Raw genomic sequence first — 72,089 nt, 5'->3', positions numbered from 1 at the left:
TGTAAATTTTTAAAGCACTTAATTAAAATGTGTGTATGTGTGAAATAAGTATAATCTCAGTTGCCTGAGATTTGTAGATGGATTTGGTAATGGATCCAGGATGAGTGACAAAACACACTTTAAATTTAAGTGAATATTTTATTTCATATGTATAGAGTAAGTAGTATACAAGCTAACAATTATAAATAATGCCCAAACATCTATTTGGCTTATTAATTATTGTGTTTTTTCTGTATTTCAAAAATTTAACTTTTACAGAGAAAATACTAATTTTCCACTAAAATATTTACTGTAAAATTATGAAAATACGTTTATGTAATATGTGCTCCGACTAGAGGACCTTTGGTTTACATTCGCTGTACAATCATGGGGAAGAAATGACCTTTGTTAACAGGAAGGGCATTAACATATTAGACAAATTCATTTCCAAGAATTCTGGCCATCAAGTAGAAGTTTCAACACATCTTTGTGTCTATGATGCCACAGGAGATGACAATCAAGGGGAGAGGAAGTGTGTATTGGATTTTGTATATTTCAAGAGATCAAAGCTATTGAGGCTGTAGCTATAAACCTGAAATGAGCAAATAAGCTGACTTATTCTTACCATGAAATGAAAGAATCGAATTTAGTATGAATAGTCTTTGTGGATTGAGGAGTAATGGAAGAGAAATATTTGGGAGACTTTTTATCTTTTAAAATAGATTGGAACAAGACTGTATTAATTGAGTTCAAAGAAAAGAGAAATTGCCAGCCTCGCTAATTTTGGAGACAGGTCTTTACTCCCTGAGAGAACAGCCATCTGGAAAGGATATTCTTCTTATTATATTACAATTCTTTAATTTAGTACCTGGATCAGGAGTAAAATTATTACTAGAATTATGATTAACAATATTTATCAATGTCTACAAAGATACAGGCATTGACACATTAGAGATAATGCAGGATTAAGTAAATTATTATTATTATTTACCTCTAAAAGCCTGGTATATGTGTGTGTTAAACATTAGTTGTTTTAATTTCTATTTTTCAGGCACATACCTGAGGTTCTAAGACATTAAGAAACCTGATTATAATGACATATGAAAAATTGCAGAGCTGAAATAAGAGTCTAGATCTTTCTAAATGACCCTTTAGAGTTTGACCCCTCCTCAAATTCTAAAGTAATTAGAATTTGCTTAAAGACCATCTAAACATAACTAAGGTGATAAATTATACCATAACTAAATGGATGAATATCAATAAATGGGTATATTTCTTTTATTATTTAAGGTGTGTGTTAGGTATAGCAGTTGTAATGTGATGAATATGGTCTCTGGTATAATAGCGATTCACATTAGAAACTCTGAAATTTAATCTTCAGGCTGAGTCTCAGTTTTCTAATTATTAAAATTGAGGGTGTAAATATTACTTCACCAGATAATTGAAGATTAAATGAAAGAACATATGTCACTCAACCTCCACACAAATGCTGTTTAGCAAGACAGCAGAAATAAGATGACTATGATCTGAGACATATATATTTTAGTTAACTTTTTCTCAACATATTCTTGGACCCTAAACCTCCTTAATATTCTTCCTTTTGAGGACATTAATCCTGATTTGAGGTCTAAGTCTTCACACTACCCTGAATTTATCTGAAGATATAAGCCATTTTTAACCTAACTATAGGCTTGAAATCAATGGTGTGAGAAGGTCTAAGAAACAGGAAATATAGGATTAGCAGCATTCTGCTCTTCAGTAAACTCGTGCATTGATACTCAACTCCACTCATGCTGTGAAACAGGAATTTTGTAAACTTGTTCACAGGCACAGTAGGAATCAGAAACCCATGCACAATTGTCTGCTTTACCACTAATTCACTGTGTGCAAATGAGCTGCTAAATTATCCTTTCACTGATTTTGGTTTTGCTGCATATTAAAAAACCAACAACCAAACAAAAAAGCCTTTCTACATTTCTTAACTCTGTCGGTTTTATCATTTTCTTGTTCAAAGGAAATTACACTGACTTTTCTCACATTAAAAAAATGGCATTCATTTAAAGCTTTAAAATATCTTCTGCTAACTTATACATTATTTTTAATGTTTATTACTTCCTTTTCCTCAATGACCTTCAGGATAAATTAATTCTTCAAGAGTCTACATTGCTCTAATAATGAAGAAAGAAGATTGGATAGAAAACAAAACGAAACCTTCAGAGCTATTTTCAGGATTTTTTACCTTAATGGTCTCATTTAAAGGAAGTAGATGTTAGAAAAAAAATGGAGATCTCTAGAGCCTTAAGGTCAAGGGCACAAAAGTGCTAGGGGACACTGACTGAGCCACATGAACTAGAATGAGACAGAAGAGCTGGGCCACCCAGGCAGTGTCTGAACTGGTAAAGCAGACTTCTTTTATATTCTGCTTGTATCCAGGTGGATGGGACAGATTAGAGAGAAGTCTAGGTGATTTGCCCAAATAGGCATTTTTCAGGGAAAGCTTGCCGTACTGAGAAAGAGAACAAATGAAAGCTAGGAAGGCTACTAGTCTTAATAGGATCAAAGCAGATTTAGAATGGGAAAAACACAACAACAACAACAAAAACTTTCTTGTTAAATTAGAAGTTATTAGTGAGCCTGCAAGTCTTAGGTGTGAGAATACAACTTGCCCACAGGTATAAGTGGATAGCGGGCTAGAAGTAAGGGAATTCTGTATTCTCAAATATCTTCAAAATGAACTTTTTGTCTCCTTATCTCTAACAAAATTATTACTTCACTTGATATCCCCTGAAATAGGGGCTTCCCATTCTACTCTACCCCATACATGCCACAACATTTTATTCATATCTTTTTTCCCTATTACCACTTCCAGATAATTGCTTGTCCAATTTGATGTCCGTTTTTCTTTACTTAAACTTCGTGAAATCTTAAACAACTCTCTTCTCTTTTTGTGACAGCCATAGCATGGTACCCTCTTTATTTCTCAACATCATATTCATAAAAGATTTTGGCAACATGTTCCCCCTTTTAACGAAAGTCCTGCAATCACTTTATATAACTTTAATACTCATAGCAATGGCCTAATTATAGTATTTCCCTCAAAGTGTCCTGATATCAAAACTTCTCTAAGTGATCCACCCATTTCCAATGCCAGATCCGGAAATTTCCATCATTCTCTGAAGTATTGTAATAAGATTGATTAATATCTATGAATACTCTCTTATAACTAAAATAATATTTTAATAGCTTTATTGAGATTTAATTAAAATACAATAAACTTTATATATTCAATGTACAAAATGTTATATATATATACACATATATATGTGTGTGTGTATGTGTGTATATATATATATATATATATATATATATATATGTATGTATCTTTCCTCTCAGCTAACCCTCTCTGTATCTTCATCTCCAGGCAACCAATTAATCTACTTTCTGTTCCTACATATCATATTGTATAAGCTGAAATTTTATATAAATAAAATTATATAATAGGGAATCTTTCATTATTTTACTTTTGTTTTTGGTCTGGCTTCTTTCATCCAGTGTAATTCTTTTGAGATTCAACACAAAGTTGTGTATATCAGAAGTACATTTTTTTCTTAGAAATTGTCAAAATTGGCCGGGTGTGGTGGCTCACACCTGTAATCCCAGCACTTTGGGAGGCTGAGGAGGGCGGATCACGAGGTCAGGAGATCGAGACCATCCTGGCTAACGTGGTGAAACCCCATCTCTACTAAAAAATACAAAAAAATTAGCCAGGCGCGGTGGCGGGCGCCTGTAGTCCCAGCTACTGGAGAGGCTGAGGCAGGAGAATGGTGGGAACCAGGGAGGCAGAGTTTGCAGTGAGCAGAGATCTTGCCACTGCACTCCAGCCTGGGCGACAGAGAGAGACTCCGTCTCAAAAAAAAAAAAAAAAAAAATTGTCAAAATTTATTTTCCAAAGTGGCTTTATTGTTATTTTCCTGCAAACAGAATATGAGATTTCTGGTTCCACTATATCCTTGCCATAACTTGATTTTTTTTGATTGGCTCATATGCTTAACTGCATTAACTATTTTACATTAAGCCAAACTTACATTCCTGCAATAAAACTTATTTTGTCATTATGTTCTGTTATATTTTCTAAATTCTAGAAAATTGTATTTGCTAAGTTGCGTTAAAAATTTTTGTATCTATGTTCATAAGTGAAATTACTCTGTAGTTTATTCTCTTGTACTGTATTTTTCTAATTTAGATATGTGGATCATAACACCTCATGGAATGATTGAGATTTTTCCCTGTCTAAAAGAGTTTGTGTAGGATTGATACTATTACTTGCTTAAATATTTGGTAGAATTAAATAGTGAATCCATGCAAGTCTGGAGTTTTCTTCATGAGAAGGATTTCAAATACAAGTTATATTTCTTTTATTTTTGAATCTTTTGTCTTTCCTATCTCTCTCATATCTTTAAGAATCATTCTAGGGCCATGAGAAGCATGGCTGCTGTGCCCTTCAAGTACTACATGACATGATTCTGTTTAAATCTTAAATATTTTTATTGAGTTTCTATTAATTCCACCCATCATTTGTTCTTATTCCATAGTTTCCTGGCTTTTTTGGGTTAATTTACAGTTTGTTATTTAATTTTATCTCCCTTATGAATTTATTAGCTACAGCACTTTGTTTTGTTATTTTAGTGGTTGCTTTCGTTTGACAGTATACATTTTTACTTAACAAAGTCGATTTCATGCATTGTATACGAATTTTAAAATAGCATTCATTTATTTATCCCCTCTAACTCATTATAAAATATTAGTTCCTTTCCCCCAACTACATATTCTTGTCATTTAGAATATGAAAATCTTCATATCTAAGTACATACAGAAAGAAGAAAGAGAATGGGCTCTGGAGCATTCAGTGCCAAGTGATGATCTCTGGTATATGTTCTCCGAAAGTTCGACACAGAAACACTGTCTCAGTACTCTCTTTTTGAGGCCCTGCTCACTGTTTTAGGAATGAAATTCTTAATTTATCCACAATATTAATGCTGTTGGTGGAAAGATATTCAATTTAACGTCGTGTTGTTCATTTACCTTTTCCTTCTTATTTTAATTCTGCTGCAGCTGTCATCTCTTTTGGATGCTTTGTTATATATTACAAGGTAGTACAATTATTTATCATTCCTTAGTAAAGCCTTAAGAGATGACTTTTTTGAGAGTAAAAGACCTGTCTTAACTTGTTTTTCATTTTGAACTTTTGGTTTCGTTGTTATTGAAGAATAACTTTTAGACATATTTTTATAGATGTTTAGATTATATACATGCATACATGTGAATGATAATTTAAACAAAATAAATAGGTTTGAGCAATCCTCACATTTTTAAAAATTAGAGCCTAGTCTCTGAAATCACTTATCTGCTCAGAGTTGTCACTGTTTATCGTTAGTTTAAGTTGTGCTCTGTACCTTCAAGGTGATAGGTGTTACAACAATTTTTTAAGATAACCCAAACTATTGTCTTCACTGTAAACTTTCAAGCTGCTGATCTGCATTCTACAAGCGCACACAATGACAAGTATGTCTTTACTATTACCTGTCAGTGATTTCAAGTTGTCAAAATATTAAATAAAAATATACAGCCATAATTTGTTAAATACAGTCTTAGTTTCAATTCAAAAATGTTTTATTGAATATCTAAACTGTACCAGGTCCTTTGCTAGGAAGAGGAGATATAACAGTGAAGAACAACAACAACACAAATAAAGCCACTGCCCTCAAGAACTTGTAAGGGGCGTTTCTCTAGAACTTAGCATATTGGCTTCCAATAAAGGATTATGGGCTTACTAAAATCCACACAAAACTTTACGTAGCATTGAACTTGAAGATGAAATTCTTGAATTCACCCTTGAATTCATTTTGCAAGGTTATTGGGAAGATATATACAAAGGCTGATGATTATTTCATTATCTGCTAATACTATGTAATATTTTCTAATAATTTATAATTTTAGTATCATGTCAACATTGATATTGTGCTGCTTGATGTAGAAGGTAACATTGAGGATCAAAAAGGAATAGTAAATTAAGAAAATATATCATATTTCTAAACTCAAAATAATCACTTCCTCAATCTCAGCAAAAGTCTGAAAACTATCAATGAAATATCCGTTGATGTGTCTCTGCTTTTTATTGTATTTGAAAGCAAAGTAAGCATTTTGACTGTAATTATTATGGAGACAGTTCAAAAAAGTTCTATTTGTCATACAGTTAAAATAACTCAAATACTGAAAGGGGTATTCAAAAATATATTTTCTATTATTTTCAGTTTACCCTGGAGGACCTTCTATTCATAAATTTCCACATGTATTTTATTTAATTTGTAGTTTGAGGAAATTGGGTAATATAATATGATTATGTACAAAGAAGAAAAATTTTACCTTCTTATTTTCTGTAGAATCTATAAACTATTTTATAAACATAATTACATTTTTTCTTTGATTTCCCTGAATTCTCTCTAGGGTCACTTTTACTTTTATCCTGAGAAAATAGTTTGACCTCTGGTTCTCCAGAGTTAATAGAAGAGGAATATTAAAAATTTGTATAATATTGTTTCCTTGAAAATGAAGGCTTTGATTAAATAATATAGTTAAAGTTGGATAGAAGATAACCTTTAAAATGCATACTTAAACAGGAAAAGAAAGATTTCCAGTCTCCTTTGTTTGAGGATGTGACATTGTCTTAACTGTATTTCTGATACTGCTTCTTTATATTTCCTGTGGAAATATAAACAATTAACAATGGATAAAATACAGAATAGAAGAAGAGTCATTTAACATGAGCACCTGCATCAAAATGCAATGGAATAAAACTGTATAAAATTTCAAATTACATATTCAGATGTGAATTAATTTTATTTATTTTCTATAATTAATTTTGGGTTTTCAATTTATTCTGAGCTCTTTTCTGTATTTTGGAAGAAGATTTCATTATTACCTGATTTCTTGTTTCCTTAGTCATTTCAGATTTAAACTGACATTTCAGAATTTTATCCTAACCACAAATATACGATCATTTTTTAATCTTCTGTGTTTCCTGTCTTTCTCATATCTTGAAAAACCATTCTAGGGCCATGAGAAGCGTGACTGCTGTGACTTAAAGTACTACTCACCTATGGCTATTCTATTGCTTCTATGACACTCTGATGTGGGAAACTCAGGGAGAAAACATGGCTCAGAGTACCAGATGAGAAGTTCATAACAGGTTGTATTACTCTCAAATAACTAATTGTGTCCAAATATTTACTATTCTCACACCTTTGGATCTCACGTAATATTTGGTGGTATATGGGTAAGGTAGAGAAACACTTTTTAAAAAATCCACCTCAACATCTACTTCCAGTTCAGTAGGTCAACGTCTAGAATGGACAGGCAGAGAAGAGTTTTAAGCAAAATGGAATGGGGGAGGGAGAACTGGCTTTTCCTAATAAGATATTCTATTCAAATCTCTTTGTCTTACATTTAGACTAGGGGTTTTATCTTAAAAGTCTAGAATGCATTAATTTTGTGATTTAGTGAAAAACTCATTTTAGAGGGAATTATAGCCTTATATATTACTGCTCAGAGGAAAGTCATGGGTTTAAACGATCATACAGATAGATGGCATGAGTAACTATCCACGGCTATTTTAAAATTTCATCCAGATGAGTGTAAAAGGAAGTTGAACTAATTCACAAGATTTGGGTTTACCGAAGTTTCATGTGTCAGAGACTATGCAAGGAAGGGAAAACTCTTCATGATTTATTGTTAACTTTCTAGGTATACAATTCTTGGTGCAATATTTTAAGTAGAAAAAGACACCCATTTGATACATCTGCAGACCTCAACACCTGAAAAGCAAAGCCAATTAATCAACCTGAAGTTTGACATGGCAAATCTGGAAATTCCCACTGGCTGCAATGGGATCAAGATCAAGGACTTTCCCTGGCTTTGCATCTCTTTCAAAACTTGATCTCCTTCTGCTCTTATCTCTTTTTTCACCAGAGGCCATTATGCCTTAATTCCCAGGAGACTATGTCTGAAGATTTTCTGGCATTTTGGTATCTTTAAATAATGTGGTACCTTTTTCCTCGTCTTACTGGAGTGCTCTAAGCTTCTGTATTTTCTAGTAGCATTACAATAAATCATAACATTTTATCCAAATCTGTTTCACTCTACTTCCGGTTGAAACATTTCATAAATGCACCAGGTCAAATTAATGGCTATCAGTATTCACAATAGCAAAGACTTGGAACCAACCCAAATGTCCAACAATGATAGACTGGATTAAGAAAATGTGGCACATATACACCATGGAATACTATGAAGCCATAAAAAATGATGAGTTCATGTCCTTTGTAGGGACATGGATGAAGCTGGAAACCATCATTCTCAGCAAACTATCGCAAGGACAAAAAACCAAACATCGCATGTTCTCACTCATAGGTGGGAACTGAACAATGAGAACACTTGGACACAGGAAGGGGAACATCACACACCGGGGCCTGTCATGGGGTGGGGGGAGGGCAGAGGGATAGCATTAGGAGATATACCTAATGTAAATGATGAGTTAATGGGTGCAGCACACCAACATGGCACATGTATACATATGTAACAAACCTGCACATTGTGCACATGTACCCTAGAACTTAAAGTATAATAATAATAAAAAAATTAATGGCTATGTATTCAATATTTTAGGTTGAGGGCTATACTAGTCCGTTTTTACATTGGTATAAAGAACTACCTGACACTGGGTAATTTATAAAAAAAAAAAATGGCTCACAGCTCCACAGGCTGTACAGAAAGCAAGGCTTGGAAATCCTCAGGAAACTTACAATCATAGCTGACGGTGAACGGGAAGCAAGCCCATCTTCACATGGTGACAGGAGAGAGAGAGAGCAAATGAGGAAGTGCTATAAACTTTCAAAAATCAGGTCTCATGAGAACTCACCCACTATCACAAGAACAGCAAGGGGGAAATCCACCCCCATGATCCAGTCACCTCCCACTAGGTCCCTCCCCCAGCACTGGGGATTACAATTCAACATGGGATTTGGCTGGGGACACAGAACCTAACCATATTGAGTCATGCATATCAATTTTACCACTTAAAGAATACCTATGTATGATTCTAAATTTCTCTAAATCTTCTTTCATCAACATCCTCTTTGCCTCTCTTAGAAACTAAAGTAATTGGAGGTTTTATAGAAGTCCTTTGTATTTTACTCATTAGCATGAGTTTCAATTAGTCCAATTTTGCTGTATTCAATTAATTTAACACTTAACAATGCTTGAGAACTGCAGCATGAGACAATAGTACAAAAGAGCAGAACAGAGAAGTACAGAACTTTATTTGATTGCTTTCCTAAACTGAGCAGCTCTACATTTAGCCAGAATCATTTAAATTTGGGATTTCTACCCTAATAATGTACAGGCCATGGTTTAGCTAGTCAAGAGCTTAACAGCAGGCCTTCTTAAAAGGTCAGAATTTCAAAAAGTAGTTAACATTTTTGTCTACTTTTGCATCTCTTTTATTTATTTTCTTCTAAATCTAACCCATCTGTTTTTCTAGCAGAAGCCAAGAGGATAAAGAAGATTCCCTTACTGAATGACAACCCCCCACATCGCATGAAATTGCAGAATTGTATGAATATTACACACATAAGAACTTGTGGCCTAAGAAAATAACAAAATAACTAGAAAACATGGAGAAGCTTGAGACATAATATCAGAAGAAAATCTGTCTTAAATTACTAAAAATCAAAGTACATATCAAGGCTGTTAAAGCATAAATAACCTTGTTGTTCAATAAAAGTGACAGCGAGGTGCTTTCTCTACAGTGGAGTATAACCTTGTCTTCCCAGTCAATAATCTAGTCTACATAAACCGGACACAATATCCAGCCACACTTTGGAAATGTATTAGGTATCTTTACCAGATTTCCCAGCCACAAAAATCCATTTGCTAATGTGGAAAAATAGGTTGTAAGAACATAAGACTTAATAGGTTTAAACACATTGGAATATTTTGACCACACTTTTGATTTCTGAGTCCCATGTGACTTATTATTGGGCCTGGGCCAACAAGGTAACACACACTTGGCTTAGAGCAAAGATTGATGTATGTCATACATTGGCTTTCATGGAAAGAGGCTCTTCCAGCAGAACAGATGGCATGCCACACGGTTCAACTTTCTGTGCCTCTTTTTCGTAGATTGTTTTTTAAATGGTCTAGTTCTTTGTGCATGTGTGTTTATTTCTTTAATGTGCAAGGGCATCATTTAACTATCTGTGCAGTTCTGTAAAGGCCTGCTTGTGTACCAACAACAGCAAAAGCTTACTTAGATTGAGCTCTGGTCATCCAAGATTTATTTTTCTTCTAATGGCAGACAAGTAATGTTATTTTTCTAAATAACTTGAACTTCTCATCTAAAGCTGCTTATTTTGTCCAACAATGATAGACTAGATTAAGAAAATGCAGGACATATACACCATGGAATACTATGCAGCCATAAAAAATTATGAGCTCATGTCCTTTGTAGGGACACGGATGAAGCTGGAAACCATCATTCTCAGCAAACTATCCCAAGGACAAAAAACCAAACACCACATGTTCTCACTCATAGGTGGGAATTGAACAACGAGAACACATGGACACAGGAAGGGGAACATCACACACCAGGGCCTGTTGTGGGGTTGGGGGAGGGGGGAGGGATAGCATTAGAATATATACCTAATGTAAATGACGAGTTAATGGGTGCAGCACACCAACATGGCACATGTATACATATGTAACAAACCTGCATGTTGTGCATATGTACCCTAAAACTTTAAGTATAATAAAACACACACACACACACACACACACACATACACAAAGCTGTTTATTTATTGTGCTTCATATACTAATCTATTATATATTAGGCATATTTGCATTTCCTTAGTAACAAACCCATTTATTTACTGGAAATGTAAAAATTTTCTCTTTGGTACAAAAGATATAATTCCATTATTTTTCAAAAGCCATTACATCTTTTCAAGAATTACCATGGTTTCCATATCAACTCAGTATATGACAATTTCCTAGGAGATTAATCAAATTAGCTCACTTTATAAAAATAATGCAATAAAAATAAGTATTTCTTAAGCTCATATGGTTTGATTGATAGAGATATATTACAAATGTAGACCTGTAGTAATTTAAGGCTTTTACTTAAAAGAAGGACATCTTCCTGGTCATTATCTTGCAAAGTAAATCAAAAGTATAAATATTTTACTTCTGAGACCTCTTTACTGCATCTTTCTATAGTAACCAACAGATTGTGTAAGATAAATGCCATGTCGTATTTAATAATCGTTTCTAAATAGATGTTATCTTTTATTTTTGTATGATATGGTTCTTAATTCGGATAAATGTAATGGTAGTAGCCAGATAATTTAATCTTCGGACTATAAAACCATAATTCATTAATAAAATTTGAATTTTAATTTGTGGCAATAAAATTTTTTTAGATTTATTATTATATTTACTTATATTAGTATAAAATTTATAGTGGTAGAGAAAAATAAATGAACATTTTGAAGTTTAATTATGGCAGTTTTTATTATAACTTCAATTTTCTTAAATACAATAATTATCAGGTTATAAAAAGTTTTGAAAGGGTTTTATGTTTATTGTATAGTTTCTAATATATAATGTGGCTCACTTTGTTGAAATAGTAGTTTTGAAGGTTTAGCATTCTGTCTAATAAATTATTTACTTGAACACAAAAAGACAAACTTTCTCATTCTCAAATGTACATCTAAATCAAAATTTTTTAAATAAAAAACTCAGTCAGCATGATATTATTATTGCTACAGGGTAATATTTTTTGTCACTGTCTTATAGATACCAGCTTGTCCTTCTTGCCTTTTTTTCTGCTATCCATCTTCTTGACTAACTTGTAGTTACTGTATACACCCTATTTAAAGCTAGATAAACGATTCCTAATTATCATCATTAGAAAACCAGATTTTAAAGGGAATGGCAACGATTTACCATCTGCAAATATACTCTAGCTGTCAATATAAATCTGTGGATGACACTACTATATAGTATTTCGATTATCGCAGAAAATAAGTTTTGGTCAAGGGAGATCTGTTTATTCAGACTCAGACACTTTAAATTAGAATGTATACAATCACTTTATATAAAATATTAAAGAAAACAAAATTCAATGTGAGGGAAAGTTTTATTTTAAGAGATATTAGTAGGATGCAGATTAATTGACTACAATGTGTGAATTAAAAGTATAAGACAAGAATAATAGAATTGATTATAAAATGCCCAGTAGAGCAGTAAGATACATCATGTTGCTATGAAGATAAAGAGAAAACAAGCAAAGTCTGCAGAGATGGGAATAGATAAACATGTAACACTGACTTCTTGGAGCAATTAAGGATGTGGAGAGTTCCACTGAAAACAACTATACTCATTCCGTCCTTGTATGGTACTCTTGGCTCTGTGTTTCCTGGCAACACAGTCTTTTGAGAACCCTGTTGGGGACAAAACTGGTATTAAGCAATCTTCCGTGACTAACAACCTGGCTCTGTTTCTGGTAGATGGGCTAAAAAACACAGTTAAACACATACACTTGCCTACATGCCAGAAATGGGAAGATGTTATTTTTCTTGCTGTTGATATTTGTTATATATACAAAGTAAATACTTCTGAAAGATTAAAGAAACACATTTTCTGAGTGCATATGTGCGGAAGAAAAGTAATTATCACATGAAATGCACACATTATAAATGTGAATGTTTGTGATAAGTGGCCAGGGTACTTAGGTTGTACATAAAATATTATTTTGTACTTTAATGCTATAGAAACTGCTATGATTTAATATTTGTCCCTAAAATTTCTTATGTTGAAATCTGAGCATCCAAGTGATAGATGCAATGAGAACACACCATCTATGAACAAAGAAAGAGGTTTTCAGCAGACATTGAATCTGTCTGTACCTTGATCCTGGACTTCACAGCCCCCAGAACTGTTAAAAATAAATTTCTGTTGTTTCAAAGCTGTCCAGTATATGGTATCTTGTTATATGAGCCAGAACAGACTAAAAGCAACTAAATACAAACATTAGTGCCACAACGGCAACACATTAAAAGACAAGTATTTGTTTTCAAAACCTTTAATATAATATTTAATAAATATGTGCCTAATTAACACATCAGCAATACATATTTTCTTCATTAAGATTTGCACAAAGCATTAACATCAATTAAATTTTTGCATGTAAATATTCAATAAAATTAAAATCACAAAAAATGATATCCATGAATGATGGTCTGAAATCTGCACAGTCCATCTTTACTAAATTTTATGATTTGATATATCCAGAAATGAAGATTTCTCATATTTAAGTCAAATGTGTTTTTGCAAAATCAAATATATTGACTATGACTTTTGCATCATTCCTTGAATTTGTACTCAGTGTTATTACAGCATTCAGGCATAAGAAATCACCATTATATTTGTAGTAAGAATAATTTGGAGAAAATTACATGTAGGTACAGGATGAAATATTTATAAGGATCAAGAATAGATGCCTTCATCACTCTTTAATACCAGAAAAGGCATGTTTATTCCAATCAAATGGATAGATATTTTGAATCTTTTGGTGAACCATGTAACATTCCATAATGTTATCTTCATTCTGGCCAGTAAGAAGCTCAAGGATAAATGTGTGCCTTATTTCAATTATACAATACTTAAAGTATGCATGTTTAACAAACTAATCACATGGCTTACATTTTTTTTTTTTTGCCGGTCTCGCTCTGTTGCCCAGGCTGCAGTGTAGTGGCGCAATCTCGGCTCACTGCAACCTCTGCCTCCTGGGTCCAGGTTCAAGCAATTCTCCTGCCTCAGCCTACCGAGTAGCTGGGGACTACAGGCGCGGGCTACCATGCCCAGCTGCTTTTTGTATTTTTAGTATAGACAGGGTTTCGCATTTGGCCAGCCTGGTCTAGAACTCCTGACCTCAGGTGATTCGCCAACCTCAGCCTCCCAAAGTGCTGGGATTACAGGCGTGAGCTGCCGCGCCTGGCCCACATTGACTTTCTTAATATATTTCTGTATGTGCGTCTCTGGTAGATACCTCAGAATCTTTACCAGAATGACACATAATATAAATAATAAATAAATACGTATATAAATATAAACCTTATGTAATATTTTAGACTTAGTAAGATTTCAATAAGTAATTGAATTAAATAAAAAAGCAGGTTTCTAAAATTGTCTATGGTGTCTTAAAGGGTAAATTTTACTCACTGAAGACTTTGATGACAAACAAGACCTTTGAACTAAGGCACATTGGAAAAAAGTACAGTCAAGAGTTTTTTTCCTTACTCTACCATTCAATATTACTGATATAAAAATCACTACATTTTTTAAAACCTCAGTTATTCAAGAATAAAATAATCTATAGATAACAGGTATATAATACATATTTAGGGGAAAGATAAATGTAGATTACAAAATAGCTAGGAATCTAAATTTGTCTCACTCATTGTTATGGTTCTCAGAGAATATTTCATTTTCCCACTTACATCATATTGTTGTAATTAGGTAACTGTATAAGCAAATAATCTAGTATAGTAAAAAGAAAGGAGCATTTGCTGGATTTCCACTGTTTTAAATTCTTTCTGTATGTTTGTATCAGTTTATTATCCCAATAATAGGGATTAATTCATCATCTCAAAACTCTAGGGGTTAAAAAAAAAAAAAGAGGAATAGATTGCTCCCATTCACGCCTGTGTGGTCTGTACAGTTGGCACGTTCTGGCTGGGTTTGTCTGAGGTCAATCTAACCTGCAGCTTGCGTCCGGGTCTCCACATGTCTCTCATGGTTTCTTGGACAAACTGGTAAGGGCAGCTCTCGGTCCTTTCCAAGTGATGAAACAAGCTCAAGATGATAAGCCCAATCATGCTGCATGTAGACATCAAGTCACCGCTTAAGGAACATATTGGCATATTACGTAAACGTATATTACATATGTTATGTACGTGTGCGTATATATATACATATATAGATATATATATATATATATTTTTTTTTTTTTGAGACAGAGTCTCGCTCTGTCGCCCAGGCTGGAGTGCAGTGGTGCAATCTCCTCTCACTGCAAGCTCTGCCTCCTGGGTTCCCGCCATTCTCCTGTCTCAGCCTCCTGAGTAGCTGGGACTACAGGCGCCTGCCACCAAACCCGGCTAATTTTCTGTATTTTTAATAGAAACGGGGTTTCACCGTGTTAGCCACGATGGTCTCGATCTCCTGACCTTGTGATCTGCCCACCTGTATACGTATTTTAATATTAACATTGTACGGTTAGCTGGGTGAGAAGAAAAATTTCTTGAGTATGGTTCGTATTGAATGTTCCTGAGTTCATCTTATTCCAAAGTGTGCATTTATGTCAAAGTCCACTGATTACACACCTGCCAAATAAAGTTATATGACTACCACTAAAGTCAAAGATAGGGAAGTACCCTCTTCTAATGAGAGAAATCATAAACTCTGGCAAAGAGTATATAGATAAATGAGAGACGAAGACTTGGGCTCAATAATTTTATTTTCCAGTGACTTCTCCATTTGTCACATTTAGTCACATCTCTCTTTTTCCCACACACGAAATACCTTCACCCCTTTCTCAAGTACCCTCAGAGTTGTCATTCAATAATAATATTGATGTCCATAATAGCATAACGATTTAAAGTCCAGAATCCCATGACCAACACCCAAGTGTGCCTTCAAGTCCAAATTCTTGTAACACTGAAAACCATATGACACACTAGATGTTAAACGTCTACGCATTTTTCTTTCAACCGCAAAAGCAGGCAGGCAAAAGATTTTGTTTGACTTTCAATGTTCAGAGTCAAGCAGAATAAAATCTTCAGAAGCACTGTTGTATGATACATGATTTAGAGTATGTACCCACCAAAGTGTATTGAATGATGCATTAAAGACATTTAATACACATTTGTTGGTTTCCAGACAAGTTATTGAGCACATTGAAATGTAGTCTGAAGATAAAATTAATTCTGTTACAGTTAATATAACTCTAAGAGTTTTATACGAAAGGCGGGAGACAGGATGAAAGATGTGTCAGTCATCAAACCAGGGATTTTTCTGTTGGATATTTTTGTGTTTTTTCTTCAGAACAAAGAAAAGACAAATGGAAATCTAGAAGAATTAAGAATACTTAAGTGTGAAATATTTATTACTTTTGAGAGAGCTTTGTCCTGAGTAGCATGACCTATCTCAGGAGAATGAGTCCGATTGAACAAACTTGCCTTGCTAAGTAAGGTAATGATTGGGTATGAGTAATTAGACTTTCTGACTGCGCATAAGGAGAAAATAGTTGTTTTAAGTAACATTTTTAAGGAATATATGTCAGCAAGAATCCTGTCCAGAATTGGGGGTGCATTCCTCAGAGAGAGGGCAAGGGTTACCATACGGGGCCTATGATCTGTTCGGGCATATACTAATTCAGCTATTGTGTTCCCCCATCTGTACTCTTAGGAAAACATTCTGAGAATGTTCCCAAGTTCTCTGAATTTCCTCAGGCTAGTCGTAGTGGCTCCCCAGTGGAGGTTGATTTTTGCCCAGAATGGTCGTTCCCATTGCAGCTTGATATGGGGCACATATTCCGTAAAATTCATCCTGGCATTCTCATTATGTATCTCCACAAAACTCCCTGTCCTTATTTATACCAGAGAAATACTTCTCCAAGGAGCAAAACATGAATGTGGAAAATTGTCTTTATTACCCTTCCAGCACCCTTTTATCTTCTTTTGCCTCAGAAGCTGTTTGCCCAGACCTATGAATCTCTTCTTTATGACCTCTGCTTGCATCTCACTTTCTCTTTTACAGAATAGCAAACTCTCCTATCATCATCACTTTCTGCTCCTTTGCCTTCATTTGTTTTTCTTCAGCGCAGCTTTCCCGCTTGGCAGATGGTCTATTTCCTGTTTATGGTATATGCCCCCAGTTAGGCATACGCTTCATAAGAACAAAGTGTTTGTCTGTTTGATTCATGGCTGTTCCTCAGTGTCAGCCCTTTTTGAACAAATGGATGAACTTCCTCCTTTCCTCTGTACAGAGGCCATATCTGAAATCTATGCTTAAAGATTCCCTCTATTAAGCTCAAGGTATTATTTTTTCAGGGATTACTTACACAGTACCATGTGCATTTTATTAGAATTCCAAATAATTATCAACAGCAATAATGTTTTAATACTTAAAGAAGAGGCTTAAATGATAGGATTTCAAGAGAAAAGAGAAAAATACATTTCAAATATGTTGGTACTAAGTAAAATTCTCCCTTTTTTGCCTAATTAAACAGTGATAACTTAGGTAACTGTGAAAAGAAGGCATTATTAATTGGCTTGGCTGGTGTAACCTACTAATGTATCTGGTAAAAATATAACTACTTATCCTTCTTGAGAGTAAATTACTAGTAGTGCAAAAAAAGAAGGTGAGTTCTCTATGTCAACAACTTATACCATGCCTTTGAAATTATTGTGTGGCTATTCATTTTTAACATCATCATAAAAGTTAAGATTGATTAGTTAGCATAGATAAAGACTATTTCTGCATAATCAGTTTAAAATTAGAAGCCAATCCTCTGAACATAATGAGACATCTGAGAATATATTAATTATCTTATTAGCTGACCTCTTATTTATTATGAAATATATATGTAAGATTAAAATAAATGTTTAGAATCAATATACAGTGATAAATCAAGAGAAATGTGTATGTTTGAGTTTAGTTACATTTAAGCTTTTGTAATTCATTTTATTTGGAATATATACATATAGATACACATACACATATATAGTTAACTAGGTAAAATAAGTTTCGTCAAATCTCTGACCATTTATACAGATTGCTCTAATTTTATACACTAACAAAACATGCCAGAAAATTCTACAGACCTTCATAATTCAATTTTCCAGTTATAATAAACTCATAATCTTTTAGGTGAAAAATAGATAATAATCTCATTTATATGTACATATTATAGTAGACAATTCAAAGGCCCACCAAAAATATTCATAATCAAAGTACTGATATAATATACTAACATATTAACACATAATAACTATCATTTTAAGTCACTATGTTTGTGGTCATTATAGTATCAAGGGGATATACACATATATAAATATCTATATATATACACACACATTCAAACACATAATGTCAATAAATATACCTTACAGTCTCTTGGAAAATATATAGTTAGATAAAGGAAATAGGGATTGCCAATGGGAAGGAATTGCTATTTTTTAAAAGAGTAATAATAAAAAGAAAGAGGTGGTTTTAAAAAGTTCTTTGGCAAGGTGAGATTTGAGTATCATCTTGACTGAAGGTATAGGGTAAGGCTTGAGTGGATCTGGGACAGGGCACTTCAGGTGGATAGATTTGAGATGAGGAAGAAACAGCCAGAAGCAAGAGAGCCTGGAACATAGTAAGCAAAAGGGTGGTAGGAAAGAAAATCTAAGAGGTTCTCACATTGTTTGTAGAAAACAGAGGGTAAGTTTTTAATTATACATTTTGTCTTAAGCAGAAACTTGTAAAATACAGTTAAAATGGCTTACTACAAACAAGAATTAAAAACAAACACAGAAGACTTACAAAATGGAAACAACATTTAAATATGAGTCCAATTGCAAAATTAAATTTTTATAAATACAAGCAGAACAAATATATGATAGAAGAAAATACCTATAGCAACCATATTTTGTTTATGAAAATAGCACGGACAGGAAAGAACAATTTCTGGACCAGTCTTGGTTCAGGAATCCCATTCTGAATTGCTCTGATATCTATGGACCATTTAAAGGACTTTTCTTTTTTTTTTTTTTTTCTGAATGAGACTGGAAGCTACTGTAAGACTTCCAGTGATGTTTTTAAGTTTACATTTTATGAGTAATATTCTACTTTGTAGAGAATAAATCACAGGGGGCAGATATGAAAGCAGTCAAACCAGCAAGGAAGTTATCAAAATAATCCAAAGAAAGAATGATGGAAGCATTAACTCAGGTAGTGGTCAAAGAGGTAAGAAATGTTGAAATTCTGGACAAACATTGAAGATAAAGTCAACGGAATTTACAGATGACCTTTTTTTAAGACAGAAAATATGGAGTAAAGTTAAAGATGAATAAAGGTTTTGAAATCTGAGTATGCTGGAATATGTATCTACCATTTCCTTAGAAAAATTGGGGGTAGAGTAGATTGAGGGGTGAAGGGTCAGAAGTTTAATTTCAATGTGTAAAATATTATTACATTTTTATTGCTGTGTAAAAAATTGCCGAAAACTTAGAACATCAACCATTCATTACCTCACAGTTTGGGTAAGTCAGAAGTCTGGGCTTGACTTAGCAGGAATCTCTGCTCAGGGTCTCACAGGGCAGAAATCAAGGAGTCACCCACACTGAGGTCTCATCTGGAGCTCAGTGTCTTTTTAAAAGTTTATCCAGGTTGTTGGCAGGATTCTATTGCTTTAAGTTGGAGAAATGAGTTCATGCTTTCTTGCTGGCTGTTAATCAGAGATTGTTCTCAGCTCCTGTAGGCCACATGCTGTTGTTCCATGCAGGTGTTCCTCTCTATAACATAACAGTTCTTTGTTCAAGGCCAGCAGGAGATTCCCCCTAGTCAGCTACCAAGAAATCTTCTATAAAGTAACATAATAGTGAAGTGACTATCCTAGCACCTTGATAACATAACATAACCTAGTCAAGAGAGAAGTCATTCTATTATGCTCACAGGTACCTACACAGTCATAGGGAGAGAATTATTTATGGTGTATACACTGGGGACTGGAAATCTTGGGGATCATCTTAGAATTTCTTACAACACACTTATTTTGTATCTGAGTGGAGGCATCAAGTAAACTGTTAAATATAGAAGCCTAGGATTTAGAGAAGGGTCTGTGTTGGAGGTTCACATTTGAGCATTTGTTGGTTATTCGATATTTATGTCCTCTTCCCCCCCATACACATTCTCATTTTTATGTCATAATCTATATCACAGGAGACAACATTTATAGAAAACATGTTCTGGGTTTCTTTATCCTCTGATTCCACGCTTTCTTCAACCAATGGGAAGTAACAATTTTCCAAATGTCAGAGAGCTTGAACATGACTCTCACGTTGACTTCCAAGCCCTCATTGCCAATGCTCCTTTTGGGTTTCTCCTCTTCTGTAGTTATGAAACCACCTTTGCAAAAAGTATAACAGTGAGAAAATAATGATAGTGAGAGATTTAACCTAAGAACCTCCATTTTGCCTTTAATCTTCAACATTCCCTTTGTCCTTCCTAGGCATAGGCTGAACTAACTTTGGGAGGAATTAAGTTTATAGTTTAACTTTAAAACAAAGATCATGAGTGACCCTCCCAGAAGTAAATCCCCTCCTTGCTTTCGGACAAGACCTCCTTTGTAAAACTAACAAATTAGCCACAAGATTAGAAATTATGGCTCAGCAGTCATTCAACCAGAGGCTACAAGATTCCCAACTTCACTGATTGCTGCTATGAACAACATTACCATTGTAAGAAATAAGATTGGTGTTTCAGGTCTTTTTCAGACCCCGCATGCAAAAAACTACATGGCACCACCCAGACCAGTAAACTGGCTCACTTGGTCTTGTCGTCCCCAAGCGGGATTTGACTCAGCACAAGAGAACAGCTTCAACTCCCAATAAATGCATTCCCAACCCAATCAATCAGCATTATCCATTTCCTAGCCCCTGCCTGCCAAATTACATTTTTAAAACCCTAAATTAGTTCAACCATTCTGGAAGACAACGTGGCAATTCCTCAAAGACCTCAAGACAGAAATACCATTTGACCCAGCATTCCCATTACTGGGTATATACCCAAAGCAATATAAATCATTCTATTATAAAGACATATGCATGTGTATGTTCACTGCTGCACTATTCACAGTAGCAAAGACATGGAATCAACCTAAATGTCTATCAGTGATAGACTGGATGAAGAAAATGTGGTACATGTATACAGTGGAATACTATGCAGCCATAAAAAGGAATGAGATCATGTTCTTTGCAGGGACATGGATGGGTCTGGAGGCCATCTTCCTTAGCAACCTAATGCAGGAAGAGAAAAACAAATACCATGTGTTCTTACTTATAAGTGGGAGCTACATGATGAGAACACATAGACATGTAGAGGGGAATAACCCACACTGGTCCTATTGGAGGGTGGAGGGTGGAAGGAGTGTAAGGATCAGGAAAAATAATGAATGGGTGCTAGGCTTAATCTCTGGATGATGAAATAATCTGTACAAGAAATCCCATGACGCAAGTTTACCTATGTAACAAATCTGCACATGTATCCCTGTCAGTGTTACCCCTACTTGTGTAACAAACCTGAACATAAACGTAAAGGTTACAAAAAAACAAAAAATAAAAAAACAAACCAAAAAAACCCCTAGCCTTCAAATTTTCAGCGAGGCGGATTTGAGTAAAAATTAAACTCTGATCTCCCATTTAGCCAGCTCTGCATGTATTAAATTCTTTCTCTACTGCAATTCTCTCGTCTTGATAAATGAGTGCTATCTGAGCAGTGGGCAAGAACCCATTGGGCAGTTACAGTTAAAACTCTTCCAAGGATTTGATAACACCATTCCTTCCCATTCCCCCTTCAGCCTGGGGTTAGCAACAGCTCTTCACCTCACTGGTGCTAGTTCCTGCCTGCTTCCCCATTCCCTTATCAGTTGATAAATTCTCTTCACCACTTGATAAATAGTTCTTTTGCTGAACTTTCTTTTGCTATCCTATGGAATCTACCATCTTCCCTGCTGATACTCTCAGTGGCACAGATATCACCAAACAAAGGAAAAAGAAAATAACTGACTGAAATCATTTAACTCACCAAATTAAGTGGAAGTAAGAACATAGTCCTGAGGTGAGCATGTCGTATATAAGGCTGGTATGGTAAAGCTGAAATTAGAGTTTATTACTAGGTAGAGAAATTTTCTAAAAAGCCTGAACATAGTTCAATGTAAAGATTGTATTATATCTGTGATGTGAAATAAGTACACTGTAAACCCAATTGAAGGACAGAGAAGTCCCTCTAAGAAAGGCTTAAAAATCTTTAGTGCAGGCATTGGGTTAAAGTGTGTTAGATGAGAAAAACACATAGAGATAAGACCCCAAAGGCACAAGAACACATATTCAAGGAGAATGGCAAAAGAGGAAGTGACAGTAGCAGTATATAAAATGCGTATTTTCATGACCAGTCCTCAGATTGGCAAGCATGTAAAAATGCATTGAGATTTAGAGGCTGCTCTCAACAAACCCTAAATCACTTGAATAAAATCTCTTCAAGTTTCTGTCTTAGTATCAATATGACAATGTCTAGACCAACATAGTAATTCACAACTAATAAATTGACTTTTAATTTCAGCCAAGACAAATATTTCCCAGCTTCTGCAAGAATATTCCCAGCCACTTGAGAGAAGAAAGGTTTAATAACGTGATTGTGTAAGGAAAATGGTGTAACTAGCTCAGTTCAACATGGTGGTTGTAACACAGTGGTATTGCTGTGAATTTCAAGATCCCCATGTAATCTCTGTGCAGATATATTGCTTAATATCTATGAACCTCTATTTTTTGATATGCAAAATAAAACATAATATTACTGAACTCAATATTCTGTTGTGAAGATTATATAAGTTCATGTATGTCAAGTGTTAGGCACGTATCAGACATTCAACAATATTTTCCCTTCCTCAATTTTTTTTTTACTTAAAATCATAATAAACACAATTCAAACTAATTTTAATACGAAAAGTTAGTCTAGATATTTGTGATAATTGCTGCTTGCAATATATTCTATGCAAATATAAAATATTATAGCAATAATATACATAACTTTTGTATAAATGTTGTAATTGAAAAGGATATTAGAAGCACATGCCTTTGATGAGCACTGTAATATTCAGAAAATGAAAAACACTTGATACTAATTTAAATTTGAATTTTTTTTTCACCCATTGATATTTCAGGCTTTAGGAATAACTGAAATGGATTCACTTTTCCTTAGGTTGTAGACAGCATGTACGGGATCGCAAATCAGAATAGAAATTACAGTGAACTCATGGCTGCAACTAGAGACATGTGGTGCACAAGCCATTAAATCCCTGCCCCTCCCCAAATGCTTACAATTACCTCCAAACATTCTTTTCAGAATACAAATAATCGGAATAAACCTATGGGAGAATTTAGTTAGTTAACATTTTATAATGTAGAATTAGAGCTTTCTGCTCAACACATATTAATTATGGTATAGAAAAATTACTAGTGTACAAAAGTATTAGTTTAGGAAATTTAGTGTCATTGATGGCAGTTCTGAGCACAAGAAGTGCTGTCCCACAGTAAATAAGGCTACTTCCTTTTTTCACTTTTATTTTCCATATCGTTGAGTAAACCAATACAATAGAAAGAAATAATGTATTCACAGCTTCTAAGTGCTGGACATTAAAATGTCCAGGATCATCAAAAGTGTTTTATCATTCTGTCATATTCTAAATGCTGTCATAAGGCCTAAATTTATTTTTCCGATACAAATTGCATCTTAATTTTCCTATAGTTTGAAATAGGAGCAAAATATACTTCTGCTGGCCTTTTGAAAGTCACTCTGGCCTTTTCCCAGGGATTTTGCCTTCTGTGTTGTGAATTGTTTTCCCCAACAATGGTAGAAATGCCTCTTTCCCTCAGAGATGGAGAAAGCAGGCGCAGAGTTCCTCACTAAGTGTGAGAGACCTGACCAACACTGAGCCAAATTTAGGAAATAATACTGAGAAACAGGGAGCTTAATGAAGGATAGAAAAACCTGGCTTCCTTTTGCCTCGGGCTGGGTCCCCAGAGGCTTGAATAAATGTGTAGAAAGATGTAGAGAAAAATGTACAGGAACCAATAGGAATTGAATAAAGATAATGCATTTATATGCAAGTTATCTGAGTGTAAAACTGTCACCTTTTTGATTCACAAAGCTGTATATTACCAGAAAATCAGTTAGAGAAATGTGTCATTCATATGTTTATCTAACTTTAAATGTAATCTGTGAAATTGGGAAAAGTACATGTGTATACATACACAGAGTTAGTTTTATTATATAATTATTGAATACTGCACTGCAGTAGGCTAAATAACATGCAGGAAAGTAATTTACTTTTTCAACACATGATAGTTGCTTCATGTGATGGTTCTAAATATATTTTGAAAGAAGCGTTATTTTGGTAATTCCACATCAACTAGTGGGAATTTCTTTATGGTCATGCTGCACTTTAAACCATGTAGACCAAAATTTAAACTACCATGCAACTGTGGTTATACCACATTTGCTTAAGATAAAGGACATAAAAAGATTTAGGTTTATTTTTTAAAACATAAATTTATAGAATTAAATAATATTTCTACTCTTGCTATTTCATTATTTAGACTTTAAATAATGCCTGATTATCTCCAGAAAACATGTGCGATTATGCTTCTAAGGGCCTTATTTTACTTTAGCTTTTATTGCAAATGGGTATTCATTTAATTTAATCATAATAGCATTGTCTTTATCATCAATTTATTGTTAAGGCAAGTTATGAATATCTCTATCCTGTATTTTTAAAAAAAATTTTTTTAAATAATAAATTCTTAGGATACCTTTGCTAACATGCTCAAGTAAGAAATCCCTTTACTTATAAAATCATTCCCAATTAAGGGAGCTGTTTTGCCATAGAAATAAAAATGTTATAAATACCATTTATGGTAAAAATTTGACCTTTTTTTAAACCAACTGTGGAGAATCAAGAGTTTGGGTTCATATAAATGCGAACAGTAATGTCCTGTTTTCTACTGTATGAATTCCTACTAGACAGAAAATCAATTTCTTCAATGGATTAACTATATTGGCCTGGGATACTTTTCAACTAAGGCACAAGATTTTGACTAAAATGTATCTATCTATGTATATCTATATATCTGTATCTAACTCTGTCCTCTCTGGCCTCTCCTCCTTACCTGTATCCACAATTAAGTATTTGTCTTGCCTGCTCACACACGCTGCCCATGAAACCTATGGGATAAATTCCCTAGAAGATATAGGCTCTCTGGTTGTCTTTTGTAATTATAACCTAAGAGGACAGTTAGCCTAGTTAATTTTTTCAGTGAATATCAATTCTTTTGTTAAATTTCCTGATGTTATTAAAAATTAGATTACTATCTATACTAACATCTTGGAGATTATTAATAATTACGGGTATATAGTTTACATTCCCTAAATTTTTATTAGAAACTCTTTAAATCATTATGCTAGACACTGCAAAAAATAAATTTGTCTCACATTTTAGAGTCTCCGAGAATAGTTACAAATCCAGGTCTTAGCTAGAAATTCTGTCATTTCATGTTCAGAAATTTCTGCCTTGAAATAAGGAAAATACTGTGGATTTCTTTTTTGTCATTACACTGGATTTTTATATCCTAACAAAGACATACTCTCACCTGTCAGTTTTTCACTTGAAGTGCCCTAAGCGAGGAATGAGAGTGCCCTAAGTGTAACATAAGTTCAATTTCTGTCACTTTACACAGGCCTTTCTTGGACATAGTCTGTTTGTACTTCTACCCATGAAAACTTGCCAGAAAGGGGTAGCTTAGAGTAGTTATTCTTTCTTAAGGGAAACTAAAAGAATCCATGGCAAATATGTTGTTTTATCTCTCTTCTGGGCTAAAGAACTTGCATTTCTCTTGCTTCCAATGGCTGTAGCAAAACCCTATCTTGAGCTTTTCTTTCTGATGAAGCTGTCATTTGGAATTGTTTTCAAGATTGCTGGATTTTAAACCTGATTCATTGCCAAGGTTGGCTTCTGGCTATAAAATTATAGATCCTAGAGCTAAATGTCAAGGGGATCTGAGAACAAAATCACAGAGGTATAATCCTTAAGAACATATATTTAGAAAATTTTACTTTCTTGTTTTATAAATATTTAACATGAAATAATCCTAATATATTTTATGTAGTACACTTTACATTTAAATTATTTTAAGGAGAAGTGTGTGATAAGAAAATAATCTAGAGATTGTTTGAATAAATAAAATGTACTTTATATGATCCTTTGTGAAATATGCAAGTAGCCTTAGGTTTCATCAGGTGGTGCTTGTTTTATTCAATGGCACAATGTGATGAGGATAATAAAGTTTTTTTATTTTCAGTACAAGTAACATCTTTATCATCTGGAATTGACAAGTATGTGACTTTGCTTCATTTGATAGAGGGTATTTTAAAGGATAAGAGCTGAGTCACGCTTTATAGTAACAAATTAATCCTTAATTAGTGATATTTAAGTTACCAGTTATATTAACTATGTCAGTGATAAACTGAATAATATTTATTCATTAATATAATCCAAAGTAAAAGTGCTTTTTTTCTCCTCACAGGGTTAAAATGTCACTTTTTATTTGTAATGTGCTTTAAAATAATTGAAAACTACTATTTCTACTGTCAACAATGGTGTGAATATAAAATAAATGGTGAAGAAATAAACTTTATTACGTTTTACAGGAATAAAATACCTCTGATTTCATATAAAACATTTTCTTTTTGAAGCGGAAAAATGATATTAAAATAAATGCATCTTGATATTTAGAAAAATTATCAACCAATAGCAGAAATACTCTAAAAATTTACATGTAATTAAATTGTATATTGAATATTCCAAGAATTACTAATATGGTAAAATTTCCATTAATAATGGCATTATAAATACATCAATATTTTCATACATTGTTCCTGATAATTGGACTTTTCAAGTGGTATATATAATACGCTGGAAAGTACAAAGCTATTATATTTTCTTAAATAAAATATTCACTGAATCATTGGCAAACCAACCATAGTGGATTCTCAAATATGTCAGACTGCTCACAAATACCATTCTCATTCCCCAGTGTGCACTAAATAAATAATGAATAAATAAAACTTCTGTCAACATACATGAACAAAAGGGGGCTTGGATAATGGCAACAGAAAATATTTCAAAGAAGGAAAGCCAAGAAGTAGTCTCCGACTGGAAGAGCAGAAGAGGTAAAACATCAGGTCTGTACTGATGTAAGAAGTGTGTGAATTCACCGCATAGATCCCAGAAAAGGCTGAAGTCACCAATTATCATAGACAATGGGGATGACCCATGAGGCTAAAATAGAGATTTTAATAAAAATCTAAATATGAAATAATTATAATGATGATTTCTGTCTTGCATCCTGTGAAAACACGTAATTAAAGCTCCCTATCCTCTGAAAGAAAACTTGGAGCAGTTTCCTGAAAGATAAATCCAGATAATTTCTTGAATAAGAAAGCTCAGGGAACCCAGGTCAGATGTGAAACTCATAAGATGAAATAAAAATTGCACGTTGACATTAGGAGATATACCTAATGCTAAATGATGAGTTAATGGGTGCAGCAAACCAACACGGCACATGGCTACATATGTAACAAACTTGCACATTGTGCACATGTACCCTGAAACCTAAAGTATAATAATAAAATTAAAAAAAAAAAAGAAAGCTGGGACTTCCGATTTCTTTTCTCTACTTGATTGCTAATATATTGACAGCCAAATAAATGAAGCCCATACAAATGAGAGATTGTTAGCCTAAAAACAGAAAGGCCCCAAGGAAAAGGCATGGAATATTAATATCTCTTTATAAAAAATGGTAATATCATTTCTGACCAGACTGCCACATAGCACACCAGTCAACAAGGTCCCAGCAATGCCTCAATCTTCAACACAAATTGAAAGCTAAAAATCATCTGCAATCCCTTACTGTAGATGGAGAAACCAGAAACTAGAGCAAAATCAGCAAAGGATGACAGATATAGGAACAGAAAAAGAGAAATGGAATCATATTCTAGTGTCCTCAATTAATGAAGGGGTATCAGTAATTGACAGCATGAAAGATCATATGATAGAAATCATATAAGAGTCTCACTTGAACAAAGCTACTGGAAAAAAAGAACAGAAGATTATCTGGAAACGTCACTGGGTGGCAATGAGGTCACTGAAATAATCACCTAAGCCTAACACACAAAGTGTATTTAAAAATACTGCCCTTTACCTGAGAAGGCTGTTGGAAAAGCTGTATCTACAAGGATCAGCCACTTCTGAAGAGGTGAAAAACATCAACAAATTGACTTGCAAACTACAAGTTCTCACCTTTCCACTCACTTGTGGGAACTGAGATTATTGAATAAGTTACCACATAGGAGTATTTCTGAAACAGATAAATTTGTAAATAAATAAAATGACCAACATCTATATTCATTTTGTATTTATTTTAATATTCTGCCTAGCTTTGCCTAATGACCTGCTGTTCAAGACAAATTTTCTTTCTTTGCCTTTTTCCAATTTAAACCCTTTTCTAATACATGATCACCTTAGGTTTGGGATTGCAACTAGGACTTGTAAATGTGTATATTGAAGCACTTCCCAGGTTAAACAAAATCAATACTTGTTACACTTGGGCAAATCCTATATATTCCACCACAACATGTAGTATCATCAGTGTCTACTCGAGTCATCAGACAGGTATATGCTAATGATTTAAAATATTTAGAAAGAGGGTAACTTATTAATTTCAGCAGATATTAAGTATTCACTGAATGAATTTGGAACACAGAGGAGATTTTTAATTTACAGCAATATGTTTTAATAAGGCAAGCTAACACATAATAATTTTATGTTTTGAGCTACCACATATCTTCTTTAATCTGTATTTATTTCAACTGAAATTAATTCTATCTACCAGAAAGTTTCACTTAAAGAAAAAATAAATTTCATAGCCTTCAGACTTTTTTTCTTCTGAAAAGTGCAAAAGTGGGATACTACCATACAGATTTGAATAATAGCATATTCTTCCTTTAAAATATCTGCAAGAGAATGTGTTTTGTTTGTTCGTGTGTTCATTTTTTCTTAAAGTGTCGTATTAAAGGGCTTCTTTAATTCAGTATTGCTCATCTGTGATAATAGGAATGTTATCCCATCAGCAGTATGCTCGAAGCTCTTTCTTTTTAAGATTATATACAGCAAAAGTCCATTGTAGCTGCCTCTAGGCACAGTGTGGAGCACATCTTTATAAAATTAATTTTAACTAATGAATTAGAAGATGGGTTACACGAATAGCCTAGAATATTCTTTAAACATTAAGTGTTGAACAAAAGCAAAAAAAAAAAAAAAGATACAACTCAATTCAATTAAGTAAATCTAGTTTGCTTTAAGGGTGATGTTTAGCTCCCACTTATAAGTGAGAAAATTGGAATTGGGTTTTCTGTACTCAGAACAATTAAATAAAAATGCCATCAAATTAAAAAAATAGTTATCTGACTTGAAAAATTCAAGGTGATTGCCAGTTATCTATATTTTACATACATTTTGGATTTCACTTGTGGTGCTTGCAATGGAAAATTCAAATAAAACAAGTGGTCTTGGCTTGAATTATGAAAAGGTTTTATTTGTTTAGAAAGATTTTTGAAAAACTTTTTTTTATGTTTAATCATTGTATCTTCTTAAGCCAAGCATCATTTAAAATGTATGGTTATAGTATTTTCCTCCATTTTTCTAATGTAATTCATTGCAGTTGGGAACATAAAGCTCCTTTATCCTGAAGCCTATTTGGATGATGGTGGCTTTTATCCTCAGAGAAGTGTTAGATCTATCCAAATATCATTTCTTAGGTTACATAAATAATTAACTGTTAGTGGCATTTTAGGTGTCAAAATGTATCACAATTTGCCTGATTTTGTTTTATTTATTTTTAAGATACAGGATGTTTACTTTCTAGTAACCAAAAGCAATTTATACAAAAGGCTATGTGCTTTGTTTAGATTGTAGAAAAATATGAGTATTATAATACTTTATTTCTGTAATTCACTCCTGTAATTTAAAATGTCTAAACACAGATTGTACCTATTTGCTTTTAAAATTTCAACATTACAGTCTTAATAGGGTCAGATAAGTGTTATCCTTAAAATTTGCACATATGTCACCACGCAGATTTGTTTCCATGTTACTACTTTGTCTGGTGTATACTTACCTTTATATGTATTTGAATAGTCTATTAATATTAATATAACTTACTTTAAATGGTACTGGGGATAATTTTTGATAATACTATATCATTTTATGAAATGAAAACCTTACATTTCTTACAACCAGAAAGTGTGGGATGGAAGAGTTAAATAATTTGGATGAACAAATAAAGAACAGTAAGTATCTTGATATCCTTTCTATAGGCTAAATATTGATAAATAGGTCAATTGGATTCCTTTGCCTACTTTTCTATTTGGATCACTAAAGAAAATTCTATCAGAGAAAAATCAGCAATATGGTATGGCCAGATTAAAGTAGTGGGGTAAGGAAAGGATCAATAAGTTATTGAATGCTCCTAAAGAATGCTGAGAAGTTAGCTGAGTGTCAGCAGGAAACCTTGGTAAAGGGTCAATGTAGTAGTGACCCTGTGGTAGAAATCCATATGGTGGTCTTTTCATTCCTGATTGAAACAAGAGAAATAGATCTAAATTCTACCAGTGACAGACCTTAGATACAACACAGCTACTGTAAACTAAGCAGACAAGGCAGTTACAAAGCCTTTCTTCCCTACTGCCATCAGAATTGCTTCAGCTGTTTGATACTCTGTCAACATCTGGAAAGGAGAGAACAGAAAAGAGGGAAATACAAAAGGTACAATTTGAACTCAAAAGAGAGTATTCTATTTATTTATTTATTTATTTATTTATTTTTCCATGATTTTAAAAATAATTTCAACTTTTATTTTAGATTCAGGGGTACATGTGCAGGTTTGTTACCTAGGTATATTGCATGATGCTGAGGTTAAGGTACAAATAATCTTGTACCCAGGAAATAAGCATAGTACCCAAAACATAGTTTTTCAGCCTTTGTCTCCCTCCTATTGTGTCCCCTGTAATAGTTCCCAGAGTCTCTTGTTCTCATCTTTATGTCTCTGCGTACCCAACATTTAGCTCCCACTTATAAGTGAGAACATGTGGTATTCGGTTTACTGTTCCTGCTTTAAGTTACTTAGGATAATGACTTCTAGCTGCATCCATGTTGCTGCCAAGGACTTGATTCCATTCTTTCTATCAGTTGCATGGTATTCCATAGTGTATATGTACTACATTTTCTGTATCCAGTCCACTATTGATGGGCATCTATGTTGATTCCATCCAGAGATATACCACAATACAATGGTAACTGGAGACTTCAACATCCCACTTTCAGTACTGGACATATCACCCAGATAGAAAAATCAACAAGAAAGCATCAGATTTAATCTGCAGTTTAGGCCAAATGGACCTAATGGATATTTACAGAACATATTTTCAAACAGCTGCAGAATACACATTATTCTCCTTAGCATACGAGTCATTCTCATGGATAGATTGTGTGTTAGACCACAAAACAAGTCTGAAAACATTCAAAACAACTACAATGATATCAAGTATCTTCTCTGACCACAATGGAATAAAACTAGAAATCAATAAGAGGAATTTTGAAAACCGTACAAATACATGGAAATCAAACACTCTTCTGTGAAATGACCAGTGGCTCAATTAAGAGACTGAGAAGGAAATTGAAAACATTCTTGAAACCAATGCTAAGGAAACATATCAAAACATATGGGATATGTTTCATAACAAAAGGAAAGTTTATAGTATAAATATAGCAGTGTCAAGAGGAAAGTTTATAGCTATAAATGCCTACATCAACAAACAAAATAAAAAATTCAAATAAACAACCTAATGATGCATCTTAAAGAATTAGAGAAGCAAGAGCAAACCAAACCCAAAAATAGTAGAAGACAATAAATAATAAATATCAGAGCAAAAATAAATGAAATTGAAATAAAGAAAACAATACAAAAGATCAACAAATGAAAAATTGGTGTTTTGAAAATATGAACAAAACTGACAAACCTTTAGCCACATTGAGAAAAAGACTAAAATCAATAAAGTCAGAGACAAAAAAGGAGACATTATAAGCAAATTGCTGAAATTTTAAGGCTCATTAGAGGATATTATGAGCAACTATACGTCACGAAATTGGAAAATCTGGAAGAAATCTGTACTTTCATAGACACTTACAACCTAACAAGTTAGAGCCATGAGGAAATTCACAACCTGAACAGACCAATAACAAGTAATGTGATTGAAGCTGTAGTAAAACATCTCCCAGTAAAGAAAAGTCCAGGCCCTGATGGCTTTATTGTTTAATTTTATCCAACACTTAAGAAAGAACTAATAACAAACCCACTCAAACTATTTCAAAAAAGGCAAGCAGAGGAAATACTTCCAGACTCATTCTACAAGGCCAGTATTACCCTGATCCTAAACAAGACAAAGACACATCAATAAAAAGAGAAAACAGTAGGCCAATATCTCTGATAAACGTTGATGCAAATACCTTCAACAAAATACTAGCAAGCTGAATTCAACAGTACATTAAAAATATCATTCATCATGACCAAATGGAATTTATCACAGAAATACACAGATTGTTCAACATACATAAATCAATCAATAATATATATCATATCAACACAATGAAGGACTAAAACCTCATGATGATTTAAATTGATGCTGAAAAGCATTTGATAAAATCCAACACACTTTCATGATATAAACCTGCAAAAAATCTGAGTATAGAAGGAACATAACTGACCATAATAAAAACCATATATGACAGACCCCTAGCTAGTATCATACTGAATGGGGAAAAACTAAAACCCTTTCCTTTAATATCGGGAAATGACAAGGATGTCCACTTTCAACACTGTTATTCAATATTATACTCAAAGTTTTAGCCAGATAAATCAGATGAGAGAAATAAATAAAGGGCATCTAATTTTAAAGGAAACAAGTCAAATTATCCTTTGATTCCAGATTATATATATATAACCTTATATTGGGAAAATACTAAAGACTCCACCAAAAAAACTATTAGAACTAATAAAACAAATTCAATGAAGTTGCAGAATACAAGATCAGCACACAAAAATCAGTAGTATTTCTACATGCCAACACTAACACAAAGAATAAATACTTCAGGGGATGGGTACCTCATTTACCTTAATGTGATTATTATACACTGTAGGTCTGTATTAAAATATCTCATACCTCATATATATGTGATGCGCACACAAGTATATATATATATATATATATATACACACACACACACATATATATAATATTATATGTACCTACAAAAATTAACTGTCTGAAAAAGAAATAAAAAGGTAATCCCATTTATAATAGACACAAATAAAAATAAAATACCTAGAAATTAACCAAAGAAGTGAAAGATCTCTTCAATGAAAACTATGAAACACAGATGAAAGAAATTGAAGAGGAGACACAAGAAAATGGAAAGATATTCCATGTTCATGGATTGGAAGCATCAATGTGGTTAAAATGTGCATAATAACCAAAGCAATCTATAGGTTCAATGTAATCTCTATCAAAATACTAATGGCATTTTTCACAGAAATAAAAAATATTCTAGAATTCATATTGAACCACAAAAGACCAAGAATAGCAAAAGCTATTCTAAGCAAAAAGAACAAAACTGGAAATCACATTATCTGATTTCGTATTGTACTACAGAGCTATAGTAACTAAAGCAGCAGAATACTGGCATAAAAAGAGACACATGGACACATAGACCAATGGAACAAAAATAGAGACCCCAGAAACAAATCCACACACCTACAGTGAACTCATTGTTTACAAAGGCGCCAAGAACATACACTGGGCAAAACAGTCTCCTCAATAAATGGACCTGGGAAAAATGGATATCCATATGCAGAAGAATGAAACTAGATCCCTATCTCTTATATACAAAAATCAAATCAAAATGGGTTAAAGACTTAAATATAAAATCGCAAATGATGAAATTACTAAGAGAAAACTTCGGGGAAACTCTCCAGGACATTGAAGTGGACAAAGATTTTATGCATAAAACTCCACAAGCACAGGCAATCAAAGCAGAAATGAACACATGGGATCGCATCAAGGTAATAAACATCTGCACAGCACAGGAAATATTCAACAAAGCGAAGAGACAACCCATAGATTGGGAGAAAATATTTGCAAATTGTTTATCTAAAAAGGTATTGAAAATCAGAACATATAAAGAACTCAAACAACTCTATAGGAAAAAAACTAATAATCTAATTAAAAAATAAGAAAAGGATCTGGATTGACATTTCTCAAAAGATGACATTTAAGTGACAATGTCCTCAACATCATTGATCATAAGAAAAATAAAAATTAACATACAGTGAGATATCATCTCACACCAGTTAAAATGGCTTTTATCCAAAAAAAAAAAATACAGACAATAACAAATACTGGTGAGAATGTGGAGAAAAGGAAACACTTGTACACAGTTGGTGGAAATATAAGTTAATAAAACCACTATGGAGAACAGTTTAGCAGTTCCACAAAAAACTAAAACTAGAGTTACCATAAGCTCCAGTAATCCCACTACCAGGTATACACCAAAAAGAAAGGAAATCATTTTATCAAAGAGGTATCTGCACTCCACTTTTTTTTTTTGCAACACTACTCACAATAGTCAAGATTTCGAAGCAAGCAAAGTGTCCATCAACAAAAAAATGGATAACAAAAATGTGGTACATGCACATAATGGAATACTATTCAGCCATTAAAAGTGAAATCCTGTTATTTGCAACAACATGGATGAAACTGGAAGCCATTATGTTAAAAGAAATAAGCCAGGCACAGATAGTCACACTTTGCATGCTCTTACTTATTAGTGGGAGGTAAAATTTCAAACAATTGATCAGATGAAGATGAAGAAGAGAATGGTGGTTTGTAGTTCTCCCTGAAGAGGTCCTTCATATCCCCTGTAAGTTGTATTCCTAGGTATTTTATTCTCTTAGTAGCAAGTGTGAATGGGAGTTCACTCATTATTTGGCTCTCTGTCTGTTATTGGTGTATAGGAATGCTTATGATTTTTGCACATTGATTTTGTATCCTGAGACGCTGCTGAAGTTGCTTATCAGCTGAAGGAGATTTGGGGCTGAGACGATGGGGTTTTCTAAATATGTGATCATGTCATCTGCAAACAGAGACAATTTGACTTCCTCTCTTCTAATTTGAATACAAGCCAGTGTTCAAGAAAATAAGACACGGCACAACAAATGGAAAAACATTCCATGCTCATGGATAGGAAGAATAAATATCATGGAAATCCCTGCAGAAGAGAGATAAGTCAATTTAATTTGCCGAATAATATTAAGAAGAAGGTTTTTATTTAATAAACATTATTTGCTGCCATGTGAATCATATCAATTTGTATATAACATTTCTGATTATCCATATTACAAATGAAGCTGGCTAGGCATTTCTAGTAATCTACTTATATCTTTACAAACATTGGACCTTTAAATGGTAGAAATGCTTCAGAGTTGATGTAATATGCATGCAACTCATGTAGAAGAATGGAGGGCTACACATTTTGCAAGGTTTCAAGTTTAGAATTCCAACATTAGATTAAAAATCAAATGAATATTCATGAGCAAATCAAAGGAGAAATAAACTGGGCTATACACATACAATGGAATATTATTCAGTCTTAAAAGTAAAGAAATTTTGACATGTGCTACAACATGGATGGAACTTGAAAACATTATGCTAAGTGAAATAAGTGCTAAATGAAATAAGCCAGGCACAAAAGGACACACTTCACTTATGCAAGGTACCTAGTAGTGAAATTTATATACAGAGAAAGTAGAATGGTTGTTGCCAGAGGCTGGGATGAATGGAATGGGGTTTCAGTTTTCAATAGGTACAGAGTTTCACTTTGTGAAGGTGAAAAGGTTCTGAAAATGGCTGCTGCTGATAATTGCACAATAGTGGAAGTGTACTTAATCCCACAGAACTATACACTCAAAATGGTTAAATGACAAATTATACAGTATGTATATTTATATCACAAGAAAAAAAGTAAAATTCAATGGAGTAGAGATTTTGAAAATCTTCTTGAGATTGACATTTCACTTCACTCCATCTTTGAGGCTTCAGAGCAGCCCATAACCTGGAGTCAAAACCTAGGAAAGGTACTCATTACCAGACTTTTTTATTCCAAAGTTAAGTTCTTTAAGAATATTCTTCCCTGAATCATTTCCCCCATGAGAAAAGAATTAAGTTATCTCAATAATTTGAGAAAACTGAAAAACTTCAACCTGAGCAAAAGTTCCAGAATTAGTTTAAATTTCTTTTAACTTCTTTAGCCCTTTCTTTTTATTTTGCTGTTGGCAATGCAACATAATCAGAAAAGCCGCTTTTGGAGAAAGAATTATTTGCATATCTTAGGATTAGTAACAGGTAAAACCCAAGAAATGGGTATGAGGTCTAAGCTATTTGCTAAAAAAGTGAAATGGAGAAAATGTGATTCCATTAAGCTGTTGAGAAATGCTCCATTGATGTCATTATTATTTTTTAAAATCCCAAATCTATTAAATGACTAGAGTAGAATATGAGAAGCAGGGCCCAATCTATGCAGGGGACTCTGAAGACCTCATAGTCATACTTTTAAAGCTGAATCTCTCTGTAGTCATTTAAACTAGATGAGATTTTGCCAGCATGTCCAATATCTTTGTGTGACTGTGTACCTAAGGTTGTGTGTGTGTGTGTGTGCACGTTGTGCGTGGGGGTTTTGGGGGGAAAAGAGAAAGGGAGAGAGAATCTATGAGAGAAAAAATGTACATGAAAATATTGACCTAAAATGTATCTCTGGCTGAGCCCGTGTGAACAAGTACAGATTTTAGACAACTAGATTTAAAGAAGATTTGAGTGCAAAACAAGATGAAAAGGAATCACTTATATTGATTGAAGAAACAGATACAATGGTGCTTTCTTGTTTTCTCTGTTCCTTTAGTTGCAAGATTTTTTTCTCCAGGAGTGTAAGCAAACACTTTTTTATGCCTTCCTGCTCAGTTTACAGCACACATGGCTAAAATGTGAAACCTCAGATACACTCCATGCGTGCACTCTCCAAATTGTCCTAAAGTTTATAATACCTAAGGCATAATAATTGGTGTAAATCTTTGCTTTTCTCTTTTTGTACTGCAAAGTAGTTCCTGTACAGTCATTGAGACTGCAGTGTCCCTATTATAAGAAGCTATCACTTCTTTTTTCAATGGAACAGATATTTGATGATCTGCTGAAAATATATTTGTGAGTCTAAAAGATGTTCAAACTGTGAAAAATATTTATATAACAAAAGGTATATGGACAAGTGGATAAATAATTGGTTACATACCTGGGACTGCCCACAGGGTTTTGTTTTGTTTAAAAAGGAAATCTCTCTGTCCGTTCTCTTGGATAATATTTCTGGTCATGACAGTTTTGAAATGTAGTCTATTTTTTCAAATACTTTGAATGGAAAATGGTTATACAGGTAGCAAGTTTACAGAAAGGGAAAGAGAGAGGAAAGAGATAGAGAGAGATTGATAAATTAAAATTAAAACAAAAGCAAAGCAATTAAAAACTCAAAATAAAATTTAAAATGTCTTTTTTTTTTCCCTTAACAGAGAACCTTTGTGTAAGTCAGTCCATTGGAGTCTATTTTTCTTTTCTTAAGCATAACAGCAGGGGTGCAGTGACACTGGTGTGATACATTCTGATTACCTGTGTAGTTTGCATACATGATTTACATGTCTCTCAATCAATCTGCGTGGTGAAAGTTTCTGGAGGAGGAGCAGACTGTGAAATGCACTATGAGTAAATCTTAAATCTAAGGCCCTGCTGGTCACTCAGTCACTGGAGGTAGAGATCCACTCTGCTTTTCCACTTTCCATTATGACTTTAAAAAATGTTTTAGAATTATTTTGGCTCACTCTATGTTGTGCTTCTTATAAAAAGTGTCCTGTTGAATGTGGTACATTATTTTCACAATTTACATTAATAACTCAAAGTGTAAAGTCAATAGAAAGTTTGAAACTAATTTTAATGGCAAAGGACAGTTATTCTTAGAGATTCTCTATCCTTAAATTATTGTTGTTGTTGTTGTTCATCTATTTGCATTTATGAAAATACTATCTTCTGTTATATTTTATTGCAATATTATAACATTATTTACTGAAATTTGTGGTATCTCCCAATGAAGCTATAAGATAGAAGTTATTATTTCAATCTATGAAGTAGGAAAAGTGATGTCTAGAAGCACAGTTACTTGTCCACAATAACACAATTACTAATGTGAATACAAATTCAAAGCGAGATTAATTTGATTCTAAACCTATACATTTTCCAGTAAGGCTTAATAGGAAATCATTTCTCATCAGTGTTTTCTAACATACAACATTCCCTAAAATTTTATGCTGCAACCAGAAGATTTAGACACAAGCATTAAACCATACATAAAGAGTATAAATATTCTTCAACATTTTAAATGATGTATCTCATAGGAGTTTACTTTATGTGGAAAAATAGAAACTAAAAACCAACCTGACTCTAGAAAATATATTTCTCTCCTCTTACCTAGCAACAATAAAACCATTTTCTTTAGGATTGATTTCATGTTAATTAGCTTTTGGATATAGTAAGAATCAGATCCGATGCATTAATTCATCCCCTCAATAGATACTTATGATGTATCCATCTACTATGTACCCATCAATAGTTAATGCCCTTTTTTTTTTTTCTGAGACTGGAAACATAGAAGAGGAAGAGGATTATCGGAAAACAATGTATCAAAACATTTAGTTTTGGATATGTTAAGATGAGATGTTTGTAAAATTTCTGAGAGGATACATCAAGAATGATATGGAATATACATTATCAAAGCTGAAAGGAGAAGCTTGAGCCAGAGATTAAAATTCTGGAGTAATAATCAATTGGATGGCAAATTAGGTCAATAAAACAAATAAAAGTGACTGCAGAAGAAATAAAGAAAGAACAGAAATGGAGGCCTATGGCTGTTCAGAGAGTGTACCGTGTTTGGGGTGAGAATAGACAAAAAGTCAACCAAACAGGTCAGCATGTGCTGACAGAAGGGAGAATATAATAGCATGTGAAGAAATATACTATAAGACATTTTTGTCCTAATTCTTAATAATTTTAATTATAGAAGTTGATCTTGATTTGTGTTTATGAGTTTTGACATTATCTGAATTTATAATTTAAAAAATAAAATATTTCTGATACTTTAACCATATCCTCACCTACATCAAGTTCTTTAGCACAGTGTTCTGAAGATTGACATCTAACTACAGAGAAATTAGACAGCAACACTAATGTAAACATTTTCAATAATCATTATTATCTCATGAGGGTAAGTATGACTACATAGATACATTTGTAACAACTTATTTAAATATACTGTAGTAAATCCACCTTATGTAATGAAGTACTGGTTAGTGAAATCTCCGGTGCTTCATAATTACCACAATTTCAAAAGTACTTTCTACATAAATAGCTGGGCAATTTCTTTCAAATTGCAAATAACATTACACATTACCTAACATCACTGTATGCAGGATACAAGACGGCATTTATTTTCCCCTTCTTGGATGTTCAATTCAGTTAGAAGGATAAATAAAAACACCTGCCTGGAACATTATATCCATTTGCATTTCAGCAGCTTCTTTTGAAGTTTTGTTTAACAAAAGGAAGTAGAGAGGCAGGTGCACTGAGAAGAAAAATTATAAAGTAAAAAGAACTGAACAGAGAGAAAAGGTAAATATCTTAATGAAGAACCAAAATAGAATAGAAAACAGAAAGGAATAAGAAATTTGTTGTAAAGCAAACAATTTAAAAGATTTTTTATCCTTAACATGGTATACAAGTTATTCAGTTTATTTGAAAATTATGCCATAGCAATTTAAAAATCAAGTTTATCAATAATTTTTAATTTATTTCTTCTATTGAAGTAAATTAATAAAATACTTTCTTTTATACATAAAACCAATTACAAATGATAATCATGCTTTGAATCAGGGTAACTGTGACATTTCTGTAGGGGCCATCTTAGAGAACAATGTGAAATGTTTTGTCACTTCAAGTCACTGTATCCATCTGTTGTATTTCATGCAGTCTTTCTTCTCTCTCTTGAAAAGACTCCTGTTACTGCACTTTCTTCACCATCTCTTTCCAGATTAATTAGAGAGAGTAACTGACAGACCCCTTCATTCTCTCTAGCTGGACCATGGAACAATGCTTTCCTGCTTAAACTTTATTCTGGAACAATTTTATTAATCTCTTTAAAGCTTAAAATGAACAGATATTTAAAATAAAATATTTCTAGGGTATTTCATCTGTGTGGATTGAAAAAGAAAAAGTAAATTGTGTAAAGCGAAATAAGTGGTGTAAAGAGAAATTGCACTGGACACCTGTGAAAACACAGCAAGACAGGTTATTTGAGCTACTGCTGTGGAGGAGAGAGACTTCAGTATAGAAGATGCACAACACTGAATACCACAGGGATAGTGGGGTATGTGTAGAGAATGACAGCATGAAAGCATCAGTGGATGGAAAATTACTAAGAGGAACTTGATTAGATGCAAGTGTGAGGGGCAGAAAAAACAATCAAAGGTGGCAGGGATACTCCTAAACTCGCCTAGAAGGATAACTGCTGAAACAAGACTCAGCAGGCTAAGGACAACGGCTAGAACAAAAGAGGTGTCAGACGAGATTGACTGACGTTTGGTTAAGGAGGAAGTCCTTCTCAGCGGGGAAAAAATCCTTTACACATGTACGAAAGGAATAGGATATTAAGGTCCAACTATTTTGTACATTACTTTTTGTTCACTGTCATTAAAGGAGTTTGTTATTTGGTCTCATGATTGTATAAGATTTTAAAGCTGGCACTTCCCATATAAATCATTCAAGTCTTTAATGTGAAGATTCCAAGTCTTCTCCAAACTGAACAAACTACTTTAATAGATTAATTCAACTACATGAATTTAAATTAGATTTTGAAAGGTGCCCTACTGTCCTAGAAATTTTAGTTTTTTATTTGGAATCAATGAATCATTAATTGGTCCCTTCAAGTCACTAAAACAAACATATTAACCCTAAAACTCTCCTCTGTTCCAAACTCTCTCCCACTACCAACACCTATCACTGTTATTTAAATGTAATAATGGTCCTAGAAAAGGTAAGAAGGGATCAACTTACAAAGTGAATATTTATTTGATCCTCTCTTTCCTTGTCCTTTCTGCTCTAGCATGAGCTTTTCTCCTGCCTCTAAACCATTTGACACCAGTCAGAGGCAACCACATGACTCTGAAACCTGGTAATCAAGGGACAACCCAAACTTTGATAAGCTGATGCTTGCAGTTTCCTTAAATAATTTCCTTAGTCTGTGTAAGCTATGCCATATTTGACTGAGGCTCAATCGAAAGCTGACAGCTTTCAGTCTACCTATACACTTCCTTGGTAAATTGGTAAATAGCCAGCTGAGGAAATACATCAAGTTATTGTTACTTAGCTTCCATCTAATTAAAAGTCCTCAGTTTATGCAGAAATGATTGGAGAGCATGAATTAATGGATATGAAAAACAATTATCATACATGTCAGCGTACATTTTATTGTCGAATTATGTGGTTTCCGTTCTTTCATCATGGATGTATTGAACATCATTATGTGTTAGGCCTTCTGCTATGTGCTAGGATGGCATTGGTGAACAAGATGTATCATAACCCTGAAATAGCTTATAGGCTTATGGAGCCAGTATCAATTAAAATGTTTGCTTCTGGATGTTATTAGGGACGAGGGACAGCACACTACCACAGGTTCCACAAAGTGTTTGTGTGTGTGTGTGTGTGTGTATGTTTGAGAGTTGGTATGAGGGCAGTGCAGGCAGATGGAATACAGACTATATGCAAGAGATGTAATGCAAACTACACATTATTTAGTACTTTGGAAAATGTAAAGATTAAACTGGGCTGGTGTGAATGGGATTTATCTAATCAGTGTGTTTTCTAATTTGGCATCTGGAATTCTGGCTAATTATTGCAGACATGTACGTTTTTCTTTTGCTTCACGTTTAAATAATTTCTGTCTGTAAAAGTTAATTGAAATTCTACCTTTTTATACTTTTTAATTAAAAAATCTTGGACTAATTTTACTCAAATTTCAGCATCCATGAAAATTGCCGGTCAGACTTATAAAAGCACAGATTTTATAATAATAATCTCCACAGATCTGCAGACTATTGGGCCCAACCTCCAGAATCTTTGATTGAGTGGGCTGGGACCAAGAACATATATTTCTCACAGTTTCTATTTTATATTGCTGCTTCCGGTCCAGGTAACCTACTTCAAAAAAATACTGTCTTAGAAAAAGCACCTCCCAAATATCCCTGAAGATATGAATTACTTGAAGATTTTGTGTAACACATAGCTTTTGAAGCTTTAAACTAAACCCAGTAAATCAGAAGATCTTTATAATTTTGTTGATAATTATTAACTATGTTTAACTGCTATACTTGTAGGATACTTTTCCAAAATCCTACAATTTATTTCCTTTTACTGTTCTTTGACCTTACTTTATTCTCTTGTCTCACATGCCACCACCACGTCCTTCTACCTCACTTTCTGCTTCTCCTCCAATCTTTCTGAGATACTTCTCATCCTCTCCTAAATGTCAGGAATAAATAAATGTCAGGAATGTAAGAATGAGCAGTTTCAGTCTCAATCATTTCTCCTTAAATGACCTCACCCATCCCATGGTTTACAATGTTATTAGTTTACTGATGACTACAGTCCTAACTCTTTCCATAAGTCCATACTTCTGGATTAACAATGCACAATTTATTATTCAGATATTGATTTTAGAGGTATGGATATTTTTCCCATTTTTTCAAAAACACAGATACTTGTAATAAAAAATAGTAAAATGAATACTATATGATCACTATAATGAAAAGATTCAACAATTGTTATTATTTCCCATATTTGTTTTGCCTCTCTGTTTTCCTGAACTATTCAAAATTAGGTTAGACAAATCATGATAGCTCACCCCTAAATATCTCAGTGTGCACCGTCTATGACTAAAAATACTCTCCTATGCACCTACCATGTCATTTTCACACTTAAAATCATTTAAAATAATTATACGATATTGTGTAATATCCATTTCATATTCACAATTTAGCAACTATTCCACTCATAGTCTTTATAATGTTCATTTCCCTTGAGTCAGTATTTAGTCAAACTTCATGAGTTACATTTTTTGCATTGTCTCCGCAGTCTGTTTTAATCTAGAATATTTCCATTCCTTGTATTTTAAATTACACTGATGTTTTAAGAATCTGAGCCAATTGTCTTGTAGAATACTACATCCTTTGAAGTTCTCTGAAATTTTTTCTCATACTATTTCTTAAATTAGTCTTGGCAAGTGTATTTTCCAACTGTTTCAAACTTCATATCAACCAGAAAGTACATAATGCCAGTAGGCCCCACAGCTGGTAATTCTGAGTTTAGTCATTTGGTTAAATGGTAACCACCAATCTTTCAATATAACAGTACATTTTTTCACTTTGTAATTAGTGAATAATGTATATAGTAATAATTTGACACCATCTAAATATCTCGTTTTTCTGTTGTCTTTTACTCATTATATTTTAGTATACATCAATGCTCCCTATTTGAATCAACCTCAACATTGGAGGTTTAAAAATGCTGATTTTATTATTATATTAGAAGTATACAGTAAATAATAAAAGATACTATGGGTACTCTTCATGCATGTAGATGTAATCACTGCGCATTCATTCGCCCCAGGGATTTTCTAATCTGGTCTATTCACACTACAACATAATATATGCAGCATTTTTCTAATCCGATCTACTCATACTACAACATAATATAGACAGGATTTCAACACAAATTCCTCAGAAGTCATTCTCCTGAAATGTATCTCACTATAAATTCCAATCCAGGGCCAATTCAAAGATTTTGAATGTATAATATATTTGACAGTGTTTATCATATCCTCTTCTTAAAAATTCACTTCCTTGTACTATCATAGAACAGGTAGACTGTTCTATGGAGCATTAATGCACTGTGCTATGCATGATTTCACTTTTTTTGTGTCTCCTATGAATGATTTCATCTTTTTCCACACTTACCCAATAATTATTGTTACAATCCAAACGTTATAGATGGGGAAATGGAGGCTTGAGGGAAATGGTAACTTATCTTAAGCCATGTAGCTGTTAAATAAATGCAATCAGAATTCAATATGAAATCAGTCTCACTCTGGAGAGTCCATTTATTGTTATTGCACTTTACTACTCTACTTGCTTTCTCTACTCTGATATCCCACAAATAACTCCATATGATGATGTGACAATTGAACATCCCCAAAACTGAATTATTCCCAAAATGTACTTCTCTAGTATTTTTAGCAGAACGAATGAAAATTCTGAAAATTATACAAAATTTTCCATCTCCGTCTCCTTCCCCAAACAGTAAGTCCTAGCAATCCCCTACTCTGCCTATTTATCTCGTGCTCCGTCTCTGTTCTCCTACTACCATTTTTGTTTATTTTTCTAACCTCTTGCGCCTGTCCAAGTGTACCCATTATTTTTCCTGTTCTATCTTTTTACATTATTTGGCCCACTATTGACTCTGCATGAGATTAATATTTCAAAATATTTATCACATTTTAAAATCTTCCTTAAATCTGTTAATGCTGCTTCAGTGTGTAAGCTCAAAAATCTCTGTTTTCTGAGAAATTTGTAAGGTAAAAAGTGTTTTAGAATTTGAGACTGTGAAATAACTATTCCTATTGTATGTTTTTGGAATATCTAAGCCTTTGTGAGCCTTATTGTGAAAATAACTATCTATATATGTATAATAAAAAAGAGAAATATGAAAATGAAAAATCCATTAATTAGCATTCTTTTATAAGAACAAAAGTTTATAGCTTGAGATTGTTTTCAAGGCAACCACACGGAAACTTCTAAAGCAGTTTTATATAAGCATATTCTTCAATCCTATATCTTTATTAGGTCAGAAGTGCATGTAAATTGGGACCTACATAACTTTCTATTTTATTCACCATTCTTCCTCTGTTCCCTGCTATTCTCCTCACAAAAAGAAACACTGTAGGACATCCAGCTACTTTCAATTCATAGAAAGTTTTCTACAGCTGCTCTGTTCTTATTTGTAAATCAAGAGGCATCTCAATATTGCCCTTTGAAGCCATTTCTAAGAAAAGTCTTAATCCCTCAGTTTATGCCATACATATAATGAAGGATCTGCTTTCCAAAATTTAATTCAAGGACTCTGAAATAAAGAACTGTGCTAGGCTTTGTCTCTGGTTCTGGTTCTTATAACTTCCAAATCGTGAGTATTTTCAATATGATAGGAGTGCCTTTATTATTCATGGTGGGCCTCTGGAATTGTATCACCCCTGATGGTTTATTTGAAGTAGATGACTCCTGCTGAAGCTCCAGGTAGTTTATTCTAAACAGGTGACTCAGGATGGGGCAGGTCATGCAAAAAAAAAAAAAAAAATCCATAATAAAATAGGTTTGGAGCATTCAGCCATGTGATATTAGTCCAAGCTAGAGACTGAGTTTAACCCTGTGGGTGATAATTCAATCAATCATCCCTATGTAATGAAATTCCTATAAGAATTCTGGTCACTGAAGCTTAAGTGAGCATCCTCAGTTGATAATACTTTGTGTACGATCACACATATCCATGTACTATAAGGGTGATGCCTCTCAATCTTGTGGAAGACAATCTTGTGAAAGATTGTACCCTTAACCTTGGGTTTGGAGAACTATTGCAGGAAGAAACTGGATCAGATTGAAAAAAAAAATGCTGATTTCTGGTCCCATAACAGGTATGCTAAAGCAATATTTCTTAAATATGAAGCAGAAATCTGTAAATTAACCATGGTTTTCATCTAAGATTTCTAAAACAGCCGCAGTTAACTATCAGGTACTTACAATACAATGTTGAAGGTATTTTATTAAATATCTATAAATGGAACATCAGCAACTAAGGAGCAGAGAATACATTTTATACATATCTACATCAAAATATCCAGTAGAGCCACATTATCTGGGTTTCAGGAATATGTGTTTATGTGATTTAGATTTTTATTTGTCTGTCATTTCTGTGTAATTTGATTATTAGCCAATTTGCATGTATACATTATGCCATAATTACTTTTCTCTCAAATCCCTGGGATATTTATTAAACAATTAATTATTAACATGTCATACTACTGCACAACTCTGCATCTATTGTACTAGTGTTTGATTTAAATGATACATACTGAAAAAGCTACATTCCAAATTTTGATTTGTCTCAACACAAACATAAATAGTACTTTGGGAACAAAGTTTCTCAGCTACACATAAATACTTTTAGAACTCTGACATTTCATCTTGTGTAAACATTTCACAAATCCTTCACCTGATCCTTTAGAACATTCTGTAGCAATTGTTCTTACTGACAGTTCTTTCAGGAGTCTTCTGTGCTTCCAAAACTTTGATTGCAGGTCAAGAATTTCAATCTGGTGAAAAGTTTTTTTTCAAGATGATGGCCCTGAGTCCAGGACAATAAAATCCGTCAGCAATCACTTCCATGATGACTGACAAAATTGATTGTCTATCAACACCATCATAGTACTCATCAGAAATAGAATCTACAGTCAGGCTGGCATCTGTCACTGTAGGGGTTTCAATTGATTTTTTTTTCTTTTTATTATTTTACCTATTTTTATAAACTATTGTCAGTCTCATGATTCTCTATCTTTCTAAGGCATATTTGAGAAACAACTTACACTTTATTCTCGCTAATTATAACTCATGTTGGGTAGGTAAAAGCATTTCATGGATGGTGCTGACTAAAATAATTAGGACCATATTTCTATACATATTTTATGTCTTCTGTATGTGCCTATCACAAACATAGCACTTGGCTCATTTTTACTGGGTGCAAAAAAAAATCTTTTTCAAAATACAATTTATTTTTGTGTTGTTGTTTTTTGGTCAACAAGATTGGTATTTAATGTGATTATATGCAATAAATTAAGATTGAAGCTACATTTTTTGCAGTTAGCACATTTTTTTCAAATTTAATTTCTCAGCACTTTCCAAGGTTACTTAATTAATTTGAGAACTTTATACTTAAGTTTTACCTCCTTCCTCTGAAGTTTTGAATTTGTTCTACGTCAAAAAAGAGCCATGGCCTGAATTTGACATTTCTCTTGCATTTCACTTGGTGGACAAAGACATCTCTTTCTCATTGTAAACTATTTTCAAATAATATTTCTTATTCAATCTTTTTTTTTTAGGAAAGTGGTATTTTATCTTCAAAGCAGTAAGCAGAATACATTTGTTCACATTCATTTCCTACATTTTGAAGAAGGCCTTGATGCTAATGATTTTTCACCTGTGAGTCAGCATATTATTCATATAAGAAGCAAGTCTGGGTATTGTTCATGGGAATTATAAATATGTCAATTAATTTTTACATAAAAGGTGAATAAAATTGTGTCTCAAACATATTCCTTGTGTGGTATTTTGTGGGAGTATTTAAAATTCATTGCTGCCATTCAGGTTATACAGTATATGAAAATAAAGTTTGAAAGATGATATCACTGAGAGTCAACTTACTAAAGAATGTGACCCTGTAGAGACAAAATAGAAGCCCTATATTGTGGAATAATATTTTCTTCAGTAACATTAACTAATAATGTAATCCATGGTTAGACTAAAAAATTAAACCACTCAAAAGCCATTTATCACACCCAGTAAGACCCAGAGTTAGTATACAATGTAACAGCTAGTGTCAGATTGAGATGTTCATTTATGTATTGCATGCCTCGTGTCTCTTACTGAAGGACAAGACTCATGTCAATTCGAGGGTTCTTGCTGCCCCAGGCAATATGAAAAATGTCTCCTCCTCCTAGCAAGTAATCATTCACATAACAAACAGCCACAAAACACTTTACTTTTCTAATATTTTGCTGCCCCAGGCAACCAGCTGTTCTACCTCTATGGTACAGTCAGTCATAACTATTGTGCATGTGCAGTTACAGTGGCTAAATGTAATAGTAATAAAGACATGTAATATATTCTGACTCACAGCCTTGAAGAATTGCCAAGTTCAGGCCTAAGATTCTCATTGTTTCAATTTTGACTCTATAACTGTTGAAAATGCCTTCATAAGGGAAATGGATTGTAGTATTCACAGTACTTGTTTGAAGTATCATACAATCAGCTTTTAGATTTTTCTCATAGTTTGAGAATACATGGCTAACTCACACAAACTGTCCTTTGTTAACAAAAATAATTATTAGCTGATTCTGGATTTAAGGCAATACTTATTTGTCAATTATGAATAATTTATGAATATTTCCCTGTATTATGAATAACAGTACTTTTGAATTATAAGACAGAGATAAGTAAAGTTGTAATCCATGAATTTAGATAAGGACAAATCTTAGACAATTGAAATCAGATTATAAGTCAGTTAATATACGATAAAAAACACATTCTTACATTTCTATTACATATATATGCTAGCTAATGTCATGTCATTTACTTTTATATGTATTTCGTTGTCCTCTCATTAGATTGCAAGTGGTTTCAAGTCATATCCATGCTTTACTTCACTTATGCCTAAGTTAAACAAAGCATGCAGTATCTAATTGATGTGGATAATGACATTGTTGATAATGGTGATTGCTGATGGTGCCTAATTCTATGCTTCCAATGTCTCTGAGTTCTCCTGGCATTATAACCAGAGAAACTCTGCTTGGGAAATGCTTCTGTTGTCAGATTAGGACTATGCTGCTAATGTTCTCTTCTTACGGTAACTGATAAGTAACCTTAATTCATTGCCAGTTATCCATTTGGACATGTACCGTAGCATGATCCAAAGGAGTGACAATGCATTGTATTTAAAGTATTGGGATTAGCAAGTGGAAGTCTTAGGGTAAGAGTGGGAAGTTTAAATTCTTATCATCATCATGTTTAAAGCAAGAGCAATGCAAAGAAGGCTGAGAAGTAATGCTCAGACTTTGATAAGCAAATTATATACATATTCTAACTTAATCATCACTCTAGACCCGTCCGTAACATTTGTGGGAGCCAGAGCAAATGTAGTAATAGAGGCCACATCGAATATATGCAAATATTTTAAAGTAATGTATCAAGCCAACAAACTCCTAAATAAAATATATTCTGTCTCCTTACCCTGACAAAATCAAGCAAACAGGTTAAAAATAGACAACCTTTATAACAATCTGGAAGACCTAGTTAAAAGGTAAAGTTCAGAGAATCCATGAACTTCCGAACCAGAACATGGTAACAGAAAGATAACTAAAGCTCATTGCCTTTCTCCCTTTTTCTTTCCATGGGAATGTCCCATATCATAAAGTGGCTCACATGCATGTGTTGACAACCCTTAGCACACATGCAATCTGTGTCCGTATCTTCTGAAAATATCCTCCTCTTTGTGACACTAGTCTGAAAGGATGGTTTACCTTTATCAAAGGGAAGACTGGAAAAGAGGCCTACGCAGTCCTAGTAAGTGGGTTTGGGGGTTATAGTCACTCAAACGTGGTCTAGAAGCAGCCATGTGGCTACAGGGGTAAACATCATGTGTCCCCAGAGTCCACGGCCCCCAGGATCTGTGCCCCTCTTGTACAGGTATATGGGTAATATTGCATCACTACAGACTTGTGAAGTGTTCACATCCCTGTTGAATAGATGAGTAGAATGTCCGAAAAGAATAAGAATATTGCTTAGAGTCACACAAATAGTAATATGAAAGTCACAATTTAAATCCAAGTCTGCTTTAATAAGAAGCAATTTTAGGTATACTTAAGTGTTTTAATTCAAAGCACTTTGAAGAATATATTTAAGGTGAAAATCAACAAGAAAGCCAATGCATAGGAACTTAATAGATTATTAGTTAAAAAATGCCATAAATTGTATTCACTTAATATTGTTTTCTGCATGTTGATTTAACACCCGATAGGAGAATTTCATCTAATAGTAGTAAAAATTCAAATAATGGCCCAAGTAAAAACAAATAGCCTTTATAAGAACTATTTTAAATCAAAAACTGCCGGTGAAATTAGAAATATTAACAATATATTTATGTTTTACACTACAGCACCACCCACCGGAAAAACAAAAATCTGTGATCATCAGTAGCATACTGCAGCATTAAAAAGGACAGATCTTTGACATTTGTAACTGACGAGTAGTTAAGTTTCAGTAAGTTTTATCTCAAAGCAGCAAAAGGATAATCAATTTTAAGTAATAATAGTAAGTAATCAATTTTAATATCAATTTGGATTGAAATAATTAAGTTATAAAAAATTTAAGGCAGGCTTAATTATATGAAACATTTTGGGGGTATGATACTTGCCCAGCGTGTTCTGCGGTTTATTCATCAAAGGTATTTTGGCACACTAAAACTTAAGATTAAATTTAAAAAATATTATTTGTTACGGGCTAAATTGTGGACCCCAAATTACATATGTTGAAGCTTTGGTGAATACTTTTAAGGTGTCAACTTGACTGGATTATGGAACACCAGGAGAACCAGAAAAGTATTATCTTTGAGTGTGTCTGTGAGGGTGTTTCCAGATAAGATTGGTGGACTGGGTGGAGAAGATCCAACCTCAGTGTGGACAGGCACTATCCAATTGGCTGTGGTTCTAGATAGAACAGAAAAAGAGAAAAAAATATTTTCCCCTCTTTCTTTCCTGAACTGGGACACACTGTTTTCTTTCTGCATTTGGACATCAGAACTCCAGGCTTTTTAGCCTTAGGACTGTAGGGCTACACCAGCAGCCTCGGGGTCCTCAGACCTTCTGCCTTTGACTGAGACATACACCATCAGGCTTTCCAGTTCTGTGCCTTTAGGACTTGACTGAGCTACACTATCAGCATCTGAGGACCTCCAGCTTGCAGACAGTCTGTCATGGGACTTCTTGGCCTCCATAATCATGTGAGTCAATTCCCCTAATATCAAGCCCCTCTCATCTATGTGTCTATCTATGTATCTACCTTTGTATGTATGTATGTATGTATGTATGTATGTATGTATGTATCTGTCTGTCTGTCTGTCTGTCTGTCTGTCTATCTATCCATCCATCCATCCAGTCGGTTTTGTCTCTCCGGAGAACCCTGACTAACACAAAGCTCTAACCCCATTGTTTCTGTATCTGAAGATGGGCCTTTAAGGATGTCATAAAGGTAAAATGAAGTTCTAAGGGTGTGGCCATAATCTGATAGAATTGATGTCCCTGTAAGTAGGGGAAGAGACATCAGAGCTTCCTTTCTGTCTGCAGCATGCAAAGAGAAAAGACTCTGCAAAGACACAGCAAGAAGGCACTGTCTGCAAGCTAAACAGGAGGCCTCACCAGAAACCAACACTGATAACATATTCATCTTGGATTTTCAGTCTCTAGAACTGTGAGAAAATAAATTTCTGTATTTTAAGCCACTTGAATTTGAAAATATTTAACAAATTTGTACAGAAAAATCTGTATTTTATTATATTCGATGATATAGTTTCATCAGAAAACAGCTACAAGTTTATAAATTAATATTTGTAAATTATTGTGAATTTTTAATGTTCCTGAAATTGACACATTATATCTCAAAAGAATGAAAGAAAACTCAACTAAGGGAAATCATTGCTGCTTGTGATTCATTTTCTGAGTGTGGTAACTTTCATGATGTCAAACATACTTTGAGACAGTAATTTTAGAAAGGTGTTCTGAAGTTAGAACAAAATTTCTTAACATGTGTGCCTCATAGAATCATGGCAATTCAGAGGCATTAGCCGTCTGCTAGATTTATGTGTGTTTTATTTTTCTGAGGCATCGTTTCTGTATGTGCTTGAATCTCAGTCCAGAAAATTAGGTGCGAAGGAAAGATCTTACTTCCCTAACATGAACCTATGGCAATGTTGGCTTTGAACTCCTTTTATACAACTTTTAGGGAAATTAGGCCTCAAACTGTACACCCATGGGTCCTCCCAAGTTTCTTGATCTTTGACCTTGTTAGATTAACAGGATCCTCTGATCACTACCTGAGTTCCTTCAATAATACTGTTTCTGTGTTTTGTGCCAGGTTTGGGTCACGGGAATATTTGTAGCTGGTTCAGCATTGCTGATGCATAGCAGAGTAATTCTGAGTCCTAGCCCGTCGTCATGGTATTGCTTGAGAATAGGGTTCAGGGTCCCCAATTGCAGGATACAAGGATTGTTTGTTCTATTCCAGGAAAATCTCTGTCATGCAATCTTAATCTTAACCCACCACTAACATCCAGATTAGACTCTTTCCCCCTTAGAATTTATTGTTATTGGTATATTTAATATTTTGGGAAAAAAACCTCAAAAATTAGGTAGCTTTACTCCATTGAGGCCATATGACACAGGAAGTAAGGAAACTTTAATTTCTTGAGTATATAGAACCTGAGTAGAAATCAAAACAAAACAAAATCATAAATTGAAAATTAATGTAGCTCATTAATAAACATTTTAAATTTAAAATATAAATATATGGTGTTCAAAAATCATTGTTTTTGTTGTTAATATTATTTTCCCTTGCATTTTTATTCAAAGTTAAGAAAAGTTTCTTATCTTTATGTATAATTTCTTCACAATTTTAGGCATAATTGTGACTTCCTACTGTTACTGGTTGTGTGTGTAGAGGGGAGTATATGAAGAATATTTTCCTTTGTACTTCTAATTTTTCAGTTTGGGAATTTGCTTATCTAACTTAGGTAGAAAAATATTTTTTAAAATGGCTACATAACACACATTGAACCACTGCGTTTTTAATTTTAGCCCCAGAGAATAATATTGGTCATAATTAAATTGTTTAACACGACTTCTAGAGAATACTCGGTGCTTCCATACAAAATATTTAGGCTTCTTCTTCCGGATAAAATGTCTCATGATGTACTCAGTCTGGCTGAATCCAATACTTCATGTCGTGTGGTGTCTAATCTGGGAGAGAGAGTGATATTCTACAGGCCAGTAGCCAGCATTTCTGATTTTAAAGTAACAAATGATTCAAATTTCATAGTAAACTCTCTAGAGGGTTTAGAAAATTGACTTTTAATACGTATTTTGGGACAATTCAAATTTTGACTTTTCTAGAAATATGTTATTTTTTGAGGGTATAATGAGAGATATGAGATAAATATTTTTAAAATCTGAATCAAAACCCAACTCATTAACATTTCTAAGTTTTCAATATACGTGAGCATGAATTAACAAATTTCAGTGACATTCATCTTTCTATGTAAGAAAAGTGCTGAAGTAGGTATGATGATTTGTGAGTATTAAGATGACATGTGGTTACGGTAAAGTCACACTCGCTTTTTCTACTGTGTGATCCACACTTCTTTAAAGACACTTTAGGGTCAAGAACTTAAACTTACAAAGTTGGGCAATTTGAATCATTGTGTTAAAGAAAAAATAGAGGGCATCGAGAGGTTATATTTTTATAAAGTTTGAAAATAACATAAAGAAACAGTGTAGATGTTATTATTTACTTAAAGCATTCAATTTTTAAATCAAATAGTATGGGAAATGGACCATGGATGCATAGCTCTGAATTTTGAACTGTCATTTTGAAGTTTGTTTTATTACTTATTCTACATCTCCAAAATATTCCTACAATTCATCAGCTTACTCCTTATCATGACTATCCAACCTGACTTTGTAACTGATTTCTGGTTTTTGTTTGTTCTTTTCTCTCATTTTTCAGAAATGAAATATCAAAACATCTAAATACATGAGTTGTTCTCACCAACCAATTTGCAAAATATAATAGTCCAAACTAACAGGGTAAAACATTTCACTGTTAAAAAGTTTTTAAAGATTTGTATACTTCCTCGTGTTTCTTCAAATTTATTTTTGCCGACTTTTAGTCATGATTATATAAGGACTTTAGTATGTAAATTTATTTATATTTACATATATAGATTAAAGAATAACAGTGAAGAAGTTTAAGCAATTTATATATTTAAGTTTTGGCATATCATCAGCAAATAATGTGATTATCTATTTTTAAACTATCATAGAACAAACATACAGAAATATCTTTAAAATAGATGAATAGCCTAATTAAATATTGTTAATTGAATCCCTATACAATTGTTATTCAGGTCAAGAAATAGAATATTGCATTATAATTTGGCTTTTGAAATGTACTAATCAAAATTATTGTATAAAAATACATGTATTTCAAAATACAGCTATTATAATGCTTGGCTTAATTTGTCTTCTAAGTAATCTTTGAAATATTTCAGCTAATATATTCTTCAAAGAAAGAGCTTTCGCAAGTCCTTGTTCTCTCTGTAGAAAACCTGAAAACTTGATTTAAATAATTTTAAAATGGTCTTGCTTTGTCTATTAAAAACATCTAGGTGCCCATCGTAGAGAATGTTAGTATTACCAGGATAACCATTTATTGTAATATTGCAGGTCACAAATCAATGATGCCTCACATTAGCTTTTCATTGTGTGGGAAGTTATTCATGAATAGCTGCTAAAGTGCCAACCTAATAATAAGTGGATCCCTCTTCCATCCAAAATAATAGAAAAATTAAAGAAGAAAAAAAGGAAATGAAAGAAATACATCTATTATTGAACCCAGAAAATTCTGGAATTGATGAGCTTGATGATTTGTCCTATGAATATGTACATGAGCAGATGAATACCATATCCTGTCATTTGTTGTTCAATTAAAGGAGCACATCTGAAGTTCAAGTATCAAGGAAATATACTTTGAATGGCAGTTGTTCATGTTTTGTCATTTAACACTCAGCTGTCATTGGTGTCAGACTCATTTCACTACTCTCTATGCTAAGAAAATAGTTTCATCAATCCTTGCCCTTGCCTGTGTAATATTCAATATTTGAAACATAATACACCATCTTCATCTTTCTACAGACGTTTGTGCATGTAAGTCCCCTTCCATTTTTCATCAGTGTTTTATTTAAACTAAACACAAGTAAGTCTCACCATGACCTACTGCTGGGTTGCTCTTTTGTTTATTGTTCAAAGTGGGCTTCTTTAACTTTTTCTTTTTATTCTTCTACTCATACTTCCAATATCTGCCTTACCATTTCTATGTATCTCGTTCCTCCATTTTGATTTATTTCCTTTACTTTTTAAAGATCCAGATGATGGCTATAATTTCATCCTTCATCTTTAACTGTTGATTATTTATTACATTGTTAAAATATTCATAGAAAGAAGAATAGAAAGAATGAAGGAAAATAAATTCAATGATAAATAAATGTGGCATTCTAGGGAAATATGGATGGCGAGACAATTGACACTAATTCTTCTCAACTGTCAACAATAAATACCTAATTTAGGCAGGCATCAACACAAGCTACCATGTCAATTAGAATTAAAAGTACACATTTTGATTTTAATAAGAAAATTCAATTTTTTGTGTGAATGAGGAGCTAAAAGTGGTGGTGAGAGAAAAGATTTATGGTTAAAGGGTGATAAACATGTAAGATCTATTACAGTTTTCACCTCTGAAAATTCTATTCACCTCCAATTCATTTTCTTACTGCTGCTAAACAATCCTTATGGAAAGCAAAACCAGTACTACTACTTCAGTGTAATAAAGCTGCTTCCAAGTGGTTGGCTGATCTCCCTGGAAAGCAGGGTTATATGAGATTGTCAGTGATGGGTGTTTATCAGTGAGTGTAGCGGGATTGTTCAGTAAACTAAAGTACATATTACTGAGCCCATGTGCCTCCGTCTCTGTGGTTTTTCCTCACTGGACAAGGGTGGAGTGGTTAGGAAAATGTTGGATTGATGTCCACAGAATAAGTCATCTGGTTCACCTGCTTTTCTAGGTCTTCTACTGCTGAGGTAACTTTTTTCTTGACTATTGACCTAATACTGACCAAATATACTGGGACACATAAAATCACATTTTTTAACCCCTTTTGCATCCTAATCACGTTACCTAATATTCAACAAATACATTGAGGTACTATATATTCACACTTTTAAAAGAAAATTTGCAGCCTAACCACGTTTTCCCAATAAATTTTCAGTAATTGTCTTTCAAATTCCCTTATTATCCAGCCTTGCAATTAACCAGTGTCCATGAATAAGTATAGATATAGATTTTCAGGTAAAATGGACAAACATCTACCCATGAGGTAAGTTTCTCTTTAATATCACCCTTAAGGCCATCATGGTATAAGGTTACAGCTGTCTTCTTTGGTGCTGTCACTATATCAGGCAAAGCCATTTATAAGATGGGTTCAAATAATCTTCTTCCGTCATTTGGTTGTAGTCAGTTCCCTTTGAAGCTGTAGCTTCAGGTAGAGAAGAAAAAGCTGGGTATAACATCAGGAAGAGGTATCATGGGCATTTGCACTACTTACTGATTCATGGCCACATATTTACTCTCCTAATCTCCAGTTACTAGCTGAAAGTTGTTTCTCAAAGGTAGAATAATTACCTGCAGAAAATGGCATAGCTTTGTTCCAAATTCCTAGATGTCTGTAGAGTACCTACAGCTAGAAGAGAAAGCATTGACCTATAGGAGCCAATGTCAGTTCAATATGATGATTCAGTTCTTCCAGATGTGTTAGTTTTGTGCTGTTGATACAAACAATACAAATTGATTTGTTATCTTATAGACTTATAAGGCAGAAGTCTGACATGGGTCTCACTTGGCTAAAGCCATGATGCCAATAGGGCTGCATTCCTTTCTGAATGCTTGAGAAGAAGAATCTGCTACCTTGACTTTTTCAGATTCTGGAAACCACCATATTTGTTTGCTTGGGCCCCTTCTTCTGTCTTCAAAGCCACCAATGGCTGGTTGAGTCTTTTTAATATCAGATTTTTAAAAAATGCTTCTTCTTTTGTCAAATCTCTCTCTGAAGAAAAGAATCTATACTTTAAAGAGCTGATGTGATTAAACTGGACTCACTTGTCGAATTCCTACCTTCCCTTCTCAAGGTCTGTAATGTTAATCACATCTGCAGATTGTCTATTGCTAGGTAATGTCATATTCACAGGTTTTGGAGATGAGGATGTGCACATTTTGGGGTAGTTATTATTTTGCCTACCTCAAGAAAATTTGTGTAAATAAATGGCCAAGATACTCATCTAAAATTTTTATTATGAGCCAGAATTTTATATTTTTGCAATTTGCTTTTATTTCTTCTCAGAAAATAGAGAAAGGCAGTTGTGAGGTCTTCCATAGTACAAATTTCTCTTTCTTAATTTATCCTTCCTCTTTATTTCCCTCAGAAAGATATAAAATAAAAATAGATATACATTTTTGACACAGGTCTATATCACCTCTTTTAAATAAAATGTAAAATAAAAAAGAAATTGGTATCATTATTCCTGAGGGTGTTTTAGACATGGATCAGGAAAATAAAATGTTTCTTATATTTCCCCTTTTGCTCAGAGTGCAAAGTTCTCAGCATGTGTAATGTAGTTCTGTTAAATCTCTCTGGCTATGGGTCTCATTGTAAATCAATTTTCTTGGCAAATTGAAATAATTTATTTAGCAACTGTCAAAATCTTGCGCTTGATTTGAATCAATGTATGCAGAAAACTCATAAACATATTTTTTCCATGATGTCCGTGAAAGTATATAGGTGCAACAGCCACTGGTGGGGCACACTCTACATACTGATAAAAGAGAGGGGAAGCCAGGAGGTTTCATAAATTTTTACTTTATAAATCTACTTGCAAAATTTCCAAGCATATGATTTTAGGTCTGTGTTGATATGAACAGTATTTTAAAATGTTACATTTACAGATAATATTTGCTATTAAAATAATTGAACAGAGATGTGACATTCAGCTTTAACATCATTCACTATCTTGGCCCAGAAGAATCACACCTTAATTACTTATAGCAGCTATTCTCTCCCCTAATGTACATTTTCTCCAAAAACAATAGTAACAAGAAGAAGTTACAATGTTCCTTTTCAATATAACTTGCAGACCAAGAATATCCACACTTACAATAACCATAATATATTAGCATGGGTTTATGAATATTTATTTTACTCTTTGGATTATGTTTTACTAATTTGGTTATTATTTTGTTGTTCAAGTTATTCCAGGTTTGTCCATTGGTAACTCTTTCAGATTGACTCTTTTCTTTTGATACGCACTTTCCTTCTTTTCTTTCTCTTTCTCCTCCTTCTCTTCCTCCTCCTCCTCCCCATTCTTCTTCTCTTTCTTCTTCCTTTGCTCACTCCCTTAATTCCTGCCATTCACTAAGCTTATTTTCTATGTTTCACTCCTGGTTCAAAAATCAGGCATTTCTCCAAGGAACCTTGGTTCCTTTATTAGCGAGTGGTATTTGAAACTAGGATCTGATGCTGAAGTGTGCTCATTGTTCTTAGACTGTCACTGACTCGAGGCTCTTTCAGCACACAGAGCTAGAAAATATATGAATCTATACTAACTAATTTACATACACACCTATACTTCTTTCTGTATCTAATTTATCTGTATATTTATGTATGTATATATACCATTTGCATATATATGTATAAAATTGCATGCTAGCTTTCCTTCTCTAATCATCTCTTCTTGCTTATTTGTAACTTTTTTCTCTGGCAGTGAGAAATGTGAATCTCATTCCCTACAATATATTTACTTTTTTATTTAACTTTAAAATACATGTAATTTTAGAATTGCAAATCCATACCCTTGTAAGAAACACATTTTCCCAACTAGAGTACGGCATATGTGTATAGTTCTCTTTGTCCTCAGTTCCATAATATTCACTCAAAACACTGCCTTTCAGTTACTTAGCACATTTTTCTCTACCATTTTTAGTCACGCATTTGCAATACAGTGTTTCATCTGTGACATCTGTCACGGTCTGCATTCTATCCTGGTGTCCCCTGATATCTTGGTTGCCTTTTGTTTAATTTTCACACAAAAACCTTCAGTCTTTTGGATGCACAGTTTTATGGGTTTTTGCAAATCCACACAGTCATACATCTACCACCACAGTCCCAGCTCCATCACTCCAAAAATTATCTTGGGCAAGAATATTTTAATATGATTATTCTCAACTTAAAGGGAGGCTGAGGAATGTTTTCTGACCAAATTCCAAGGGAATAGGGGATTTGGGCAAGAATGCATGCTGTCGGCCCTACCTGAGATACTTACTTTTCTTATATAATTTTTGTGTTTTATTTACATCCTTCCCTTCTTCTCATGCTTTTTGGATAACTGCAGTAAAAATTCACTGAAACTGTATCTATATAATAGAGCTGTATTTATGAACATTAAAAGAAAATATAAACAAATCAGTAAATAATTTGACAGACAATAAACAAATACACACATATATAAATTCTGGTTAAAGTGAAATAGACTAGGAAGGAAAGAAAATTAGTCACTTAAATATCAGAAAAGATTAATCTTTCAGATTCAATATCAATTTGACAAGTTCAAATAATGTGAGACAGAAACAAAAACAATTTTAATAAGACAGAGAGATTTTCAGTTGAGGAAAAATCCTACAGATACGTAGCATAAAGAATGGCAAGACGAAAAGGAACAGGAAGACAACTCTACATATGTATTCTATGTAACCTTGCCACGCCTTCCCATTAAGGACAGGGTGTGCTGCCCTAACCATTGCAATTTGGGTGTGTCCCTTTGACTTACTCTGGACAATTGAATGATATGGACTAGAAGCTGTACCTTTGTGAAGGATGAGCTTCAAGAGTCCTTGCATTTGTTTTACTTCTCTTCTGCATCTTCCATCTCCATGAAAGGATCTTATCCTGTTTGGCTACCACTCCCTTGGCCTGGCTACAGAATGACTACACGTGGAGCAGACACAAAGCCACATCTCAATGAGGAGCCAGACCGGCCAGATTCAGAATGAAGCACAGCAGTCCAGACACTTCAACTCAGCTGTTTCTAGACCAAAGCACAGGCTCATGGTCAATTAAAAAAATAGAAATAAATACTTTTTTACACCAGCCCCTCAGTTATAGAAAGATTTGTTACAGGTAATAGCTAGCTAATATAATCAATTCTTCAAACTTCCAGCTCATTGGAGGGCTAAAACTGTAAAGAATTATGTCAGATAAGCTACTTATTATTACTTTAGCCAATTTCATAGTTTGGAGAAGACCAAGCAAAACAATTCAATGTCTAGACATTTGGGAAGGTTTTATTACAATGAATTCAGCTAAAAAGAGAGTCATCTAAGTAGGCCTCTGTGACACTTTTGTCAGAGTTCTTTCAGTGACTGTGGATAACAGAGAAAAAAAATAGATGAAGTTTTCTCCCAGGCTATCCTGCTTGTGCAGGCTGCATTCCCCAGTACATTGTCCAGAAATAAATTTTCTATCTAGGTTTTCACCATTCTTGCTCACTGAGCAGTTCAGCACTGGGGACACACTTGGGATGGCTAAGTGTCCTTTCAATATCCATGGCTATGAGTTAATTTAAAAGGTATTGCTTTATAACGTTGCCTTGATCATATCTTTCATGGTATGACATTGCCCAGTGACCTAGGATTTAAAATGTATTTATAGGTCAGGCACGGTGCTTCACACCTGTAATCCCAGTGTTTGGGGTCATTGAGATGGGAGGAACACTTAGGGCCAGGAGCTTGAGACCAGCCAGCACACATAGAGATTCCATCTTTACAAAAAATAAAAACAAATTAGCCAGGTGTGGTGGCACACAGCTGTAGTCCTAAGTACTTGGGAGGCTGAAGCAGGCAGATCCCTTGAACCCAAGAGGCTGCAGTGAGCTAATGATCACACTGCACTCTAGCCTGAGTGACACAGTGAGACCATGTCTCCAAAAATAAAATAATAAAATAAAATAAAATAAAAGTAAAAATGCATTTATACAATACATTAGATTGTAGCTTTGATGTAGGAATGGAAGAAATTGTGTCCCTTAAGTACAAATTGTGAGAAAATGCCTTGTACCAAGAAATATAATGCAATAAAACTGTCTAGGAATGTATGGAATAATTTATGTAATTTAAAGAACATATGTTTAATTTTTGCTGCTATAGAACAACATAGATACAGGAAACTTTCAAATATAGAACTTCACACTATAAATAAGACCCTGATCTCTTTGGCATAACTCAGTCAAAACTAAGATTTCTTTTATGGTATATTTGTTTGATATTGTTCTTTCCCCCCTACTCATTCTTGCTTGTTCATGTGAGCATCTCTTTATCACGTGATACTAAAATTTCTATTCTATTTTAGTTATTCCGTACATCTTATGTATAGTCATGTGCCAAATAATTACATTTTGCTCAACAATGGCTTGCATATATAAAGGTGGCCTATATGATTATAATGGAGCTGAACATTTTCCCGTTCCCTAGTATTTACTAAACAATACTTTATATCATTATTTTAGAGTGTACTCCTTCTACTAATTAAAACAAAGTAATTGTTACAACAGCCCTAGGCAGGTCCTTCAGGAGATATTTCAGAAGAAGGCATTGTTATCATAGGAGATGACAGCTTCAAGCATGATATTGCTTCTGAAGACCTTCCAGAGGGACAAGATGTGGAGGTGAAAGACAATGAAATTGATGATACTAACCCTGTGTAGGCCAAAGCTAATGTGTGTGTTGATTTTTAATAAGAAGTTTAAAAATAAATATTTAAAATTTTAAAACTAGAAAAAAAAACTTATAGAATAAGAATATGAAGAAAGAAAATATTGTTGTATTGCTGACAATGTGTTTATGTTTTAAGCTAAGTGTTATACTAAAGGGTCAAAGAGTTAAAAAACTTAAAAAGTTGATAAAGCAAAACTAGTACAGTAAATTAAGCTTAAATTATTATTGAAGAAAAAATTTTTAAGAAATTTTTTAAATAAATTGATGGTACCCCAATTGTATAATATTCATAAAGTCTACAGAGCTATATGGTAATATCTGAGGACTCTACATTGACTTGCCACTCACTCACTGACTTCCCCAAAGCAACTTCCAGCCCTGCAAACTCCATTCATGGTTAAGTGCCCTATATAGGTGTATTATTTTTTATCTTTTATACCACATTTTATTATACCTTTTTATGTTTAGATATATTTAGATACACAAGTACTTATCATTGTGTTACAATTACCCACGATGTTCTTTACAGCAATAGTCTGTACAGGTTTATAGCCCAGGAGTAATGGGCTGTTCCATAGATTACCTAGGTGATATTACCTAGGCTATCCCATCTAGGTTTGTAAGTACAACCTAGGATGTAACCATAGTCCAGGATGTCTGCCTAATGACAAAATTGCCTAAGGATGCATTCCTCACAACATATCTCAGTTGTTAAACAATGTATGAGTTTAGTTAATTATGTTTTCACCATCTTAATAACAATAATAATCCAAAATTTATGTTAGAATAAACCCCCATATTTCTGGGGATTTTTTACATGATGACCATGAATTTCTTGAGTAAAATGTGATGATAGTTGAATGTAGTAGCTGAATTTTTGATTATTATAAAACTTAATACACACACACACACATATATAGATAGATAGATAGATAGATAGATAGATAGATAGATAGATAGATGATAGATAGATACACCCAATTTAAACACAGCATATCCCACAGTTCAGACCTAGAATCCTGGCCTCTTTTAAATTTGTGAACACAAGCTACTGAATATTAAACAGCATCAGCCTTCTTGGTGAACAAAATATATGGCTGGATTATGCTGTTTAAAGGATGAAACATGTTTTATTTTATAAAAAATCTGTGTAAGTCAAAATTGGATTATGTAAGAGACTGATAGGTCAGGGAATTTCTATTTGAAGAAAGCTCTGGTAAAATTAAGAAAATATAAAAAAAATGAATTTACTTAAAATGGTTGAAAAGATGGTCTGAATATTCATTTTCCAATGAAATTGGCTGATTAATTTGCCTCTTTGAAATGAGTTGAAAATATTAAATTCATAAATATAATATTAATTTTTAAAATTTCTTATAAGGAGCTCTTTTTGTTAGGAAATAAGCCAGTAAAGGGATCAATTCAACAAGAAGAGCTAACTATCCTAAATATATATGCACCCAATACAGGAGCACCCAGATTCATAAAGCAAGTCCTTAGTGACCTACAAATAGACTTAGACTCCCACACAATAATAATGGGAGACTTTAACACCCCACTGTCAACATTAGACAGATCAACAAGACAGAAAGTTAACAAGGATACCCAGGAATTGAACTCAGCTCTGCACCAAGCAGACCTAATAGACATCTACAGAACTCTCCACCCCAAATCAACAGAATATACAGTTTTTTCAGCACCACACCACATCTATTCCAAAATTGACCACATAGTTGGAAGTAAAGCACTCCTCAGCAAATGTAAAAGAACAGAAACTATAACAAACTGTCTCTCAGACCACAGTGCAATCAAACCAGAACTCAGGATTAAGAAACTCACTCAAAACCGCTCAACTACATGGAAACTGAACAACCTGCTCCTGAATGACTATTGGGTACATAACAAAATGAAGGCAGAAATAAAGATGTTCTTTGAAACCAACAAGAACAAAGACACAACATACCAGAATCTCTGGGACACATTCAAAGCAGTGTGTAGAGGGAAATTTATAGCACTAAATGCCCACAAGAGAAAGCAGGAAAGATCTAAAATTGACACCCTAACATCACAATTAAAAGAACTAGAAAAGCAAGAGCAAACACATTCAAAAGCTAACAGAAGGCAAGAAATAACTAAGATCAGAGCAGAACTGAAGGAAATAGAGACACAAAAAACCCTTCAAAACATCAATGAATCCACCGATCCCAAAGAATTACAAACTACCATCAGAGAATACTATAAACACCTCTAAGCAAATAAACTAGAAAATCTAGAAGAAATGGATAAATTCCTCAACACATACATCATCCCAAGACTAAACCAGGAAGAAGTTGAATCTCTGAATAGACCAATAACAGGCTCTGAAATTGAGGCAATAATCAACAGCTTACCAACCAAAAAAGTCCAGGACCAGATGGATTCACGGCTGAATTCTACCAGAGGTACAAGGAGGAGCTGGTACCATTCCTTCTGAAACTATTCCAATCAATAGAAAAAGAGGGAATCCTCCCTAACTCATTTTATGAGGCCAGCATCATCCTGATACCAAAGCCTGGCAGAGACACAACAAAAAAAAGAGAATTTTAGACCAATATCTTTGATGAACATTGATGCAAAAATCCTCAATAAAATATTGGCAAACCGAATCAAGCAGAACATCAAAAACTTATCCACTGTGATCAAGTGGTCTTCATCCCTGGAATGCAAGGCTGGTTCAAAATACGCAAATCAATAAATGTAATCCAGCATATAAAGAGAACCAAAGACAAAAACCACATGATTATCTCAATAGATGCAGAAAAGGCCTTTGACAAAATTCAACAACCTTCATACTAAAAACTCCCAATAAATTAGTTATTGATGGGACGTATCTCAAAATAGTAAGAGCTATCTATGACAAATGCACAGCCAATATTATACTGAATGGGCAAAAACTGGAAGCATTCCCTCTGAAAACTGACACAAGACAGGGATGCCCTCTCTCGCCACTCCTATCCAACATAGTGTTGGAAGTTCTGTCCAGGACAATCAGGCACGAGAAGGACATAAAGTGTATTCAATTAGGAAAAGAGGACGTCAAATTGTACCTGTTTGCAGATGACATGATTGTATATCTAGAAAACCCCATCATCTCAGCCCAAAATCTCCTTAAGCTGATTAGCAACTTCAGCAAAGTCTCAGGATACAAAATCAATGTACAAAAATCACAAGCATTCTTATACACCAATAACAGACAAACAGAGAGCCAAATCATGAGTGAACTCCCATTCACAATTGCTTCAAAGAGAATAAAATACCTAAGAATCCAACTTACAAGGGATATGAAGGATCTCTTCAAGGAGAACTACAAACAACTGCTCAATGAAATAAAAGAGGATACAAAGAAATGGAACAATATTCCATACTCATGGGTTGGAAGAATCAATATTGTGAAAATGGCCATACTGCCCAAGGTAATTTATAGATTCAATACCATCCCCATCAAGCTACCAATGACTTTCTTCACAGAATTGGAAAAAACTACTTTAAAGTTCATATGGAACCAAAAAAGAGCCTGCATAGCCAAGAAAATACTAAGCAAAAAGAACAAAGCTGGAGGCATCACGCTACCTGACTTCAAACTATACTACAAGGCTACAGTAACCAAAACAGCATGGTACTGGTACCAAAACAGAGACATAGACCAATGGAACAGAACAGAGCCCTCAGAAATAGTGCCAAGTATCTACAACTATCTGATCTTTGACAAACCTGAGAAAAACAAGCAATGGTGAAAGGATTCCCTATTTAATAAATGGTGCTGGGAAAACTGGCTAGCCATATGTAGAAAGCTGAAACTGGATCCCTTCCTTACACCTTATACAAAAATTAATTCAAGATGGATTAAAGACTTACATGTTAGATCTAAAACGATAAAAACCCTAGAAGAAAACCTAGGCAATACCATTCAGGACACAGGCATGGGCAAGGACTTCACATCTAAAACAGCAAAAGCAATGGCAACAGAAGCCAAAATTGACAAATGGGATCTCATTAAACTAAAGAGCTTCTGCACAGCAAAAGAAACTACCATCACAGTGAACAGGCAACCTATAAAATGGGAGAAAATTTTTGCAACCTACTCATCTGACAAAGGGCTAATATCCAGAATCTACAATGAACTCAAACAAATTTACAAGAAAAAAACAAACAACCCCATCCAAAAGTGGGTGAAGGATATGAACAGACACTTCTCAAAAGAAGACATTTATGCAGCCAAAAAACACATGAAAAAATGATGGCCATCATCACTGGGCATCAGAGAAATGCAAATCAAAACCACAATGAGATACCATCTCACACCAGTTAGAATGGCCATCATTAAAAAGTCAGGAAACAACAGATGCTGGAGAGGATGTGGAGAAATAGGAACACTTTTACACTGTTGGTGGGACTGTAAACTAGTTCAACCATTGTGGAAGTCAGTGTGGCCATTCCTCAGGGATCTAGAACTAGAAATACCATTTGACCCAGCCATCCCATTACTGGGTAAATACCCAAAGGATTATAAATCATGCTGCTATAAAGACACATGAACATGTATGTTTATTGCAGCACTATTCACAATAGCAAAGACTTGGAGCCAACCTAAATGCCCAACAACGATAGACTGGATTAAGAAAATGTGGCACATATACACCATGGAATACTATGCAGCCATAAAAAGTGATGAGTTCATGTCCTTTGTAGGGACATGGATGAAGCTGGGAAACATCATTCTCAGCAAACTATCGCAAGGACAAAAAACCAAAGACCACATGTTCTCACTCATAGGTGGGAATCGAACAATGAGAACACCTGGACACAGGAAGCGGAACGTCACACACCAGGGACTGTTGTGGGGTTGGGGGAGGGGGCAGGGATAGCATCAGGAGATATACCTAATGCTAAATGAGGAGTTAATGGGTGCAGCACACCAACATGGCACATTTATACATATGTAACAAACCTGCACGTTGTGCACGTGTACCCTAAAACTTAAAATATAATAATAATAAAATCAAAAAAAGGAAATAAGAAGCCATTTTGTTCATACATAAAATAGATTTAAAAAATTTTTAAAAAGATAAAATAAATCTGTTTTATGTATGAACAACAAAACATAAATTAGTTTGAAATCAGAGCATAAAGATAAAGGAAATACATCTTTCAGGAATCAGCATCATAAGTTAGTGCTTAACAATATTTACAAATTTAAAATTAAGTAACTGGAAAGCAATTTTTAAGGTTACTGGACTTTGTGAATATGATGAATGTTTACTCTATTAGAGAGAATAATGGCCCTGAAAGTGTCCATATCTGTGAATACATGAATTCACAAGACAAAAGGGATATTGTAGACATGATTAATTAAGAAATTTGAGATGATAAGATTACTCTGGATTTTTTGAGTGGGCCTGAAATAATCATAAATATCTTTATGAGTGAAAGAGAGAAGCAGGAGGGTCAAAGTTAGAGGTGAGCTGAAACGGAAGGCAGAACAGAGGTTGAAGAGGTGCAATGCAGGCTTGGAAGATGGAAGGGTTACGTAATCCAGGGGTCAGGCATCTTCTACAAGGTAGAATAGACTATCTTTTCCATAGAATATAGAAGCACCCATGTTGACACGTTGGTTTTATCCCAGTGAGACTCATTTCTAAACTCCAATATTGTGGGGTAATAAATTTTTATGTGTAAGCTAATAAATTTGTGGTAATTTGTTACATCCGCAGTTGGAAACTTTGCATTTGCAAAGGCAATAAAAAATGCAACTAAAGCACAGAAAACTTTGACATCCAAATTTAAAATAAATCCTTAGGTTTCTTTGATATTTAAAGCAGGATTAAGTCTAATTTAAACAGGATTTTTAAAAAGTCCTGCATAGAATCTCTTTTGATTTGTATTAAAGATAAAGCTAGAACTCTGATAGTGCTATCAGTATCATAAAAAAATTTAATGTGGCTGCAGTAACATTTGGGGTGAAAAGGACAGTGATTTTATGCATTTTTGGATTCAATTATTTGAAATGAAAGTAAAAGATTTCTAAGCTTAAAAAATTTTTTTTCACTAATTATGCATTTTAGATAGAATGAAATATTTTTAAAATACCTTTAAATTTAGAAATAGTGTGAAAAATATCATGTTAGTTTTGAAAATGTTGAAGAATACATCAGTGTGCACTATTAGTAATGGTAGACAAACTTCTGAAGATGATTTTAAATTGGAAGTTCTATCAACTGATTGCTCAGATTCACAGATATCCAATGATTCAAATGGTTAGTCACAATTGGTTTCCAATTTTGTAGTTTATGTTTTCTTTAAGATGTCTAGTGTTTCAAGAATTATTACTTAAAGAATGAAACTAATATGACTATAAAATCAGATTATGAGAATGAATAATGGTAATTAAATTCTTCTTGAGTCCAGCAGCATACTAGCCACTGACAGCCTTGCCATTTATTATCCATGGGAATTTAAGCAAGTTATTTACACTTGATAAGACTTGTTTACTTCATCCATAAAACAGGAATAATAATAATACATGTCATATAATGTTCCTGTGGGTGGGTATTAAGTCAGAAAACGCCTATCAGTGTCTAGTATGCTGAATTTAGTGTGAGATTTGAAGCTGGGAAATGTCATATTGGCACCCATTCTTGTAGCAAGTCCAACATATTGACTCTCTAGTAGGTAGAAGCAGTACCTGATTTATTTATTTTCTGGAGAACACATTTCAAATGTATTTTGAACATAACCATTTAATTGATAAAGAATAAAATTTGTGCAAATTTCTAAATCTAATTGTTTATTTTCATAGAATTCTGGGAAAAAATAAGATTAGAAATTTGGGCATGGTTTTTTTTTCTACTTACCCTGAAAACTATGCTCAAAATGTATTTTAATTGGAATTGACTATTAATTCATTAAATATATGTTATTTTCATAATATGAATTCAAAAACTAAGTTACAACAAATTTTATTTAGAAAAAATATTAAAATATAACAATGGCTAAAATATTTAAACAAAATTGATAGACCCCCAGCTGGATTAACAAAGAAAAAAAAAATAAGATCCAAATAAGTACAAGCTGAAATGACAAAGATGACATTACAACAGATCCCACAGAAATACAAAAGATCCTGAGAGAATACTATTAACAACTCTATGCACACAAATAAGAATATCTAGTGGAAATAGATAAACTCCTGGAAATACACAATCTCCCAGGATTGAATCAGGAGGAAAATGAAACCCTGAATAGACCAATATTGATCTCTAAAATTGAATCAGTGGCACAAACAAACAAACAAACAAACAAATGAAAACAGTCTATCAAGTAAAAAAGGTCCTGGACCTTGTGGATTCACAGTCAAATTCTATCAGACATACACAGAAGAACTTGTAGCAATCCTACTAGAACTATTCCAAAAAATCAAGGAGGAGCTTCATTCTATGAAGCCAACATCAGCCTAATACCAAAATCTGGCAGAGACACAACAAAGAAAGAAAACATCATGCTAACATCCCTGATGAACATAGATGCAAACATCCTCAATAAAATATGACCAAATCAAATGTAACAGCACATTAAAAAGTTAATAGACCACAGTCAATTAGTATGTATTCCTGGGATGCAAAGCTTGTTCAACACAAGGAAATCAATGAATGTGATTCACAATATAAACACAATTAAAAGCAAAAACCATATGATCATCTCAAGAGATGCAGAAAAAGGTTTTAGTAAAATCCACCATCGCTTCATGATAAAAAAAAAAAACTTAACAAATTAAGCGTCAAAGGAACATAACTCAGAACAGTAAGAGCCATCTATGATAAACCCACAGCCAACATAATATTGAATGGGCAAAAACTGGAACCATTTCCCTTAAAAACTAGAACGCGATAAGAATGCCCTCTCTCATCACTTCTGTTCAATATATTAATACTACCGGAAGTCCTAGCCAGAGCAACCAGGCAAAAGAAAGAGAAAAAAGGCATCCAAATAGGAAAAGAAGAAGTTAAGTTACCTGTTTTCTGATTATATAATTTTATTCCTAAAAATCTTTCAAGATTCTGCCAAAGCCTCCTACATCTGCTAAACAACTTTGGTAGAAGTTTTCAGGATACAAAATCAATGTACAAAGTCAGTAGCATAGCATTTATACTACCAATAGTAGTAGACCATAAGGTCCAGTCTCAGAGCCAAATCTAGAACACAATCCTATTTACAATAGCCACAAGAAAAGGAAATACCTAGAAATACAGCTAACCAAGGAGAGAAAGGTCTCTACAAGGAGAACTGCAAAGTGCTGATAAACGAAATCAGAGACAACACAAATAAATGGAAAAACATTCCATGCTCATGGATTGGAAGAATCTGTATTATTAAAATGGTGATCCTGCCCAAAGCAATTTACAGATTCAACACTACTATTGTCCAACTACCAAGAATATTCTTCAAAGAATTAGAAAAAAAAACTATTCTAAAATTCATATGGAACTAAAAGCGAGTTCAAATAGCCAAAGAAATCCTAAGCAACACAAATAAATTTGGGGGCATCACACTACCCGACTTCAAATTATATTACAAGTCTATCATAATCCAAACACACATAGTACTTGCACAAAAATAGGCACATAGACAAATGAAACAAAATAGAAAACTTAGAAATAAAGACGTGCACCTACAACCATCTTATCTTTGATAGGCCAACAAAAACAAGCAACGGGGAAAGACTCCCTATTCAATACATGGTACTGGGATAACTGGGTAGCCATTTGCAGAAAAATGAAACTGGACTCTTAACCATATACAAAAATTAGCTAAAGAAGTATTAAATCCTTAACTGTAAGACCTTAAACTATAAAAATACTAGCAGGAAACATAGAAAATGCCCTTCTCAACATTAGCCTTGGCAAAAAAAATTTGGCTAAGTCACCAAAAGCAATTACAATAAAAACAAAACTAGCCAATGTGACCTGAGTAAATAGACTACTTACAAAATGGTATAAAATATTCACAAGCTATACATCTGACAAAGGTCTAATATCCAAAATCGGTAAGAAACTTATCAAAAGACAAATAACCTCATTAAAAAACTAGCAAAGAACATGAACAGACTCTTATCAAAAGACATATAACCTCATTAAAAAACTAGCAAAGAACATGAACAGACACTTCTCAAAAGAAGGCATACAAGTGGCCAACAAACACATGAAAAAACGCTCAACATCACTAATCATCAGAGATACAAATCAAAGCTACAGTGAGCTACCATCTCACACCAGTCAGAACGGCGATTACTAAAAGTCAAATAAATAATAAATACTGGTAACGCTACAGAGAAACAGAAACATATACAAACTGTTGATGGGAATGTAAATTAGTTCAGCCACTGTGGAAGCAGTTTGGAGATTTCTCAGATAACTGAAAACAGCACTACTATTTGATGCAGCAATCCCATTACTAGGTATATAACCAAAGGAAAATAAAGCATCCTACCACACACAAAAAAAACACATGCACTTATATATTCATTGCTGTGCTATTCACAATAACAAAGACATGGAATCAACCTAGGTGCCCAACATTGGTGAATTGGATACACCAAAGGTGGTACGTATACCCCATGGAATACTGTGCAGCCAGGTAAAAGAACAAAATCATGTTCTTTGCAGCAACATGGATGTAGCTGAGGGCAATAATTTGAAGTAAATTAATGCAGGGACAGAAAACCAAATTGCACGTTCTCACTTATAAGTGGGGGGTAAACATTGAACACACATGGGCATAAATATGGGTATTATAGATACTGTAAACTACTATAGAGGTTAGAAGGAGAGAGAAGAAATGGATGGAAAAAACATCCATTGGGTACTCTGCTCACTGTCTGGGTGATGGCATCCCTATCCCAAACCTCAGCAACCTGCATTATACCCATGTAACAAACCTGCACTTATATACCTGTATCTGAAATAAAAGTTTAATTAAAAAAAAAAGTTAAGAGCAAATGTTAAAATGAGAAGTATCGAACACTTAGCAGTGCCTGAAATGTTCAAACAATTTACCACTTGATACAAGAATAAATAAATAACTTTGGTATTAATAAGTTTATGTAATGCCCAAATTTGTTTGAAAAACTATTTTATCTTACATTAATGATCTCTGCAAGGTATTTTTTGTTCATTACTCTCTCAAATAATGTTCATTTCATTTGAGAATTCTTAGTACTTCATTGTTTTTTTCAATGATTGCTGGTATCCCAGAAAGATTATTTTTAATTCTGCATATTCCCACAGGGGAACAGTCATATATTTGTGTAGCACTTGT

The sequence above is a fragment of the Hylobates moloch genome, unplaced genomic scaffold (genome assembly GCF_009828535.3).
Source record: "Hylobates moloch isolate HMO894 unplaced genomic scaffold, HMol_V3 SCAFFOLD_4, whole genome shotgun sequence".
Classification (NCBI taxonomy): Eukaryota; Metazoa; Chordata; class Mammalia; order Primates; family Hylobatidae; genus Hylobates; species Hylobates moloch.
This window is presented reverse-complemented; position numbering follows the sequence as displayed.